The sequence below is a fragment of the Chiroxiphia lanceolata genome, chromosome 10, assembly GCF_009829145.1.
Source record: "Chiroxiphia lanceolata isolate bChiLan1 chromosome 10, bChiLan1.pri, whole genome shotgun sequence".
Lineage (NCBI taxonomy): Eukaryota > Metazoa > Chordata > Aves > Passeriformes > Pipridae > Chiroxiphia > Chiroxiphia lanceolata.
In genome coordinates, this window is record NC_045646.1 from 20,270,733 (window position 1) to 20,332,735 (window position 62,003).

General features: G+C 39.2%; 1 protein-coding gene and 1 long non-coding RNA gene across 8 annotated transcripts; both read left to right on the top strand.

Moving 5' to 3' along the window:
- The first annotated feature begins 11,600 nt into the window (after window positions 1-11,600).
- On the top strand, window positions 11,601-50,391 carry LOC116791762 (retinol-binding protein 1). 7 transcript variants are annotated; one of them, XM_032698064.1, is made up of 8 exons: window positions 11,688-11,773; window positions 17,995-18,080; window positions 19,425-19,561; window positions 25,956-26,139; window positions 30,234-30,343; window positions 34,413-34,591; window positions 46,911-47,012; window positions 50,114-50,339. In XM_032698064.1, exons 3-8 carry the CDS (start codon window positions 19,453-19,455, stop codon window positions 50,165-50,167), a joined length of 738 nt encoding a protein of 245 aa, XP_032553955.1. In that variant the 5' UTR covers window positions 11,688-11,773; window positions 17,995-18,080; window positions 19,425-19,452; the 3' UTR covers window positions 50,168-50,339. The 7 variants fall into 7 exon arrangements, with proteins under 7 accessions (XP_032553956.1, XP_032553955.1, XP_032553952.1 ...); XM_032698061.1 differs by lacking the exons at window positions 34,413-34,591; window positions 46,911-47,012; window positions 50,114-50,339 and adding an exon at window positions 31,807-32,311; XM_032698062.1 differs by lacking the exons at window positions 11,688-11,773; window positions 34,413-34,591; window positions 46,911-47,012; window positions 50,114-50,339 and adding exons at window positions 16,233-16,344; window positions 31,807-32,311.
- On the top strand, window positions 41,175-44,123 carry LOC116791764. The gene is made up of 3 exons (XR_004358844.1): window positions 41,175-41,404; window positions 42,521-42,586; window positions 42,937-44,123. It is a non-coding gene; the product is annotated as an uncharacterized LOC116791764 (long non-coding RNA).
- Window positions 50,392-62,003: the final 11,612 nt, after the last annotated feature.

Sequence of the window (62,003 nt, forward strand, 5' to 3'; positions counted from 1 at the left end):
CCCCTTTCAACAGAGGTACCAAAGCTAGGGCCAACATGAGGACACATTGTTCCCAAACATCTGAGCTCCCTCAGGACTTCCCCCAGGACTCAATGAACTTGTGCCTGGAACTGTGTCTTTTCTTTCAGAGGACATCACCAAATATCCATGAGAAAGCTTTAGGAACATCTCCCTCCTGAATGGCTTTTAAAGTAAGAGACAACCATTACCTGAAGTACAACCAGGCAGACGTGGCCTTACTCTGAGGTTTATATCTGCAGCTACAAAAATATGAGGAAAAAAAGTCTCAGAGATTGAGCCCCTCCTTCATACCAAGATAATTTCATTTTCCAGGACAGTCCTCACCGTGCTCTGATCACACCATTAATCCGAAAGGCCCCACAGCTAACAAAATATCCTCTTCTTTGGGAAGAACAAAACAATACTGAAAGGTCAACAGAAGTAACAGCATGAATCATAATAGCAGGCAACTACATCCACTGTGGTATCAATGAGGCACTCAAAGTGGCAGCAGAAGTTGCTTGATGAATGACTGGAGCAGAAGGATAAATGAGCTCAGCAGTGACAGCCTGGCTGACTGACAGCTGGAGCAAATGCCTTGACTGCAGGTGCTTGAAGATCATCACTATTAATGGCAAGTTCCCACCTGGAGGCCTCACTTCCAGAATCCCAGTGGGATGAATGGTTAGAGACAAAGATATTTCTCCTCAGAGCTTTGCTAGAACACCGATGCTTGGGGGTTAGGGTTTAATGGTGCGTTATATGTTCAGGATTTGAACTGGTAATTTTAACTACACTCATTTGCTAAGTTTTTGTTAGAATCTTTTCTTAAAGTCTACTCCCTCTGAGTTAACTTCAAGAAGTTATCACAGCATATCCCACTATTTCAAGGTAACCATTTTAAACGTGACTGGAATATTTCACATCAAGAGAAACATGACACACCTGCTTTTACACCACTGTGGCCTGTTCTCTCTTGGGTGTTTTAGTGCAGTAAAAAATGCCACCTGCATTATCCACTTGGAGAGGCATTTAAATGCCTTATGCAGAAATGGAGAAATGTTATCCCACCTCTTCTGCAAACTTTTCTTCTGTATCGGTACCTCAGCTAAGAATTTTTTGCACACAAAATATGAATTGTTCTGGTCTTTAGAGTCTTCTGCAAAAGAAGGATCCTGGAGTGCAGGTTGGCATGGTGACAAGAATTCTCTAATGAACCACAGGTTGCAGAATGAAGAACTAACTTTTGCATTCTAATCCTAGCAGAAACTCCAATTTCTAGATGAAAAGGTATCTCTGAAAGCAGCATATGGACAGTTTCTACTTCTGAATTTCTGCCTCTACATTCCTCTACTTTCATACAGATAAATTAACTTGTCATCTCATTAGCCAAGAAATTCTTGCAGTATCTTATAAACAGTTGCACAGTTTCTGCTTTTTCCTTTCTGTTGGATATATTAATTTAGACATACAAAGCTTCCATCACTCATATTTCCTGTCTAATATAGACAAAATGTCAGTAGTAACTGAGTAGCATCTCACGTACTGTCCAAGTCTTTTTGGGAAAGAAATGAATGGCAATGTGTTGAACCTCACTAAGGGGAGATTTTGCAATTTTTATTGGAGCATGCAAATAACTATAATTACTTATGCCACAAAAAATGTCAGTAAAACGTTATTTTTTGAAAGCCCTAGATCAGGAAATATTTTTTTATAAACCATGAAAATATATACAGGAATACTGTAATTAACTATACCCATAATTACATTCCATGCAATTGAGAATAAAGGTTTACTAAAACCCACCTGAAACCAGCCCGACACACCTCTCTGTTGACTTAAAGGAGGCCTTTAAACATTCTGCAATAAATCTTCAGCTTGGCTAATGTTAATCAAAAATATGCAACAGACCAATGATCCAATGCATTAATCATGATATATAATTGCAGTAAAATAATAAACAGCCACGACCTGAAATATGCTCACAGTTTGTTGACAATGTCAACAACCCAAGAGTCAAATATTTTTTTTCCTGAATAAAAGCTTTAATGTAGATTTAGGGGAATGAATGATATCTAAAACCTCATGCAGTTGACATTAATATGATATTTTCCTCATCATTCAACAATAAATTATTTTTTTCTTCATTTTATTCAACCAAATTAGTACAAGAACAGTTCCTAGGACATTTAGGTTGTAACATTTACCCTCATGTGTGCTTCTCCAAAAATATTATTTCTCCACAAAATGGAACACTGGAAATTGGATAGATTATTTCCTCAGGCTATGAAAATAATGGTGTTTACTGCTATTTTCCTAGGTTTGTACATGTAACAAGACTCTGAAATTAGCTCCTTGGGAAGGTAAATGAAGTAAAGTAAGCCCATTCATTGTACAGCAGAAGCTATAATTCATTTTAATCCCATGTTAATATAAATTTGCCTGGATTCTTTAGAAATAAACTAATTCTGCTCCATTCTGGTGGAAATTATGTACTCTGTGCACATACTGAGCACACCTTGATAATCAGAGATTCCATTACGTGTTTAATAATTGACTATTCAATAGAGCACTGAGGCATTTTTGTCTGGAACTAATTCACCTTTGTCTGTGTATCAGCATGAATGTACAGTGAATTACAGATATGGTCTTGAGATGTAAAGGCCATATGCTTTATTCATCTCAGGTTTTTTTAAACTACATATTCATGACAGGTACTGCTTGGAAATTAATGCCCTAACTTGTATATGCTGGTATATATACAATATGATTTATTAGAGCAGTGATTCATTGGAAAGCACCTTGAACCTCTCACAAAAATAGCACCTTCTGTAACAGGTTTGACCTCAAAAATAAATCACTCATTGCTGTATTTGCAGAGATGTGTGAGACATGAAGTGCTAACAAATACAAACAGTGGTTGGAGTATTTAAAATATCAAGTTAAAAAAAGCCACAGAGACTGTTGCTGTTACTCAGACATATGAATATCTCTGCAGCAGAAAAGCAAGTACAAGAAAGCCCCCCCTGTTCATGCAGACCTGTCACCCTATCACTGCCAACTCAGGAAGAAAAACCTTCTTAAAAAATGCTTATTCTTAAATATAAGATGTTCCATCTCACCAAAAATAAGCGTCTCCATGACATCTGTTCTCACCAAACAATCAGCCTTGATTTCAAGCACAATCTTACTGGTTTAGGCCACACAACCCCACTGAATTCAGCCAAGAATGAAAAATAAAACTGAAGAAAACAACTCCTAAAATTTTCAACAAATTACATTTAATCTGAAGGAGAAAAGGCAATAAATTTTTCTCCATTGGGAAAACCTATTTTTTTTAGCTGTACAGTAACCAAACCACTTTTCCATCTTTGGAAGCTGCATGTCTAAAGGTGAAGTTGCTGTACAGTATGTCAGTCAAGCCAGCACCTTCAAGGGCAATAAAATCACACACAAACTATTTATGTCACTTTGCCACAACTGCACTGTTGGCCCAAAGTGCCTTTGAATTTCCTCCAGCTATAAGCAACAGCTAATGCTCCATGAGTAAAGCAGCAGAGCCCTGAACTAAGGCACCCGTCACTTTTGTACCCATTTGTAAAATCACAAATGTAGATTTGCCAGCAGCCTAACCTGGTGAAAGCTTACTTCTATCTAATAATCTTACCTGTTACACTACCTTATAACATACACAGGCTGCCAGAAGTCTTGTTGCACTATATGGTAAACAACTGATAACGTTCAAGTTAGTGTTTTAAGAGACTCCAGATGCAGATTGTGGCATTACCTGATCATTGTTATTAACAAGTGTTTATTCTCAGATAACTACAGAGTATATTGCCATTTCAAACATCTCATGGCAAACTTTAATTAATTCTTGTTATCTTTTCAGCCATCCATCCCAAATCTTTGGATTTACACTCTTAATATATTCACTTCAAGCCGTAACAAACTTTTCCCCCTATTTTGCAGTCATTTCTTTTCCCTAAGGGTTTAAGAAATGCTTTAAACTACAAAACCCCCGATTTTGCAAGATGACAAAAGGTACCACAAACATTTTTATCCACCAATGTGCAGCTGTGTTTTGAAAGGCATTTCATTAAATTAGGTCACAGTTTTGCCAAAGCTATGATAGAACCCACCATGATGAACTCCCTCCAAAGATCCCATAGGAGTGCACTGTTCCAAAAGCCCCATTCCAAGGGGCTCACTGCCACAGCACATGACTCACAGGACAAACTGAAGGTATCCCCAGACCAGTACATTTGTGAAATTCTGTTTGAGGACTACTCACAGTTGGATAAAGGACCTTCCACTGCTGCTGCTGCCAAACCAACAGAGCAGAGCTGCTGAGCTCTGCTAAGGAAGTGCTCTCTGCCACCCACCTGGGAATGCTGATGAGAAGGTGATTCCTTCCCATATATGGAAAGGATTTCAAGGCATGGCACCTGCAAGCAATTGGCTCAGCTGTAGCAGAGGGGTCACTCCAAGTACCCCATTATACTCTAGGTCCAGAGCCTATATACAGGAAAAGCAAAGCACAGCACTGAAAACAGCTGATCCAAGATTTTTAGGGATCTACATTCACTACTTTCTAACATATTTGCAATGTTCAAATTTCATTTCCCTGAGGACTGGGGGTTTGCCTACACAGCTATCCAAGTCTTAAACAGCCTCATTCCTGATTGTATGCCTGTCCATGATTTTATCTGTTACTGGTGGAGCCCTCAACAGGTGAAGTCAATTTAGCAATTTTCTGAAGCAAACAACAGGTTGAAACTTTGGGAATCTCCCCAGTGATCTCTCCACATGTTTAATGTGGTCCTGTTGCAGTTAAGAATATTTCTACTCTTTCACACCCCTCTTTGGTGAGAATACCTTTGAAAAGTACCACTGAGTCCCAGTGATTTATTTTACTTCATGTTTATTTAACAAGATACATTCTCCACCTATTTATATGGCATTACAGCCCCGAGATGTTGCACTTTCACACCTGTTTTTGTTGGAATTGTGATTACAGACACATGGGCAACAAAGATAGTGAACACTGAAGATCTTAATTACGTAGCCTGGTTTTCCTATTTTTTTTTTTCCTTCAGGACAACTAATAATCATTTATAACATGGACAGCTAGGTTTTTTCAGTTTGCACATAACTCTGTTATGTTGTCACTGCATTTAGTAAAACACATCTTGGGAAAACGCTTTCAATTGAAGAGTTCAGGAGATAATGCTGGTTCTGCATTAGCTGGAAAATTACTGACATTTCACTGCATGAGGGATGCTGTTTTCTAAGTGGATACTTCACCTTTTAAAGGGCTTATTACAAGGTTGGCTCTATGCTGTACCATTCCACACAGATTTTGTCTTTCATCAACAACAATGGCAAGCAGTAACACTGCTCTAGAGACCTTTCAGCTGCTGATGGCCTCTAAGTAGTGAAAATAAACCAGTGGTTTCTCATTCCCGAGTTACTTTATGTTTTTCAGAGCTGGCTCTCTCCTTCTCTGTGTGCAGTGTAAATAAGTCAAATGGCCTGTTATAACCCACCCCAGAAGGTGAGGGTAACCCAGGTTTCTGTTCACAGATCCCTTGGGGTGGATTAGAACAAAACACCACCAAAGGATAGGTGTTTGTAAATACACATACACACAGAGTTTATTTTGGAACAGTTCGGTTTCAAAGGAAAACAGGTATGTAGCCATTTTGGTTGTTATCATCCATAGTAACAGAGCACTATTACAGCATAAAAATAACCCTTAAGGACTTAGCAATCTTTAAGCCATTAACCATTTCAGTCTCTGATGTGCCCCACCCAGGACTAAAATGAAAATGCACTCAAAAGCGTGTGAAAAAGGAAGATTTCTATTAAAACATTCATATCTTTAATGAAAAATAGACCAAGCTCTACTTACCATAGGTTTCTCTCTTTTTTTTTAATAGGCATATATTGCCAATTGTTAGCACACCATAGCCAGCTATCCTATTTTACAATAACAACTAACAATGACAGTTACAAAAGATTTTATGGCTCTCCTGAAGGAAAAAAATCTTGACACAGCAGTAATGAAAAGTAAAAAAAAAAAAGCCCCTTAGGTCTGCTTTCCACAGAGCTTCATATAAAATATTCTCTGCAGGAAGAACTGAGCTGCAGATAAAGTTTAGGAAGTGCTGTTGGAGCTGAATTGCCTGTGTATGGACAAACCAATTAGTGACAAGCAATAAGTCATCAGGTGCAATTGAAAGGAATATGCAATCTGGCTTTCCCCTTCTCAGGAGGCACTTATCTTCTCATCTAGTGCAGCTATAACTTGAAACTCCTCTGCAGTTGCCATCTGGCATGTAAGTGTGGATCTGGGCCTAAATGAGGAACAATAAAGATGGATGAAGCCTTGATGCTTTGTAAAAGATCCTTCATATTAAATCATACTGAAATCAAGATTTTAAGCGTTACATTTCTGCTTCATTGTTATAATTTCAAAGTTTATATAAAACAGATTAAATAATCTTCTAGCCAAGTCATTAAAAACTAGACTGGTGAGGGCTGAGAGAGAGAGAGAGAGATCCTCTAGCTCACTAAGATAACAGAAACCATAGTTAAAAATGGGTAAAATTTGATATTTTCAGCACAATTAATTTTTATTCTTTAAAGTTCAATACTGCATGTTCTAAAGACGTTTACAAATATGAGCAAAAATATACTTTTTTTTAAATTATAACCATGCTGTGCCTCAATAATCCTTGAGGAGGATGGCAATATCAGGTACCCAGGAAAGGCAGGCATCTGCCCAACATTAAGGGCTGCAGCTGCCCATTTGCCATGGCCTGGTGAAGCTGTACAGCTTGCTAAGAGAAAGGGTACCAGCACCTTGTGTGCACAGGCAGAATTCTCCTGTGGGAACAGTGACACTGCAATGCCTCTCCAGAACACAAACCCCACTACTGACCACGTTGTCCTGGTGTACTAACCATAAGTTCAGCTATGAGAAGGCAAAAACTCCCTCAAACCTGTGGCTATGGCAGCAGGAATTGAAGCCTGGAGTATCTCTGTTATTTAGAGTGGGGAAATGATGCACCTTTACAGCAATTCCTCTCAGAAAAGCAATAATGAAATCCACATATTATGCCCGTTTTTTCCTCCGTTACACAACTCTGTGTTACGGAGAAGCTATTCTAAAAGTTACAGAGCTCCCAAAAAATGACAGCTCTGTTTCACAACAAACCTCCAAGGTGTGAAATTAGTCTTTGTTCTGCGCTGAAAGAACACAAAATCCTCTCCAGATCTTTGTGGAATGGTACTGTGTCAGATATCCCATTTTATGAAAACCCATACTCTTTCTAGCATTAGACTTGCTTGCTTTTCTCTCTGCCCTATCTGTGCGAGAGATCAGTGAGTCCTACGTGGTCAGAAAATTATCAGAACAAACAGGCCACCACGATGCATTTCAATTTTGACTAGGGCTGTATTTTAACTAAAAGTCATTTCATTAAAATCACTCCAATCGTTACAAGGCTGTTCCCAGCACTTTAAACAAAATCTTAATGCCCAAAGTTTGCTGTTCCTCCGATACAAACCTGTGTGAAATTAAAATGGTCTGTTAAGGCTAAGGAGGCAAAGCAGTGAGTTACTGTCATTTCTCAGTAGAGAAGCAAGAGTTTATTTTCAATCTTATTTCATTCTTGGTAAAGAGATGTAAAGTTTATACTGTATTCTCATTATAACCCTTTTTACTACTGCAGTTTCTGCCCTAGGGACTCTGCTGAGGTGTCCCTCCCTCCCACCTGTCGAGCTGTCGAAGGAATTTGCTGCACACAAATATATTAAAGTACCAGTATCTTTTGTCTTGGTCCTCCCTTTCTGAATTAGAACAGACCAGGTAAACAGGAATGGTTTCCTTTTGGTAGTGGTATTACTCTCACTTTCAGCTCAGCAGAACTATTAAATCTTAAACTTCCAATGATATGGAGGCTTTAGGTAGAGGAAAGCTGACATTCAACAAAAATGGTGTTGTGGTTTCCAGTACAATTAATAAAAATACCTGTGGGTAAAATCCTGCAGGTTACAGAAGAACACAGCAACATAATAACATGCATCAACAGAGACCCCAAAGAATTTATGAAGGAAAAGCAAGGTGCCAAATACTTTCATAATATCCACTTGAAAAAAACCCACGTATATTAAAAACTGAATTTTAAATTATCTTACAAAAATTCTCTCAGACTGGATATGTGTTGTTGTTACCTCCAGATACAACCCTGCAAATTTTTTTAATTGTGATTAAAATACCAAACAACCCTAATGTTATGATTTTATCAATCAATAATACCACTCACTGCGCTGGAAAGATAATATGGAATGTCATCTGAAACATTTTGCAAACAAACCAAGCTATTTTAAAGCTGTTTTAAGTGTCACTAAAATTCAAAATACAAGCAAGTGAAGGCAATGACAAAAACAATTGATACATATTGATATAATTTTACAAACAGTGGAGGATTAAGGAGAGAGAGGGGAAAAACCAAAAAAATTAAAATGCACGGGTGACAGACTCTCTAATAACAGAAAGAAAGAAACAAATGAACCAAACATTCCATTCTGTTCACCTGTGACCAAAAAAAAACAAACCAAAACAAAACCTGCTCTTAACATCAGGGAGCCTAAAACAAGTGAGAAAAATTTTATTTATCTCCCTTTCAATGCTTGTATTTGATTTTCTAGATAAGTCTTCCTTGCAGCCAGGTTAAAAAGTTTTATGATTGTTTCTGAGCCCTTTTTAAGTTGGTTTGGTTTTTTTCTCCTTAGCTTTCAGACAAAGCTTTGTATTCTGCCCTGTCTCTACCTCAGCTCATTTATCTTCTGCAGTTTCAGAGGAATCAGCACACTGGAGCCTGCTTGGCTTTGTGTCTGTACTGCATTTTAGCCTTTTGATTTCTACTGCTCACCTCAGTAAGAATGGATTTGCTAATGTTTGCCTTTAGTTCTAATAGCAATCAAACAATTGAAAGATTTCCATTTGCAAGAAGTTAACATTTCCTTGTCCTCCTGTACTTGTAACATTTGATGTAATGTTCAAACCAACCATAACTGCAGCATTTAAGTAATTTAGAGATAAAAGCTTGCGTATTTACTTCATAAATGAAGCTGAGTGAATCAAGCCAAGCCTTCAAGCTAATGCTTTCCAATTCTGTTATGGAGGGGAAAGGTTAATGAACACTTCTCTCATGTTTTGCTTCTCCATCTCGTCCCAATAGAATTTTCTTCAGATCTGAACCACCCATCAGTACAGAGCAGATGCCAAGAACTAAAAGACTTTACCATGCTGCTGTTTTGGCAGATTTTACAATTACAAGGCCTAATCCTACAGCCTCAGTGTGCATAACTTATGTAAGACCCTGGGAGCTTTGGGTCTCAAGCACCACATCCAATGCCAAATTTTCTTACAACGATTGATTCAGAGCATCTGGAACAACTCTGGCTTGGAATTTCATACTCATAGTTTTACACCTTGGCAGGGGTATTCTGACTAATGTTTTGCTTAATACTAACAGAAGAGTAACAGGGCAACATGTTGCTCCAAAGTCACACTGAACTGAACTGAAAGCAGGCCAGAACTGAAAGCCGTGAAAGTAATACTGTGACAAAGGGTAGAAGCCAGTGCAGTGATTACCATTATCTTTAGGTAATTGTCAGAGTGCTACATGATCTTGCAGGGGTAACTTTGTCTTCATTTAATTGCTGGAAGACAGGTTTTAACGAGCTCATCTTTCACAATCACGGTGGAACTTTCTGTGGTCATTTGTTCTTCCTGTGCAGTGTGGTATCGCAGTGCTGCAGCTCCTGTCCACTTCCTTGGCTGATACTCCTCTCATATCTTCTCTTTTACATCACTTGCACTTCAGGCACGATTTGCAATTTCACCCACTTCACATGGGCTCAGAGGAGAACATAGCTTAGGATCAGACCTACTGCTCCATTTGTTTAGCATCAGCAAATTATTTCCAGTTCTAAAAGCACTTTATATATTAAACAGTTTATTAAAACCTAATGTGAAATGGAAACCTTAGGTTTAAAAGCAACAGAAAAGAAGTAATTATTACCACAACTATGATTCAGTTCACAACAAAACTTGTGAAGGACAGAACCTCAGCCAGCACAGAACAGTTCCCACTGAGATCAGTTGAGCCACATTCATTTGTGACAACTCAGCAGCTCATTTCTAGTTTTCAGCTTGATGCACAAGATTTAATCTTTGGATTGGTCATCTTTTTTGTAAATAAAGGACTATGTCTCCTTTTATAGGGAATCTTATTTATTCCCAAAACACCTAACAGTAATTCAAACTCTAGAAAAAGGAAGTTTTAATCCTAGCTACTCCTTTTCAGAGTAAGGCTGGTCAGCCAAAGCAAATGGTCCATTATGCACTAGGATGGCAGCTTCACAAAGTTTTTTTAAATAGACTTTTGTCTCTCAAGAGGAGTTGGGGAATTATTGTTTCTATAACATTGTAGATCCTTTGACAAAAAGGATTATTTATATACGCATTGGTTAATTTCAAAACTGCCAATCTGGCTTGCCATCATTTTATCATCCCATAGAATTTAAAAACTGAGCACCTATAGTCTGGGTTGTTAAATATATGAAAGGGTTTGTGTAGTCTTTTTGTCCCACATTTTTTCTGTTTAAAACAATGACAAACAACACCACTAGCAACAGGATTTCCCTACCATCTCAAGTCACAAGTTGCATTCTAAAATTAAAACTTCATGTGAAGAGGGCAGGACCAAAGAGGGGCAAGGAAATGTCATGGAGAAATACACAGCCACACACAGGTAAACAAGAATTTCAGCACAGCCCACACTGCCGCTCTTATCACCCTGAAGCTGTGGGGACCATCTGCTGGTGTGAGAAATTCAGCATTAGGGAGGAAGTCCCAACCCAAGCCATATATGCTTAAAAGCAGACGCTGTGAGACTTTATACACCTAACTGGATTGGTTTTGTTTAAGCTTGTGCCTTGTCTGGTAAATCTAATTTATGATTTCAGACTTCCTGAGGTTAAACGTCAAAAGTATAAACCCTGCTGCCAGTCTCAATCCAAAGACATGAATGCCAACACCATCCCTTGGCCAGCCCTGAGCAAGGCCAGCCGGAGGCCTGAAGCACAGCTTATGGCCTCTGAGTAAGAGCAAAGCTTTATTGTTTGCATGTGCACTTTACACAGGAAAGCTTAAAAATGCAATCCACGGTCCTATTTACTTTTGACCACAATGTCAGTCGAGAAGAATAGTTGTGCTTCCCTTCGACACCATGAAAAACAGGAGGTTTGGGGTAGATTCTAAACTTGACTGGTGACATTTGGACATCGCAAGACACTGGATTTTATATGCCTAAAATTAAAGAAATAAACTATTTTTAAATTCTCCGGACTTCACTTTTATGCAAAAATCTACTAAACGCACATTTTGTGACATTTCTGTATTTTTCAGAATATCGCACAGCTGCTGAAAAAGGAGGTGACTCTATGAGGCCATCCAACACACCGAGAAACCTGAGCTCCACTACTCCAAGCCTCTGAGAAACCAACTCAGGAACCCTTTTCGTCCTGGAGCCGCAGGGCCCGTCCTTAAAAAACAGGAATAACAGCAGGAAGCCAAAGGTTTGGGACGTCACCTCCAGGTGAATATGGGAGGGGAGTCCCCGTTCCCTGCCGGCGCCGGGGGAGGCCCGGGCGGAGCTGCCGGGGGAAGGCGGGGGAGAGCGGCCCCCCAGCCACGGTAAGGAGGGAAGGAGGGGAGGAGAGACGGAGGAAGGGAGGGAGGGGAGGAGGCGACGTTGGCGGCAGGAGCCGGGTATCGGTGATCGCGGTCGGCTCCGAGCGGGGCGGAGGGAGGGGGGAGCGCGGGCGGGTCGGAGCGCAGCGCGGCGGGGCCGGGTAGGCCTCGCTGTCCCGTGTTGTGCTCTCCCCGGCAATGACACCATAAGCATATATCCAGGAACGTGTGTATATGTATCTCTGTGTGCATATATATTTGTATTTAAAACAGAAAATTAAAGCTTTTTATTTTCTCTCTCCCTCCCCCCCCCCAAGTGCTAGAGTTAAATAGGACAAGAGCATATATGGTTACTTTTCCCTTTTTTTTTTTTTTTTTAAATCTGTGTAATTCATCTTTCTACTCTACTTCACTTTAAGAGGTTGTTTCCCCCCTTGTGCAAGAGCTGTGGTTCAGTTTTATAAGCAGTCCCTGATGTTTGTTTTTAAGCTTTGCAGCACCACAGTTGCTGCTGAAGTCTGCTTCCATTGTGTGGTTCTGGCAGTAAATTACCTTCATGCCTTTCGCTTCAGAAATGCAAATTTTAGGCTTTGGTGTAGCTATGATAAGCTAATTAGTGTTCGGATGATCCGGACTTCGGGAAGTCCAGAGATGTCTTAGGGAGGCACTGAGGATGCAATAGGTGACAGTCCTGTCAGAGGGGAATTTGAGCTGTTTAAGGTTCTGTCTGTTACAGTAATTTAATTAGACAAATTGGATTTCATTGCAGTGATGATTTCTAAGGACTTAATTCATAAAATGTTTCAGTAGCTATTGCTGCATCTGGAGCAGACTAAATTGGCTGGGTGAAGCTGTTAACCCACAGCTGCCTGCCCTGGCCTTAGCAGGTGCCCTGAAGAAGGACTGGCTGCATCTCACCAGCCAGCTTCACAACTGTATTTTCCCCCCCGTGGTGTTGTTTTTAGTGCAACTGCCACTCAAAAAAAAAAAAAATGTGTGGATGTCCCCTCACCAAGTACTGTGCATTTTTTTTAACAATAACTAGAAGAAACTAAGAAATGAGCCTTTTAGGCTCACAAAGTGTAATGGAGAGTTTCAAAGACATAAGAAGTGCTGTCCAGCCCAGAGATCTATCACAGGCTATGGAGAGAGGAGATGCAGTTTAGGGAAACTAACCTGGCCACTTGCTTCACCTTGTGTTCCTTAGGAACACCACACATGGATGTGTCCTCCTAGGGTGCTCTTTTTGCCTGTTGTAAAGTTTGGTATTGCTTTCACTGACTGCCTTCTAGATCTGGTATTGCAGGAAGAAGTGTTTTCAATTTAACCAGTGCTTTCATCATTCTGTAAAACTCAGCTGTAGCCTCCCCCAAGCTCCTCCTCTCCAAACCAGTCTCTGACATTTTTTGCCTCTCCATTCACTTGGTTATTTGAACTGCCCATCCTGAGCTGAGACCAGAACTGCTCGTAGCAGTCAAGGCTTGGTCCTACCCAGGTTTTTGGTAGCACTAAGACAATACCCCATGTGATGGTCTTGGTACCTTTCCTCGTGATGCCCAGCATTTTCTTGGCTTTTTTGTCTGCCACCAAAAAGAGAGGAGGTGCAAAGTTTTGGAGATAGTATGACTATATGGTTATTAGTGTATACTTTAATTATCAGAACAATTTATAAACATTTCAGTGTAGTTGTTTCAGAATCTCATGTCTTTTTCTTTGGATAGATAGAAATCCCCACATGGGTGAGATGTTCTTAAAGAGAGAGCACAACGTTTTGGACAATAGGCAGGGCAGTTCTTTGGTTGTACAAGACAAGTAAAGTTCTAAAGCAATCATTTAATTAAAATAAAAAGATAAGAAGCGATGTGAACTCTTGAGCCTAGGAGCCATTTACTTAAACTGCTTCATTGCTATGCAAAATCCTCAGTCTTACTAGGAAAATTCATATATTAGTGCAAGAAATGCACATGATGCTTTGCATTTTGATGGCTTAAAAATAGAGCTGCAAGTAATTTTCTCACTGGCAAGTAGGCTATGCTTAGGGGCACCTGGATGCTACCAAGGGTGTGCAGGAGGGCACATTGTTTCCAGCAGCAGCCTTATATATTCATTATCAACCTCAATCTTTGAGCTGGGTTTGTTGCCTCCGGCAGTAACCAACAGATGAAGTTTCAGAGGAAAATGAGACCCATCATGCACTTAACAAACTGAGCAGTTCTACATATTGCAGAATTCCTTCTTGCTTGCAGGTGGTCTGGTAAACTTCAAAGCATAGAAAGATAGCTTTCTTAGTCATGATTTTAGCTTTTTGTTTTTAATTCTTTCCTTTGCTAGAAGACCTGCTCCATATGACTGAAGAGCCAGTGAGATGTTCTTTCCTTGACTACATAAATTCTGTCAGGGATTAGTTGCTCCTAACACAGCATGATGGCAAATAGTGATCCCTTTTTTGAAACCCAAAAGTAACTAGTGGGATTATGGATGTCGATGTTTTAACTTTGGTCTTGCTGTTTTTTCTGGAAATCCTGCATTTCCCTCTGGTTGCTATATATGATTATTTTGCATCTGTTCTACAGTAGTGCTTTTAGATGTTTCATTAGTTTGCTACCTTTTAAAGCCAGCTTTATAAAAGCAAATTTTAGTGATTGAAGATGCTTTCATTACTGCTTAAATATCTTCCATTTGTGTGCAAGCTGTACTTCTGAGGTTTGCCTTAGGTTATGCTAAGTGTATCTTGCTAGTTATAAGAAAATTACAATGATGATGATAGACAAAAAAAATCACTTGAGGGGCTTCTCGAAAGGAACTTGAAGTTTTAGCAAGAGACTGTTTTGACAGACAAGTTGGTGTTTTCACTAAATCAGCTGTTTGTTTGCTTAAAAATAACCACCCTGGGGTTTAGTTCTGCATGTATCCTCTCTTTTCTGTAGATCAATGTATTGTTCTTTGTGGGTGATTGACTCATACGTGCAAACAGGAGGATGACTATTGGCTTTACTTAGAGTAGTTCATACGACTGTAGGAGAATAAAAAACTTATTTATTCATGTGATATGGGCACGAGGAGTAGGAAAGGAGCTGAGGGTTAGATGTTGAGTGATCACAGGGGATTACTGGGTAAGTAATTATAAAGCTCATCCTGCAGTAAATACAAGAAGATGCCAGGAGTTGGTTGTGTCCCTGTGACCTTGTGGAAATGCTGCCAAATGTGCAGGGACTGCTGTTGTGTAATGCACGCTGACATCCTGCATTTCCCAGCAAACTGCCTGTGGGAAGCTGGACAAGATGGTCTTTTTTTACTTATTTTCTGCATAGTCTGGGCTGGGGAGGTACCAGCTTTGTAACCAGATGGAACTGCTACAGATCTCTGTGCCTAAATATTGTCAAATGCTCAATGGGCAGTTTCCAAAATGGGGATTATTTCGTTATTTTCCCAGAGATGCAGAGAAAGAATATTAAGAGTGTTATACTTTGTTTTCTGTTTACATGTTTACTGTTTAAGGATAACAGATAATCTAATGACCTCAAAATATTTAGTAAATGCCCATATAGGCGTGTTAAAAACATGGGAGTTTACTGTTGATGTGCATGAATGGTGGTTTCTGAATTCCATGTTGCTGAGTTGTTGCATCCCTTCTTGCTATTCAAGCAAGAGGCAGCCTGTAAGCATGATCATTTGGCAGGATGATTAAGAATATTAATAAAATATAATATTCTTAATATTAAGAATATGAAGAGGAATATATCCTATAGGATACTATCATGGGACCATTGCTGTGGACTTCTCATTGGGTGGACTCTGGGACCAGACCCTCTTGTGCCCCACTGTGTAATTCCAGTTAAAGTTCTAAAGTTGCAACAACTCCACAGGCTTAAAAAATTACATTGTTGACTTGAGCTCACAGGCACTGTTTTCTGTGTATTGTGAACACCATCCTTTTAAAGTTGTGCTAAAGAATATTTCTGCTCATTTTTTTTTGCACTTGAAAATCACTGAAGGCAATACCAGGAGCATTATTAACTAGAGGTTCAATATTTGCACATATTTCAGATTGCTTGAATCCTGTGCTCAATTTATTATTTGTATTTTTCATGCTTTATCCATGTGTACTTTTTATGGTGATTTTTTTTTGTTTAGTTCCTTTCAACTGTAGGTTCTTTGTAGCAATGGAGCAGAAACAGTTGGGAATGGAAATTGAAAACAGAGAACTAGTTGTATTGAGAAGAAAAAAATAAATAAAAGTAAAAGCAACTATAAGTGATGTTTAGGTTGATTTCAGAGATGTCATGGATGAAGAGATTTTGTTGGCTCCTCCCTCCCTGTGAGAGGGAACTTCCCCACAGATACAGCCTGAAATAAAGGAATTGCAAGAGTGAAGTATCTTACTGTGATTTGAAGGATTACAATTTCAGGAGAGGAAGAGACACTTCTGCTCAGGCTGCTTTCTCTGGTTGCCACCAGGGCACTTGGAGTTTGGGCCACAGACATATCACAGTTTTCTGTGAGGTAACTTCTCCAAGGAAAACTTTTTGGTTTGTTGGGAAAATTGCTGCCTGGACAGAGATGAAATAAAAATAGTGAGTACCCCCTCAAATTAAGCAAAAGATCCCTATGCATTGTTAATATTATTTATTATTTTTGTGCTTTGAGGCAATTTCAAAGATACATGTGAAAAAGCAGGGATTATTTTTATAAGGTTGTACAAGCTGCTGCTCCAGTGAAAACTGAAACAAACTATTCTTCTTTGCTGGGGTGACAAGCTTTTTAATGAGTAAATAAAATGTCACCTTAGATTGTACATTTTTAATTTTTTCTCTCACCCAGGTACTTACGTTGATTATTGAAGTGGAAGGTGGGGATACACTGGTAAATATTTGTCACTGTTGCAGAGGATTGATTTTAGTGACAGCACATGCTGGGAACTTACTGACTGGAGTAACTTCTGTTACAGGTGTGGCTCTCATTATTTAGAGTGTGAGAAAATCTGATATCCAGTCATATTTTTAAGGGACATTTGTGTACTGTGGTTTGCTGTGGTTTGGGTCAGCTACTAAAATGCACTTTTTATTTTCTGACTTTGAAGATATGTCTACCAGCCATAATATTCTTATAATGTCATTTGGTGTAACTCAGCTGGACTCAGTGCATCTGCATGAATATATATGAGTTAAAGATGTGGCCCAGTAAGAGAATGGAAATGGGCAGCTTTGAACTTGTTCAAATCTAAATTTCATCTAAATTAATCTAGATTCATCCTCACAGGAGGAGATAACCCTTTAATCCTGTGCTCGGATTTGGTTTTTTATTTCTGTTCTTTGCAGAAATTTTCCCTCAAGGGTGAGTGCCTCAGTGTGCACGGATGTCTTGTTCTCCAGTTTACTAATTTAACAGCTCATGAATCAGCCTGCACTGCTCAGCACTCCATTGTGCTGCTGATAATTAATCAGATATGGCTCTAATTCCTGTCTTTCAGCAGAACTTAGCTGTGGTCATCTGTTACATCATCTATTATTGACATATTGTAGGAATATAGGCAACAGGAAGAGAACTTGCAGGAATTTTCTAATGAAGTTAATAGGGATTTGTCCATCATAAAACCTTTTTTACATGGATTAAATTTGATGGTAACTGCCCTTTTGTGTATTGCCACATGATGTTCCATGTTGCTGAAAGCTTTCCAAGCTGGGAGGTGACTGGCATTTATAGGGAGACACCTGCTTGGCCAGGGCTGTTGGTACAAGTGCCCAGAGCAGGGCACACAGGCTCTGTGTTTAAAGTTTTCTCCTGTGTTTGATTTCTCAAGAGAGCTTAGCTGAAAAATCACTTAACTTTCTTTTTTTTTTTTTTCCCCTCTTATTTTGAGTGGTGTTCTATTGATTTTAAACCTTTAAGTAATTAGTACCAGCCAAGATAGTGGCTGAATCAGAAAGTTTTGTTTGAAATTTTAACTGTTGTACTAGACCTGTTGAATAGGTTTAGGATACACTATAGTGGGGATAGTAGGAATAAAAACACTGCTCTTTTGATTATTTTTTTTAATATATAACTAGATTTTATAAATGGGGGTGTATATATGTATAAAACATCTTATGCAACACAACTTCATTACATGTTTAATATTAGTACATTCTTGATTTGGTTTTTTTGTTTGCTTGTTTTTAGTCTTTTTATTGTTGTTGGCTTGATTTTTGAGTTTCCACTATTGGTGTTGTCTGATTATCATTAAGAATTACGGGTTGAAGTCTTTCCCTGGAGTCTCCAGGGTATGAATGAGTAAGAGCTGCAATCAAACCATCCAACACCTTTGTTTCAGGTGAGAAATAGAGTAGTCTATAGGATTAAAAGAAAAACAGAAGCAATAATTCAGCCAAGATGGCAAATTAAAGATCAGCAATGGGAATATAAACCACCCTTCATCAGAACAGAAGAGAGTTCACAGAGCCAGGGACCAGCACATGGGAGAGCTCCCATTCACATACTAATGTTTTGCTCACTGTTTCAAGGCAAAAAGACAATCAAGATACATTTACAGAACTGCTGATATGGAAACTAAAACTTTGGGGTTGGTTTTTCTGAATAAACAACCTGCAGATTTTGCATGCAGTTCTCAGTGTGAGTTTGTTTGGTGTCCACACAGGGACAGTAAAGCAGAGGAGAGAGAGAAAAGAGGGTGCTGTGAAATGTGCTTCCTGCAGCTGCTACAACTGTAAACCATAAAATTGTTGCTAACTTCCAATGGCTCTGCAGCCAGCAAGTCTTTCCTCCCTGAGTATGATGTGAGATATGAGAAATGAGTGAAGTAAGATAAAAACATTATGAAAGAATCTTTATATGTATATTTAGTACTAAATGTTCAAGTTACAGATAGCACTTATGCTTCAAAGAATTTTCTCTATGAAATTTTGCAAACTGCTAATGTGTCACAAGTGGAAATATTAAAATTTGTTTCAGGGTGCACTGAATGCTGTTCAGAGGTACAGTCCCAAGCTTCAGAACTGTAAATCCTCTGTAAATTAACTGATAGAGTTGGCAGCTACAAAACATCAACTTCACATTGTTGTAACTGTTATTATTAAATTTTTCTAAGTCAGAGAAGTTAGGGCCTGGGAACAGTAAGAGGTAGGCTCTGAGCTACAGTACTTGGTTGTACTGCAGATGGAGAGTAAGATTTGGCTGAACAGAGCTGAACAGAATCCAGGCTGGATTTGGTCTGTTTACCCAAGACTGCTGAAGTTTGGGATGCAAGCATCTTCTGCAGGAAGACAGTTAACATTTGGTGGAGAGGCCTGGAGGCCAGGGAAAGTGAGGAGAATACTGTATGTGTGATATATAGGTGTGAGCATTGTAGAGATTTCAAATCTAGGAAAACAAATTGAATTCACAGACGTGTGTGAGACATACATGTTTTTACCATGCCAGGTATATTCTGGATCAGTTGTAAAAAGTAGCTCCAAGCACAGTGACTAATTTAAACTGATTTCTGCTCCATTTTTACTGAGGTGCCTGACATTTTAACACACAGGACTGATCTGCTGCTACTTCTCTGGTGTTCCATGAATACACACCTCTGAGAATGGTGCTCCTTTTAGATTAGGAAGGATAGACAGGGGCTTCTCTTTGTCAAGTGTCTTCTATTTTAATTTTTTTTTTTCCTTAGGGTGGAGTTTTAATGTTTTGCTGTCAGGATGACGAGCAGGATCCCTGTCATTCTTCTAGCCTGTGGCTCCTTCAACCCCATCACAAACATGCACCTGAGGTTGTTTGAGCTGGCTAGAGATCACCTGCACCAAACAGGTCAGTAAGGTGGGCTGAGGGGCACACCCTCAGGGCTCTGCTGGGAAAAGGAAGGAACATTTTCAGCACTTGCCTGGATAAGCTCTCCGTTTATGTCTGGCTTAATTTTAATTCTCCTTATTGATCATTTAATATGAGGCAGGATAGAATGTTTTGGCAACAAAGGAGAAAGTGGGTAACATCAGGAACTTCAGCAAGAATCAGAAGAGCCACTGAGAGGCATTGAATTCTAAGCTTGATCAGCTCCTTAGTTGCTGAGGGGTTTTTTTGGTTTGTTTGTTTTTTTTCATTTGGCAGCTGAAATTTGCATTTATGTTTCTGGAAGCAGTAGTGAGGGAATTGGAGCTTACTGGAATCTGACAGAAGTTCCTAGGGAGGTGGCTCAGTAGGAACCTGAAGGGCAAATAACAGTAAAAGGAATGTGGCTGTCAAACTGAGGCAGGGAGAGAATCTGGTAACCCACTGATACCCCTGTGCAGGAAATGCAGCAACTGCCTACTCTCTGTATACTGTCAGAGTACCTTGACCCTCATGGGGAAGAATTACAGAGCTGGCTCAGAGAGCAACCTCTACAAGTCTCTGTTGTCCTATAACTTTAATATTATTTTGTTGGTCCTGCAAGACTGGAAATAAAGGGTTAAAAAGAGATTTTAATTGACTTTTCTCCCTGTAATTTTGTAACTGATTCTGCTGCCCAGGTGTGCAAGGAGTAGAAGGGTAATGTGAGACCCATTGGTAATTCTGTTTAAGTAACATTTCATTACCTTGGAAGAAGGATTGAACTGGGAAATGAATTATGGCTGTGTCTGAATCACAGTTCATGGTTTAGTCTGCTTCAGGATGTGTGTAATGAGACTCCACCCCTTACTCAGAGCAGGTTACTTGGTAAAAATCATACTAAAAGTGAAATTGTGAAAAGCTGAAATGGAAATTGTGCATTACATTGCACCTCTCTAATGTCAGTGCTTAGTTCTGGATAGGGTGTGACTTGCCTTTTGACTTCTTAGTTATTGTGTGAAGACTCACGAGTATTAGGGCTTCATGCATTAAAGAAACCCTTCATTTGTGTCTGGGTTGCCTGCAGTGCAGAGCAAGAATCCTGTTACCCATCACAAGTCAAGGTGGCTTTATTTGAAGTATCTGTAAGTGCAGATATATGTGTTTTTATGTCTGGATATACAAATCTCCTGTATGATCTTCTTTCCACTGTGAAGATAGTTTCTCAAGCAGAAGGGGTTGGCAAAGTGCTATAAAAATGACTGATTTGGGATGCCTGTTTGATAGTAGACCCATTCCTACCCAGGAAGTTCATTGGTCATTCTCTCATGGTTTTAATCCTGTTTCCAGTTCTGTGGTTACCCAGGGAAGGAGGGAGAAACTGGAGCTCATTTGCTGAGAAGCCCCAGCTGCAGACTGGGAGCTGGTAGTGGGGCTGGAGAACAGTGGTGATCCATGGCTAGGGTTTGTTTGAGCTGAGGGAGGAGGATGCTGTGTTGCCAGGGATTCCCTCCCCAGAGGGAGCAGTGCACTTGGAAGCTGACACACCCTGAGTGCCTGGGAAGGTGAGAAGCAGGAGTGAGGAATCACCCAGCACAAGGGGCTGTTACCAGGCTGTGAGAACGGCTTCATTTGGTTCTTTTGCAGGAGTTCTTCCTTCCAGATGGGACTGGGATGATGAGCTGTGAAGTGGCTTGGCTGGAGCTCACTGCAGTCACCAGCCCTGGGAGTGTTCAAAAGCTGTGTGGATCTGGCACTGGGGGCACGTTGTAGTGCTGAACTCAGTAGGGCTGTGTTAATGGTTGGGTTCAATGATCTTAGAGGACTTTTCCAGCCTTAATGATTCCGTGACTTCAGAGTCAGGTTTTGCTGTTAGGAATGACATGACTATCCCTGATGTGCATCCTGACTGACAGCTCCAGTAATTCTCTCTGCCAGCTTTTTGTACATCACTTCGGTTTCAAATGCTGCCTAATCTTATTTTTCATACATCCCTATTTCAAGTAGGAAATTTTATTGAGTTTCTGGTATTTTAAGCAGTTTCATTGCCACATGTGAAGTAATTCATTATGGCTCTGATGTATGTTCACTTTCAGTGCAATGGTTTCTGAATTGTTTCCCCTTTGATTTTCCTTCTGTTGAATTCCTTTCACAGGAGACTGAACAAGAAGTAAAAAAAGTCTTGCTTATTGTCTTTTCCTTTTTCATGCTTGGCATGGTATACATGTCATGGGAAGGTAAATTTAGGATGATATCCTTTTGATATTTAATCTGAACAAAGATGTTAGATATCCCTCCCTCCTCCCCAGTTAATTATACCTTATAAATAAAATTAACATTTTAGTTTAAATGGAACCATGACAAATTTGTTTTCCTTGCCTTAGTAGGCTGAGTGTTCTGAGAGGATAATTGTGGCTTTCTTGTGGGTTCAAGGGAAACCACTGCTATTGCTTCAATACAGAATTTTGTCATGTGATTTTAATCTGTGTGTAGTCACACACAGAAGGCTGATAAAGGAAATTAAATAGCCTGGTAATTATCTGTATTTGTAAAAGCAAGTGTGCCAGTCGTTTCAACGAAGAAATGAAAACTTACATTAAGGTAAACTCTTGTTTCAATTTAGACAATTAGAACATTATATTGTAACTTATTTTCCAACACTGTTCACAACTGGTAGCACATTTTACATCATTTTACATTTTGAAATAGCTGCCACTTCCCTCACAAGGGAGAACTGACTCCTCAGCAGAGTGATACTTGTTATTTATGTGTTTGATGTTGTGTACATACTGTGCAGTAAAATTTAAACTGTTCATCAGATGCATTTGGTTAAATCTGAGATGTGTAGGTAGGTTTATGCCCTTAGAACAGGCTTAATGAAGCAAAGAAAATACTTATTCCTGGAGAAACCTTCCAAAACCCAGCGCCAAAAAATTTGCAATCCTGTGTCCTACAATCGTTCACGAGTGCACTGAGTAGAAGTTATCTTGTCTAGTGCTTGAAAGAAAATTAGGGAGAGTCTCTAGAAAGAAACAGGAGTCCAGGGAATTTTCTTTCACTTATGCTTGCAGACTGGATGCACAGGACAGAAACTGTAGATAGGTGATGAGTGCTGTCATCTTGAGTAAAGTGTGTGGGGTTTGAGGGGAGATTTTTTGGTCTTTGGTTTTCAGTGGGTTTGGGTTTTTTTTGGTGTTTAGGTTGGTGGAAGTTCTCTTGGTGTGGTATTGATTTGGATTTTTGTGTGTGTGTTTAGGGCTTTTGATTTGGTGGCTTGGAATTTTTTGGTGGTTTACTCTGGGTATGGTTTTGGAGGGGGTGTTGGGTTTTTCTTAGTTGGCCTTTGGTTTTTTCCCAGTGGATGAGAGATATATGATCTTTAAACTAATGCCCATATCTGCAGGGAGGCAAAACTTTTGGTGTCATGTTTCATTGATGTCAGAGAAGCTTCCAGCAAGTCTAACTCTGCCTTTTACTCAATTATCATGGAAATGCAGAAGAGACTTATGTTTTGTGGGCACTGCTCAGCAGGGAGGAAAGTTTCTAGAAATTTTGCTTATGCTAAAGCAGAACTATTTCATAATACTTACTTAGTAGCATCTTGGAAAAGGAATGAAATCCAGCAGCACTGAGGCACCAAGTGCCATTGCTGCCTGCTCAGGACGGGAAGGAAGGAGGAACAGCAGTGGGGTCATTCCTCTTCTCTGGGGAGGATCACACCAGAAAGCTGCAGAGCTTCCCAGTCTGCTGTGGGTTTCCCTGTGACACTGAGAGAAAAATGAGTCATGGGTCAGAGTTAAATGTATGGAAGTATCTCATTTATTTGGTTTCCTATAGTGGTTATTTACTTTTATTATTTACCTTTTGTATAGTTTCTCACAGTGAATTCCAGACTTACTGCTAGAAGAAGTAAATCTTTAGAAGCCCAACCAAAGTACACATACAATTTTAAATGAAGTTGCCATTTGATAAATTTGCTTTAGTATTAATAAATTAATTCAGCATTACAGTTTGTGCTAGTGTTTGTGACAATTGACAGTGAGTTTTATGATGTAAAACTAAATACCTACTTAATAGTCTATTTTAACATGTTTGAGAGACAGCTTTTGTTTCATTAGTTTTGTTATATTTAGTTTTCTAGCCACTAACAAGTTTTCCTAAACAGTTCTTAGAGAATATAAGTTTGTAGCAAGAGGAAATTTTTTGCTACTTGTGATAGGTATGTTTTGAAAGACAAAGCCACTTAAGGGCCTGAAGGATTTTTACACATACTTAGGACAAGCAATAATAACACACTTCAGGATGAAAAATTCTATTCCAGAGAAATAGAATTTGAAGATAATTCTGGACCAAGAAAGGTTTAAAGCTACCTATAATAATTTATGGGACAGAGAAGAGAATTGCAGTGGACATTAAGAAAAGCCCAAGGGGACAGAATTTAATGATTTTCTCTTTGCATGCTTGCCAGAATTGAGGGCCATATTTGAATAGGTGAACTTTCAAATTACTGAAGAGGACACAAGTTATTGCCAGCCAATAATAAAATGTTTTCCTATGTTTTGACAGCTTGTAATTTTAGGTGGAAGGCTCTCATGGGCATCGTGTTTGCATAGTGTGGGTTACTCAGTTGTGAATCATCTCAAACACTTCCTGTGTTTGACTGTCAGTACTGAAGTACCTTCATTTTTTCCTTCCAGTTGTTTTCATTTCTGCTTTGGAACAAGCTGATATGGCATCAGAAGCTCTTAGCCCATTTATGCAGTTCTAGGCCAGACTGAAGACTGAAATCATTACAACTCACAGGGATAGGACATGATCTCACATGATCTCACAGAAATTTAATTTTTGCACTTAATATATTCATTTAAAATATAAGGGAACAATTTATGTCTGTAGGAACTGAAAAGAAAAAACTGAAATGTGGAAAATAAAATTATTGTTAACCTTTTAATAAGGTTAACATACTAATGACTTCAAACTGTAGCTTCTTTCCCTTTAAATGAGAAGTGACTTCAAACTGTACTTTCTTTCCCTTTAAATAACAACTTGTTATAGTTCTGTATAATATCAGACTACCAGAGAATAATTGTTGTTCATAAATCAAGTGAAATTATTTCCAATTTCAGACCAAGAGATAGACTTAATTATATGCACATCTTTGCATGTTTCTGGAAAGTTTTATCTTACTCTTTCTGTCTGCAATGAGAATGTTTTAAAACAGAGGATGGTTTGAACTGACATTTTAAGAGGATGCAAATCTCACTGAATTTTCATACTATTTTTTAAGTCCAACTCTTGAAAATTTTACCCTATTACATCAAAATAAATGTGAAGTTACTAGATTGTATTTTAGAATATTAAATTGTCACGTGCCAGTATCAGAAATTATGAGTCATGGGGTATTGTTTCCATTATAAATAATGCTGCATTTAAGTTTCTTTGTTAAAACAATTGAATTAGAAAAGAAGATGATTTTTCCCCTTCAGTATCATATTTAGCATAGCTATTTAAAATGCATGTGCTACATCAGAAATAATTTTGTTTCCCTTTTGTTCAGTTGAAACATCCTTTCTCTCCTCTCCATTTCTTGAGGGTTCCAGCTCAGAGTAGTGACTGATGGTTTATCAAAATGAGAGCTACAGTTTTGTTTTCTGATTTGAGGACAGAATTGCAAAATCTAACAAAAAGAGCCTGATGTGTTAATGATTCCATGATGTCACAGGAGTAGAAAAATATGGGCCTATTTTCAAATTTAATTAACATGATCAGCCTGACAGAAAGGGACTTTAGTGGCTGCTAAACTGGTGTTTATAAGTTTCATTTTAGACTCCATTAGCCCCATCTTTGGTCTTGAATCTTCTGATGTGTCTGAATCACATTAATCACAGCTGTAATAATGTGCCATAATTCTTGCTTTAACACAAGAAGGCACAATGATTTTGATAAGCAAGCATCAGATGCTTAAGAACAAAGTAGTATTAGTTAAGTCATCCATTGCTCTGGCTATATCAAAGCTGTAATTACTGGACTATGAAACTTAATCATATCTAACAATTTTGGTACTTTGCAACATAAATTATGAATATTTCTACTTGCTTTAAAATTGTCTGTTCATCCAGCTTTCCTTTATGGATCATATAACAGGATAAACATATTGATAGTAATTGTGAGCAGTTCACAGAGGAACAAAGAAGCTGCATTTTAATTGCTGTTAATGTATTAAAAACAACACCCAAAACAAGTTGTTCATCATGTCTTATAATTTTGTAGTTAACCATGAAAATTAACCTTTGAAGAAGTTGGACTAGATGACCTCCCAAGGTGTTATCCACCCTAAAGTTTCAAGGTTCTGTGAAGAGGACATAATTTTCTTTTTTCTTTTTGTTTTTTTCAAAAGGAAGGTATCAGGTGATTGAGGGCATAATGTCTCCTGTTAATGACAACTACGGAAAGAAAGGCTTGGTTTCAGCAAGGCACAGGATAGCAATGGCCAAACTAGCACTGAAGACATCTGACTGGATTCGAGTTGATCCATGGGAGAGTGAGCAGGAGACATGGACAGAGACAGTCAAAGTATTAAGGTAATTACATTATCTTTTTTTCTGTCTTTATGAAATTGCTGACTGCCAAAAATCTGCTGGTCTTCCAGGTCAGTGCACAGACCTCGCTCCTGTAAAACAGCCAGGCAAAGCAGAGCATGTCTGGTTGTGTTCACTTGCTGTGGAATAAAGTATTGTACCTGTGAGCAATGAAAATTCACATCCCTTTCATTCAGAAGTCAGGATTCCCCACCAGGAGGCTTTCCTTTGCTAGTGCAAAGCAGATGAGCTTTCCCCAAACCTCTGTAATAACCACAGCACTGAACTAATGCCCTTTAAGTAGTTAAATGCATGTGGAAAGCTTCTGCAAAATTCTGGCCACTGAAAGAGTTCTGCTGGAAAAGTTCTTGGCTCTCATGTTGTTTTTCTTGGTTTTAAGTCTTTAAGCAGGTAATAGAGATCATAATCAGAAAGTGAGAGGGTTTACAAACAATTCAATTCTTCAGGAGCATCCCTATTCCAGATTAGCTTTGTTAGCATTGTTGTGCCTCCAGGTTTATCTATTCACACTTCCTTGAAAAGTTTCCTTATTAACTCTAATGGCAAGTTAAACCCAAGCTCATCACTGCTGATGTTTTCTTCAAAATCTCTTTGAGTTTGCTGGGGCTTTGTGCTGGAAGGAAAAATTAAACAATTTGTCCCAAGCCTGTAAACTTGATGCAAGGACCTGGAAACATGCCTTTTCCCATATGGTAATAAGTGCATTATGAGGCAAGGGATGAAAACACGAAGTTCTTGTGCTAAACCGTCTTCTGGAAACACAGGTGCTACAGAAGTCAACAGATAGAGTTAAACTGAAAGACTTCCTGGATGTCTACAGCAAATGTGCTCTAAGAGCTGTCACTGATTCTTCATTTCTATCCCCATTTTTTAGGTTATTATTTAAGTGGAAACAGGTGTTCATGTAGCTTAAGGCTCTAAACTGTGCCTTCCAACAACTGCTCTGGAAGATCTTCTGGCTCCTGTGAAAGCAGTTGAAAGCCAGACCTGTTACTTTACAAAAGCATACACTACATATTTACAAAACAATTCGAGGAGCCTTTTAGTTTGGCTTTTATTTGCTTCACTGAGGGAACACAGACATCCAGTTGCTCCATTTGCCTCTCCCCTCCAGGGAGCAGAATAGGACTGGGATGGGAGGAAGGTTTGACAATGCCCCCCTGTCCCTGCAGAAAACTCTGTTCTGTTCTCGAATCACAACTGTATATCCCAGTGTGAGAAATCACCAAAAGGTCTCTTCTGCAGTACTGGCTGGGTTTGGGATGTTTGTCCTAAACTTCAGTTCTGTAAAACTATTTTCCTCCAGAGGAAACAGTCCCAAATCTCAGATCAGGTGATCCTACTTACAAAGGCTTTGATCTTGCACAGCTCCAAGCGAGTACTGCTTGCAAGATTGGGTTTGTAAGTTGTAAATCCACTTCAGAGTCCTTTAATATGAGAGGTACAATAAATAAAACCTACATGTATAATTTTCTGCTCAGGCAAAGTAGTTATCAATGTGGTACGAACAGCCAGACTTCTTGTCTGCCTGGAAAATGAACCTCTAGCTTTATGATTAAATTCATAAAATGTTAAAGTGGCTGCTTGTTAAGGAGAGAAATGAGCTTAAATATTTTTTTTCCTAATTCTGACCTGTATTAGTGAGCTGAACCAGTGCCATAATGTAATGCTGAACCCTGTCCCTTGAATGGGGAAGCAGCATTCTGATGAAATGGCACATGTGGGTGTTTGTGCTTTGTATTGTATTTTAAGTGTCACGGGTAAAAAAAAAAAGATGAAAAAGAGCTGGTTTTAGAGCTAGAATCTTACTAAGTATAAACAGGCAATTGTTTATTGTGGAGTTGTTGTTCTTCACATGTTTTCAAGGTTAGTCTACAGATCTTCCCAGCTCAAAGAACCAAGGAGCAATTGCTGCCTTCTCTGTAAGCTCCCTCAGGTAGGAAACTGCAGTACTAATAGAAAGAGATATTTCTATTGCAAGTCAAAGGTAAAAATCATTATTTTACCTAAATGTCTCTTCTTATCAGTATTTTGAGTTGTACACTTAACTGCAGAGGAACATTTTGTCCTGAGATACATGAATGGCCTTTTCTTACAGTGCTTGTTTTAACTGAGTGCGATAAAAATGTCACATTTCATGAAAATCTGTGGATTTTGCAGAGGCTCACAAGTAGTTGTGACATAAAAGAATTTTAAGCAGCAAAGCTCATATCCCACTTATGGTGGTGCTGTTAAATGAGAATGGAGATTTTGGAGACTATCCCAAGCCTTTTGTTTTAAGAGCAGGAGGGAACATAATAGAGCTAATTTCCACTTACCTGCTGTTTGAGAATATCCTTCCTAGCCAAGGAAACAGTACTGTCAGTAACCAAAGAGCTACATTCACTCCTCTTGTATTGCAGATTTGATTGTTGTGCAGATATACTCGTAAGTAATTAAGAATTGGCAGAGATCTGCATTACCTAACTTTGGTTGAGACGTGCTTGTGATTGAGTTCTTTAGTGACTCAAAGCTTCATACACAGTTCAGAAAATAATAAATAAATAAATAAATAATAAACTGGCAGATTGGTTGTACTTTTTGGTGTATCTTTACAGCAACATAACCCTCTTGCTCCAGCCCCTGAAACTCCTGCTGAACAGCCCCTGTGCAGTTCAGGCTCGGCAGTCCTGTAACGTTATTCCTGCAGGGAGCTCTTTGCCAAGCATTCTTATTTTTGAATCGTGGCCCAAGAATGTCAGACCACAATACACAGTTAGTGTGCTTGACTATACATAGCATCTTGTTTACAGCAAGACAGGATTAAAATTAGAAGTGTAGGAAGGCACAGACCAAGCTACTGGTACCTCCTCTCTGCTGCCATATGTCCCTCACCTCTTGTCTGTGCAGTTTGTTTAGCCAGTGGCTGAGCACTAAAAATTACTGAGGGTCGCTTTGCAGCCTGTCTGGGTGCAGGTCCTTGGCACGTGTGCAACTTATTCCTGTGGGTAAAGTATTTACAGGATTTGAAGAGTGTGCTTTTAAATCCCCAGGAATCCCATTCCTGACACCAGACATTCCGAGGGTCATCTGTGGCTTTGTACACGCACTTAATTCAGACTGGACCTTGCAACTCATAATCTTTGCTTTGATACAGTTACAAGAGCTGATGGTCATGTCAGCTCTGTATGTGCTAGACAGAGACTGTCCTGTCTAACCATGAGCTTGTTTCCTGAAGCAATTTTGGTTTGTGCCAATATGAGCAGCACCTGAGCACGGCTCAGGACGGTGCAAGTCTGGAACTGTTCTAAATAGTTAAGGCCATGCTGATTTGGAAGGAAGGGAGTTTAGGTGTTTGGATCTGACACTGGCACTTGCCCTCATAATCAAAGAAAAGGCCCCTACATGAGGTAGCAATACCAGTACTGCAGGGAGGCACCAGTGATCAGGAGCAGCAAAAGAATAAAGTAATAGAAACCTGGAAAAACTGACAGAGGGATCCTTGACTGCCGTCATACATCTGAGCTCAGTAAAATTAGAAGCACAGCAGATGTCAAAAATCTTACAAGAATTGCATATTTTTAGTTTCTCAGAATTCTTTCAATTAAAATGAAGGGGAAGACCACAAGGTGAAAACTCAGGGAACATGTTTTTATGGAGAAGAGGAGGAGAGAGAACAGAAATGTCTCCTCCTGAAATCTGAGCACATGTTCTAAAAAGATGATCATGAGGAGTTGTATTTAATCAAGAACTTAAATCTAATGACTGAAGTGTGATTTAATCCTGTTTCAAGCGAAAACCTCCACAATGTTTTAACTGTAATGATTTTTTTTTTTGCTACCAAAATTGCCATAATTTCAAAAGGGATTTAAAACCCAGACTGCCATGAAAGGACATTGCTTGTGAATTCCACAAAATGTTAACTACATTGATACTAATCTCATGGCAGAGTGAATATGCCAAATTCTTAACAAATTGTATTCAAATCCAAAGTGTATAAAAGCAGACTCTGTTCTTGAAGGGGAAAGTGCCAGGTAATCACTTTGTTGCATCTCTGAGAGGATTATCTCACACAGAAGCCTTTCTTTTAAATGCAGGCACCATTATAATGAATCACTCAGATTGCTCCAGTCCAAGAAGGAATTCATGGAAAACAAACATCCCCATGAAAGATCCACCAGGGATTCCCTTTCTTGCCAGCACCCAGGTTGGTTCATAACTGTAAACGTGACTCTTTGTTTAGTATTAAAAACTGTGCAGCTTTACCAGGTTACACTGACAATGAAAAAGTTGAACAGAGTAGCTGGTGAGTGTTGAGGGCTGGAGCTGCCTGCCAAAAACAAGCCATGCCAATAGAACTGCTGGTACAGTGTTTTGTAATAATTCCCACTCAGACAGGAGACCTTGGAGTTGTATTAAATCCGGGATTTATAAGCATATCTTTAGCTATGTCAGAGATGTATGTTGTGGCCCTGCTTGTTTTGCAAAGCACAGAATATATGAATAAAAAATATCACAAATGCAGGGGTTACTTAGAATTCTAATTGTAGTATTGGAAAACAAAGTGTCTGGATACCACAGCAGTGATGCTGATGCCTTGATGTTTACTGTGTTTCTGGCCAGAAAAGCTTCTGTTGACAGCAAAAGTGTGGCAGGTCCTGGAACAATGTCAGTTCTCGGTTTCCTATTTAATCATATTCCCTGGCCCTATGACTTGCTGGGATGCTGCTAGATTTTTGATACCTTGCATTTTTCCTGTAGTATTGCAGCCTCTCTTGGACATGAATAATACATTTCAGTTGTTCATGGTTGTTGATGAGTTGTATCTTCACAGTTGGTGGAGAAAAAAAAGGTCTGCTTTTTGTGCATCATCACTGGGATGTTTCTTGTTTTCTGAATTGCTCGTTTAAGGAGTTTGTAGAAGACTTGCAGATGTGTTAACCACCTACAACCACAAATAAGTGTAAAATGGAGGCAATACCTCCATCCTTCCCCTTCATTTGTATTCACGTGAATACAAAGCTGTGAAAATACCTGGGCAGTGTTTGTAAAATACTCAGATGGAATAATGATGAGTTACATAGAAATGATTCGAGGAAAGAGATGGTTCTGTGCTGGGGCTTAGACAGTGGAGAGCAAATAAGAAATGGAGAGAAAACAGAAAAAAATGTACTGGTGCAGTATCCTTGGTCATTCCTACAAGATACAAAGTGAAAATGCCATGGCCATGTGACACAAAATATCTGTAAAATATTCTGCCCATTCAGGTTTGTCTAAAAGTGAAATAAAATTTGGTAGGTTATCTAACTAGGTTATTGTAAGGCAGTTGATTAGATACAGTTTGTCATAATTCTCTTCATTTGTTTTCCCCCCCCTTTTTGGCTTGCTTGAGTGGAGGAAGAATTCTCCTTTACCTTTGTACTGATAATATTTGATATGCTGAGTGATGATGAAGTAGGTGGTAAAGTGACGAGACACATAAAATCTAAACTGATTTTTTTCTTGCAGCCTTTTGAAAAAATCACCAAAACCAAACTGGAGTAAAGCTAAATTATTTTTAAAATAGGGGGGAGGTGGGGATGAAGTGATGAGTTAAAACCAATTTTAAGTAAAAACTTCCTAGAAAACTGAGCAAGGACAGACATCTCTTATTTCCTGTTGTCTTTCCAGTTCTACCAGAATTAAAGCTGCTCTGTGGAGCTGATTTTCTACAGACATTTAAGACCCCCCATCTCTGGAAGGAAGAAGACATCAAAGAAATAGTGGAAAAGTTTGGTTTGGTCTGTATTAGCCGGGCTGGCTCCGATCCCTCTCAGTATATCAAGGAATCAGACCTTTTAACTCAATTTCAGCACAATATCTTTCTGGTGAAAGAGTGGATTCAGAATGATATCAGTGCAACACAGATCCGCTCAGCCTTGTGCAGAGGGCTGAGTGTCAAATACCTGCTGCCAGACCCAGTTATATCCTACATTGCCCAGCACAACATCTACACGGAGGAGAGCGAGAGGAGGAACGAAGGGGACCTGCTGCAGCCTCTGAAACTGCAGAACCCAACAGGAACCCCCCTGAGGGACTGATGTCTGCAGGGGCTCCACACACAGCCAGTTTGTCCACTGACATTTCTTCAGAAAGTTGTTTCCTGTTAATAAAAAGAAAGCCCGTCAGCCCCAAATTTCTGGAAATCAGGTGGTGTTTTAAACAAGCGAATCCTCCTGTGGTAGTGCTTAAGCAAAGGGGGATGCTCAGCTGCACAGCTTAAAATATAAAAAGAACAGCTTCCTTGTGAAAATAAAAGGAGATCTTCATAATGAACGGTCATCTTTAGTAATGCTTAAAGGTGAAACACAGTATTTTCCTAAATTGTAATTCTGTAATCTTGCAGACTGTTTTAGTGTGGAGATGGCTTACTGTTTGAAACAGCAAAATAAAATGAACCGTAACCTTATAGAGATATGTTTAAATATATGTTAATGCTAAAATTTGACTTTATAAGACCCTAAAAAACTTGTTGAGTTTTGGCAGTTTGGCCAAGAGATGGAAATATATCTTTCTTTCATGCAAACACTTAAAGACACATGTAACACTTATGCCACTTTTGAGCCTCTGCATTCTCAAATTCCAGACAATCCTCATCCCCACGTTTAAATTGGTTTACTTCTCTGATCCAGAGTCTTCTATAAGGGTAAGTTGTTGCCAAAGCCCCAGAGTAGATAATATACCCAAGAAGAACATCACATGTTCCATTTGAAAATAAACAGTGGAAAATAAATGAAATTATTAATAGGGCTCAGTCTTTGAGCCATAATTTTAGCCAGAAAACTCTGTTCTCTTCTGTGCTGGTTGCCTGTTGTGCTGAATCAGTATTTCTCATTTCTGACAGAAGACACCTTCAAAGAATATAGAAACTCTTAAAGTGTTGGTTTTGTATTTCAAAGTTTCTTAAAGTTCAGTAGTGATGTAGCATTTATCAATATACACAGCTAACCACTGCTCCTTAATACGAGTTTCCACTTCACTGGCCCTTTTAGAACCCTTAGTTGGCCAAACAGCTTCCACTGGTAGTTCTCTAGAATTAAAGAGCTTGGGGAACAAGTTGAAGTAAAGCCAGACCCAAATTGCTTTCACTGAAAGAGCCTGTATGATTGTTTTCTGGAAAGAAGAAGGTATAAAGTAGCTGAAACATATTCAAGAAAGAAGATTTTGCCTCAAAAACCATACAAGATAAGCCTTTGTATAGCTTTGGCTGATATCCTAAACTAAAGCTATTTAAAAGGCTTTTTTTCTGAGTGGCATGAGAAATGAAGAGTAATATGGTTAAAATGGATCTCCCTTACAGAAGTTACATGAAAGGTGAAAGTTTCATTGGGTTTCAATCAAGTCATCCTGGTGTCATTAGAACCTCCGAGCTCAGCCCTGTGGAAGGGTTTAAAGGCAGCACTTCAGCACTAATCGGATTAGGAGGACCTGCATAGCTCTGGGGGCTAAAAACCAGATAAAAGAAAGCAGAGTTCCAGCTTGCCCGAAGAAAGGCAGTGAGCTGTGTGGGGCACCATCAACACACAGTTCCCAGGCTTGGATTTTGACAGTTCCCTAAAGTAGGGATGCCTGTGGATTTCAATGGGTACTGGAAAATGGTCAGCAATGACAATTTTGAGGAGTATCTGAAAGCACTGGGTAAGGTCCCCTTTGTACTTCTTCAATAAATAATCAATAAATGCCACCTTGGTCTTTACATTAATCTATTTTTTTTTTGTATAGTCATAAATCATTTTCATGAGAAATGTTTTCTTCAGGAATGCACTTTAAGAATTACCTTAAGGAAAATTATTTCACCTTAAGCAGCCTCTACTTTTTATCATCTTGAACCTTACATTAACAGGGATTAAACTACATAGCTCGAAGGGGTGGCGGATTTCAAACCATAATTTGAAAAGAGTAAAATTTTTATGTTTAATAAAGAATCAGTACTGTACATTATGCAATGTTGTGGTTTTGTATTTGATGTTAACTGTTAGTATTTCTAGAGAAATACTCAAGGCCTTATGAACTGCCCAATACAATTTTTTTTTTAAGATTCCACGAAATGAGAAAATTGAAACATTAAGTTATTGAAGTTAAAAGAATTAAGTTGTGGACTTTTTCCTGATGAGAAGGCTGGCCTGAAAGATCTGGACATTTTATTTATCTTTGTTCCTTTTAGTTCTCCCAAAAAGTGACAAGCTTATTTTTGTGGGCGACTTTTCTGGATAAAAATAATTGTTTTTCTTTTTCAGATGTCAATGTTGCCGTAAGAAAAATAGCAAACTTGGTAAAGCCTGACAAAGAAATCCTTCAGGACGGGGATCATATGATCATTAAAACTCTAAGCACTTTTAGAAACTACATCATGGAATTTGATATAGGAAAGGAGTTTGAGGAGGATTTATCTGGGGTGGATGATCGCAAATGCATGGTAAGAATTAGAACTGTAACCACGGGCACAAAAAAAGAATAGTACTAATCTGAGGCCTTTCACAGAGCTCATCTGTTACCTTTTTGTGAGGCTATTCCTAAAATTATTTCTGTATTTCTCAGTTGGCCAAGATGTACCTGCAGTTTTGGGCATGCCTTTACTAATTTTAATCAGGAGCACAAAGCAGTTTTATCAGTGAAAATTGATTTCAATTCATTTCAATGAAAATTTGCTCAGTTACAGTGGGATATTCATTAGTCAAAAAGGCATCTCAGTTCCTTTTCAGAACCTCTTCACTGGATGATGTTTTATGGTAGAGGAAATGCACTGATTGCAGGACCAGGCACTTGTCCCCATGTGTAAGAATGGCCAAGTGCTTGAAAAATTTATGTAAGTTAATTAAAATTATAAAGATATATTACTTAAAAATTATTATATGCATTTATTAGAGCAGACACATTAATTACTGGAACAAATATTATTGAAATGAACAAACAGGACTTTGAGCTGTGACTTATGAGCTCTTTTGGCTTGCCAGGGAGACAGTAGTTTTTATCTTATGACTGATAAATAGCAATTAACAGGGGAAAAACTTGAGAATACCAAGTTCTCACCTTTTAGTTTGAAAGCATGATGCTGGCAATATTCTACAGTGAAGAAGTTGATAAACAAAAGACAGTTATCTCGAGAGGGACTATAGAGGAGAACTCTACATCTACATAAAAGAGAATGAATAGATTTCCAAGAAAGATAGTGCCATTTAAAGCCAATACTTTTATCTAACACTAGGATATGCAAATTATCTTTTGCTCAGGTCATGGCAGGAAAGGGAAAGATTGTGGAGACCAGAAAAAAAAGAATGGCTACGTGCTGAATGCCTCAAGTAACCCCTCTGTACTCCTTGTTCCAGAGGGTCCAAGTGCACAGGAGTGCAGAATCCAAAGTGCACAGAAGGGAGGAGCACATGGATTTGTGAACAGGGAAATACCCCAATGACACAATGCATTTTTGACTCCTGGAAGGCTCTTAATCAGGATAATGAGGTCCAGATGCACTGAACAGTTATGAGCCCACAGAAGGATTGGACTTAGGTGGCTAAATTCCTGTTTGAGATAGCAATGTTCAAAACATCTGCTCACGGTGTTGGTGTGCACAGAGCTGTCTCCATCTAAGCATTATCTGTACTTAAATGCCATTAAACTCCCATTTAAAGGAGGACTAAACCATCCTCTGCGTGGCAGAAAGAAGTCTTTGTGCTCTGAGGCTGCCTAGCAAGTGCCTGCATTGAGTTCTTACAAAATGGGTGAGAACCAAAAAATCAGATTCAGAAGGCAGGGAAATGTGGTCCTTGCCTAATCCTGCTTTCAAAGTGCTGAATAGATTTAACACACAACTCTTGATTTCTTGAGAAATATCCTAAATATTTCCTTATTTGTAATAAGCAAAAATGTTCTACCCTTTTTTGCTAAACTGAGTGATAGGGAAGAATTCAAAATGTTAAACCAGAAAGAAGAAACTGGAGGAAGATTATTTTAGCCACTACAACACCGATTTGATTTGGAGTAGAACCTAATTCACCCTACTTTCAAAGGTTACTCAAACATTTTATCTATTTACTGTTTAGTGCAAAATGTTTATTCAGCCTTGGAAGCAGAAGGTACCAGCACCTTCTTGCCTTTTCAAAAAAAAAAAAAAAAGAAAAATCAGAGGTAATCACTAATCCTGACTGGTTTTTTTGTTAAGAATGACTTAGGGATGTAACTCCACAAAACCCTCCAGAGGTCTCCATGTCTCTTTATGGCCTCCAAGAACAAATTCCAGCTGCAGCTGTACAGTTCAGGTCACTGATCCCTGGTTCTCTGCTTGCCTTGTAGCAACGTATCACACTTAATAGTTCCATTTTCCAATTAAAGATTTCTACATGAGGCCTCTGTTTTGTCAAAGGCAAAACAGTATAAGAAGCTCTGTCTTTCTGAAATCACTTCAGTCCAAATCTGACAAACATTTGGAAAAATTTGCAGTTGTTAAGCAGCAAAATAACTCCAACACTGCAGAAAGAGTCCTGGGAGAGCAGGGTCATGGAGGCTATAAGAGATACTGGACCCCTCCCTGAGTGGTGTTATGAAGAATACCACCATGAAAGCAAAGGTTGAATATTGTTCTTGGTATTTCCTTTGCTCAGCTGATGCTTGTGGAACTGCCTCCATAAATGGCTTAATCATTAATAGTCAGACTGTGTAATGGGAGAGATTGTGAATCAATTATTGTTATTTATGTTGTGGACTGAGCAGACCACTGGGCAAGTTTCATCCAAGTAGCTCAATGTATGAGCAGTACAAAGTAACATGGATAAGACAAATTGCACATTAAACATTAATCTGTATAGCAGAGCAATCATCAGGAGAGTAGCAAAAACAACCTTAGAGGTAATTCACCCTATAGGTATGGATCATTTTTCCTTTTAATGAAGAATATATCATCTCACTAGAGTTAACATAATGTTAGCACAGTGAACAGGTTACATCTTGTGTGTAATTCACTGAAATTGTGTTCACCTTTCAGTTGTAGAACATATCCTCGAGTCAGGCAGGGTAGAGTGTAACTACAGTAATTTCAAATCAATACTGTCCATAGTGAGAAAAGGCTAAAAAGCTTTGCTGATATTTATTTTAGAAGTAAGTTGAAGTTTTGACACTGGGAGTTGATACTCCTGTGGCAGTACAGGCTCTCTCCTTCATTTCCATGAAGGCTCTTTCATTTCTCTAGTTGGTCACTCCCAGAAGCCTGTCTGAACTTTCTGGGTCAGGGAGTTAATTGAGCAGGATAAACCTCAGGAGTTTCAGTTTGTCCTTCTTTTGACCCTGAACTGTCTCTTTCTTGTATGCACATGTTTTAGGTGACTCTTTAAGATTTTGTTTCAGTGGGGAAGTGAACATGTGCTAGTTTGGAATCTTGAGAAACTCAAAAGTTTCTCCCTTAGTTAAGGATGCAGTTTCTCTGTTAGTTGCCCACACAGGAGAGATCCCTAATCCCAGTGCAAGGTACTTCCATGAAAGCATGGATGGATCCAGCTGCAGCACAGCCTGATCTGCTAAGGAATACAGACACCTGCATTCACTGAGCCCCATAATGCTGCCATGCTGCTCCTCCAGCTTTCCCCCAGAGATTTTATCTCCTAGGGAAAAGTTAAATGACAGTTTCTCTGTTTATTTGGCGATTTCAGCAAAGTGTTTCTGCAGATTTAATCATACTTAACATTCAGGGCTGTTAAAAACTTGGCAGTTGGAAGTACAAAGGTACAATGAAAGTTGACATATTCAGGAACCTCTTTTATTTTTTGCAAACATTACAAGGAGCACAAGATGTAGAAAGAGGTTTAGAACATTAATATTGTGTTACATTTTTTCTCCTGAGGTGTGAATCGGACCATGAAGTAAAGTTTCTGCTACTCTGGAGAGTTTGTTCATGGTTTTAATTGGTAACATATATCAGATGGATAGTGTACCAAGACAGAAATTTAAAGTGAAATGGATAACTCTGGCTTTGGTATTTCCTGCATTGAGTATTTGATCCTGCTGTCTTAATTCTTAGTGAAGCTCCAGTCTCATCATCAGATTTCCTCAGTTTTAAAGATAATGTCTGTAATCACTCATCATGATTAATTTAGTGGCTGTCTCAGGTACTGCACTAAGTATGAAACTTTGTTTCATGTGTATAAACATTAGTGTGGGAAAAATTTATTGTGCACTAAAGAGGCAAGACCTTATTGAAACAACAATTAATTGAAAACCATCTCTGAGAGTATATCCCATTCATCAGCAGATAATTCTGCTTTCCTTTTTCACCACCAGTAATAAAGAGTGGAACTGAGGAGTCATCTGCAATGTATGTACCAGCACACATAAAACCAGGGCAGGATTTGACACTAAGCAGAAAATATAAGCCTTCAAAGTGTATTTGTTTAATATATAGTAAAAAATTTACAAAAATATTAACTGAAAAAAACTTAAAAGCTGAAACAAAGGCTGAAGTTCCACGTTCCAAGTCCTTGCACCCAATGAATCAAAGCAGCTTGAAAATGGGATAGCTCAGATGCAAAAGTTACTTCCCTAGAATTTTTACTTTCCTAATCATTTTGCTGCTGAAGTCTGAGGAAGCTTGTGCATTGTAGTTTTTCTCTGCTGTTCAAGCCTTTGACTGAATTGCTTTAGCTCACACTATGCTGACAGAGACTAAGGGCTGTTTAAAAACTCAGGGAAGATTTTATGTTCTAAATATAGAGCAGCAGAATTCCTTGGATAACTGCAAACAGTGTGAGTTGCATTAGAGCTGCATATTTGGCCAAGCACATGAGGGCTGCTCCGGTCACTCAGAGCCTTGTGCTCTCTGCCAGAGTAATTTTCTTCTTCCATTGGAGTGGGAAATGACATGACAATGGCTGGGAACTGGGAAACAGAATATGGGAATAATAATATTAACCAGTTAGTTTAAAAAAATTGAATGCAAGCAGAATATAACTGTGAATAAGTTATCAAATGGGTATTTAGGGTTCCTTTATTGGAACTATTATAACTTGTAGTCATAGTTAAGACTTGCTGGGGTGGGGTAGGGTGAGGATTTGGGAGCTGTAGAATTCACTCATCAGAACTATCATCCATCTTAACCATATGAAGTAGCTTCCTGAAAATATAGGCAATTAATGTTTAAGACAGCCACATAAGGACTGTTCATAGGCACCTGTTACATGTACCTTATCCTACTGAGGGGAGATAAGTTGTTTGAAACTGCAGTTTTAAATAACAAAAATGCCTTCTGTGACACTGATTCCTCTCTAGTTCATATGAAGTTTGGTTGTTCTGGACAGAATTTGATTTATACCACTGCAAGGTCAGGATAAAGCCCTGTTACAAAATCACATGGCTCATGAAGCTTATTTAACTATTTAGGAAAGGTTCTTCTGTTACACAAATGGAATTCACAGCTCTTAATCTAGTTTAGAGTAGGTTTTGGAATTAAGAGTTTGTTGCTAAAAAAACAACAACATTCCAACACTTGGAATTTCAGTAGGGATTCCCACAGGATGAGAAGACTCACATTGTGTCTGTCTAGTAAAATGCAAGATCATCAATATATATTTATTTGGTCCTTCTGGCTGAGCTGGTTTGTTTCTTTACCCTTCACATTCTGTCCCTTTTGGCTTGTAGGTATTTTCTCATATACTTGGTTGGCTCAGGCATTTTTCTGGAATCACTGTAGCTGGGACTAGTCTTCTCCCAAATTTAGTGCCCCCTCTCTCTCTGCAGCACTGTATTTTCCCCAGCTCCTCACTGGCATTATCACTGGTTACTTTTTTTTAATAGTTTAAAAGAGGTAGACTTCCATATAGTTTTCTGTTGATATTTCTGACCTTTTACAAACTGCTCTCCACAAGTGAGGAAGAAAATCCCTCCAGTAAATCCCCTTGAGGTCTGGAGAACAGAGGTCCACTCCTGGCTCTGTCTCAGACTCTCTCAAACTCTAGTTCATCCTGTCTGTGCCTCAGTAAAGAGGGGCTCTTTCTCCTGCCTTGTTTCACCCTGCCTGCTCTTTTGGCATCACTGCTTATTGCCTGCAGGTGAAATGCTCAGCACATTCACACAGTGACAGCAGATGAGATCTCCTGAATCTTTTGCCATATAATTTGTCATAAACTTCGAATTTTGCAGTGCTGGATTCACGTCTAAAATCTGAGACTGATCAGAAGCTTTTGAGCTGGTTATTCACAAAAGCACTGCTAGCACACTGAAGTTCTGTAGGGAGCATGGGTTTGGATGGGTTTAGCATTTCAGCTTTTTGAGAATTCTGAAAAGCTCTGAGAGTTATGAATGCAGAAAGTACAATCAGAAAGAATCAGCTGAAAAGCTGAGAACCAGATGCAACAAATCCAATTTTGAATGGCAAGCCATTAGTGTTATGTACAATTGCATCTTGCTAAAACTACACAGGGGACAAATCAATTATACACATTACTTAAACAGTGAGTGTCTTAGAATCGATTCTGATCCTTGCACAAAGTGAATTGGATGTGCTGGTTTTTACTCCTTTTTTTTTTTTTTCTGGCATAGGATATACACAGCTCTTCCTATTTTTGTATTACTTGTATACAGTTTTATTTCAGTAGGAAAAAATATCCACCATGCCTAAGAAATGAAGCAATATGCACTGTCCAAAATGTTGATTCTACCCTTCCTCCCACATATTGCCAGCTGCATGGCCTGCAGCTTTTCCACTACTCCCTGCACCATATCCTTACTCATTGCTCTTATGAGCAAGGATTCAGAATAAGGCATTGGAACATTTAAGATCTGCTCCTATCTGACAGCAGCTTACCTTTGATCTAAAGCTTGACAATCCAATCCCAAGCCCCTTTCCTAGCTATTCTAGCAATGGACATGCTGACAGTAATAGAAGCAAAGAAGACTTTATCATGACCTAGGTACAGTGTGGCTAAATATGGCCAGCAGCAGGATCTTGAGATAAATCCAGGAATACAAACACTGATTTTTCTGTTGGGTTTGTTGTTTTCTCAGTGGTTTCTCTCTCTGTCACCAGACACAGATTTGAGGAGATAAAAGAGGTTACAGGACAGAGAAGATGACAAACCCTGAGCATGGCTGGAGCCTCCTGGCAGCAGCGTGCAGCCTCCTCCACAGACCACAACAGTACAGAATGTCCCTTCACAGCTACATTAGACTTTGGCTGGGACATCAACATTAGTTTATGCCATCAGCACTTCATTTGATGAAAATTTCCCCTGCAAACTGCTTACCAGAGGTTTTTATATCACTTTGATACTTAGGACAGATGAAAATGCTTTATCTTGAGAAGCTATTGGATACCTAGTTGGATATATTGCCACGTGTGACCAAAAGTTCTGGGATATTTTCTTTGGTGTTATTTTTAAACACTGTACAGGACATGGCTCAAATTGGATTTTCCTGTGTCATCTGACCTAAAAAAATGACCTTCCATTGTTTAATCCTTCTTAAATCATAATTACAGTTGTAAAATGACATGTCATTCTCACAAGCAGGGCCTTGCTGGATTGAGATGGAGCTCGGTGTGCTTTTAGAGCTTTGCAGTCGTTTGCTGCACCATATATAGAGACAACACTCTGAAGGGTAGTAGGAGAAAAACAGAACTGGTACTGCTGCGTTTCTCCTGCAGACAGGAAATCAGTAACATAGTTTGGATGAAAGGTGGTAGCTGCAGTTCGTTTTTGTAAATGCAACGTGTTAAAAAATCTATGTAGCATTAACAAAAAATGTTCATGAACTACTTTGAAAACAAAGTTATTTTCTTTCATTTGTCTGTAAAATACATTATGTACCTTCAGGTGCAGAGCACCTGACACAAAGCAGCACAGTAGGAACAGCCAACAGGGGAATGGGAAGCATTGTGCAGAGCCAGCATCAAATGGTTTTGCACTTAGACCTCACTGGGAAATGCAAAGTTCTCTGATAACGTGTTTGATGACTGTTTCAGTAAATGGCAAAAGTCACTATCTCTGGCTGTGGGACAGTATGACTTGCCACTAGAGGCTGGAATTGTGCAAGACTTCACTACTGTTCCTGGAGAAAAAGCAAATACATAGTCAATGATGTGATTTGGTTTCATTAAATATTTCATTTAATAAATCTATCTTGTCTCATAACTGAAAACGGTGATGAGAATATTTTAATCATAATTTCTTCCAGCTGTAATGTTCAGGAAGATGGTGCTGCTATGCACATGAATTTAAATCTTCATAGCACAAAGAGATTAAATCACTAACTAAAGTGTGTGAATGACCAAGTAATGAAAGGAAAATACCAGAGTACAGAAAAAGTGTAAGATTACAGAAACCATAGCATAAAACTAAAGAAAAATTGAACTTTTTTGTGTTCTCAGGCTTCAAAGGTTTTTGCATTTCCCAGAGGAGCTCCATTGTCTATTATTACTCTTCAAGAACAAAGAGTATGTAGTCTGAAAAATGTGCAATATTGTTGGTTAGAGTTTTTGAGAAGACTCACTCTTATTTGTCTTACTCCCTTACCTTTTCTTGTGTACCTTCAGTATTTTTAATGGCACATTAATCACCATTCTCTGTTGAAGTTTCCTACAGAATTATATGCATGTGACCTAAGAAGTATTCATCTTAGGTTTAAGGATGATCAGGCAGTGAGTAAGCAAAATTTAGGTGTGCTTAGGACAGATTATGTACTACCTAGTTAAAAGGAATAAATGATGGCTTCCATTTATCCTGCAGGAATCTTCAGTTTTAGAGAAATACTACATTTTCATCTACTTGGTTCTGTTACCATCAGGAAACTGCAGTTTTCAGTGTCCTCTGAGTTAGTGTACCTCTGCTCTTGCTTGTGGGGGAAGATGAAGAATAGGAACTGCCTGCCTGGGCAAGCTGTGTCCACCAAACCCTGGCAAAGCTTTCCAGCCATGGCTCAGTGTCTGTAATCGGGCAAACCTTAGGTAACACTATTATCAAAATGGGGGCAAACAAGGTTAATTATAAAGGCCTACTTTTCTAAGAAAAGTAGCTTGGCATAAAAGGTAGAGTGTTTCTTTCTCTTGATAGTGTGTGCCAGGAGGGGAAAACAACAGCAACTGAAGGCTCAGGCAGAGCTGCCTTAGTCTGTTCCAGTGCGTGGCTCCTGATTATGCTGTGGTGAAATCTGGATCCAGTCTTCAAAAATAAAATCTTTGCTCTTATATACAACAAAAGAGATGATGTATACCAACATTTGCCCTACAGTGGTATTTTTGGAGTGTTATTTTTATGTTCTGACTCAAATGTTTGGGAATGTTGTAAGGCAAGCATTGCTCTGTCTTAGATGTTGGTGGAGGGTGCAAATGTAGCAGCCACAGCACCTCTGACCTCAGCCACCACTCACTGTGTGTCTCAACAGAGATGTTTGGAGAGGAAGAACTTGTTTCAGTCTGAGCTGAAAGAGAATTTTCTATCTTCTGTATTAGTGTGCCTTTAATAAAAGAGACATTGAGACATTACAGTGTGATCTAAAGAAAGCCAAGATACAGGTGCCACTGATTAATCTCACTGTCATAGAGTTGTTCTGCTAATAACGAAAAGGACATTATGTTCTCCTGCAATATTCTGTCCTTTATAACCTTCAGAACAAAATAGCTACGTACAAAAATCAGAAATTGTATGGTTTACTCATATCCCCTCAGCATTTATATTTCTCAAAGGGAAGGCAGAGGATGATAACTGAGAATATTGCCTGATAAAGCAGCTTGGTTAACGGTCTGTGGTATTATAGTCTTTGTGGTTATCACCAGATTGCAAAAAGCAATATCTAATCCTGACTGGAAAAACAAGAAAGCCAGAGAAAAAATTGTGTTGTTTTCTGAGATGAAACAATTTCAGTCACCCTTGGAGGCTAAAAAGTTAACATTTCCTTGAACAGCTACAAATATTTGTGAATTGCCCCCAAATGTACTAAGCCGGGGAATATTATCAGGCCTAATAACTTTCACAACTGACTTTGAACATTAGTAGTTGGATTAATAAAGTTGGGTCTTACTTTGTCATGGTGTATTGCCTTTGAATTCCCATATAAACCCACAAAAACTATTAAGGTAGTCTAATGATTAAACTATGCTGAGCTAATACTCAACAGATACAAGTGCAGTTACTAAGCAAGGTTGCTTAGTACAAATGCTTCATTCCTCGGTATCCCTCACATGTACAGGTTATCATTCATTTTCTGTTATATTCATTTTCAGAATCAGAAATTCTTAGATATGTTAGCTTATAAACATTTTTGACTTTGAATCTGTAGACATCCACTTAGAGGCAGAGATAACAAATAATAGGGGTCAAACAGAGGAGAGAATTTATATTGTGGGTGAGCACATAAACTGCTGTTTTACCCAGATTTGTTCCTTCCTCCATTAGCATTTCTTACATTAAGAGGATATGGTTTCATTAAAATGTTATCTCATCATCATGGCTGGGCTTCATGAACGAAGATTTGGGAAAGGTTCCACCCATGATTGTTACAGGCGCGCTGGTGGCTAAAAAGGCCAATATGAGACAGGCATGTCTGGTTGCAAAAGGCACAGCAGAAAGACTCCTTAGGTGGTAAATTCTGCAAGACACGATTCTTTCTGTGTTGTCTCTTCTCCTCAAGGGTGATCCTGTGTGCGTTCTCAAAAGCATCAGCAGCGTTATAGATGGTGTGTCTCCAGACCTCCCTATTGGAGGCCAGAGTAGACCAGTTCTGTTGATCAATGTGGCCAAGGCTGAGATGTTGTTTCAGGGAGTCCTTGTATCTCCTCTTTGGGGTTCCTCTCTTGCGGCAGCCGGTGGCAAGTTCACCATAAAGCAGGATCTTAGGGAGGCGGTGGTTGGTCCTTCATCCTGGAGACGTGCCCTGCCCAGCACAGCTGTGTTCTCAGTAACATGGCCTCAATACTTGTGACTGCTGCTTGTTCTAGAACAGATGGATTGGTCACATAATCTGAGCAGTGGATGTTTAGGATTGTACAGAGGCAGCGTTGATGGAAGTGTTCTAAGAGTCACAGGTGGTGGCGGTAGATGACCCCCGATTCGGAACCATATAAAAGAGCAGACAGCACTGTGGCTCTGTAAACACTGATCTTGCTGCACGCAAGACGAAAGGCTGCTTTTCTCACGTGACAGGATGGCAGTGCAAGGTGTGCTTGGTGGGCAGTTCTCTTCTTCCTCAACAATTCCTGGATCTCTTGATTGTTTTCATCAAACCAATCCTTGTTCTTCTTGAAGGAGAACCCTAAGGATTCTTCAGAGGACTGCAGGAGGCTGTTTTTAATATGCCGGGACCGGGGCTGGGCCGCGCTGCGTGCAAAAATGTTATCTACTACTTGGTTTAAATACATCATTTTCCAAAAGCAAACAGAAGAATTTGCAAATGTGTTTTCCAAACTGAAGAGATTTTTAGCAGGGACACATGAGTTTGTCTTTCAGAGACCCCCTGTGGTGCAAAGAGACTATATGTGATCAATACCAATGCCTTGCCTGTGATTATCTATTCTGGCACTCCTTCTACTGATTCATTTTCCATGCTTGTTTAGTCTAAAGCTTCCCGCAGTAGGAAGCTGGCTGTACTCATGCAGAGATAGTGGCTATCATGGATATCATTTAAGGATTAATTGTTTGTGACATGCACTGATTAAATAAATAGGACCACGTAGTTCCTGAGTGTTGAACTGGCATTAATTCTCAGAATGAAAAATGGAGGCTGACTTCTCTTAGAAACTACACAGGATGGATGCAAGAAGTTTTCCTTAATGACAGATCAGAATTCATCATCTCTCCTGATTTGGCTACTCGTGCAGGCAGTGGCTGAAGGCTTTTACAAGATAGACAGTAATTTCATATTTAGTCCTCAGAGCCACTTCAAACAAGCTGATTTAAAAGCCATGTGCTAATACTGATGTTAAATTATCCTCATGGAACACAAATTGTCACTGCTCTTCCCTCTTTAAATATTTTACAGAGTATTGCTCCTCTTTATCTTAGGGAGATGTGAAAGGCAAATTGTCAAGCAACACTAACCAGAGTAACAAGCTGGAGGATGCACCATTGTGCATTTAAATAGTTTTGTGAATCAAGTTTTACTGAACTACTCAGGACAGCACCAATATTCACAAAAGTACTGTGTTGAATACTGTAACACCTGACCCTCACTCTCCTTTGCCAGTCCTGGCTCAAGTAGTTCCCCAGCCTCAGTTAAAAGGCAGGATGCTGGGAAAGTCACCAGTTTGCTGATACTTCCAAACCACTCTGCTCGATAAAGGAAGGCAGATTAAGACATGAGGAAAAACCAGCTCAGTATTGAAAAGCCTTGTTCATCCGTAATGCTAGGAAGTGGGAATTTTTTTCAGGTGGTGCAGCTGGGGAATCATTCTTAGGGTGGAAGAACCAAAGTGAATCAAGTTTTGAGCTCCTTTTGTAAACACAGCGTTAGGCTGCAGAGCCCTTCTCCTGCTGTGTTTGTCAGTAGGGAGGGAGCAGTGTGCTCTCATCAGCAGTGATTTTGATGGTATTTTTTTCTTGCATTTAAACAACTTTATCTCATCCTTCCAGTTTTTAGCAGGCAGTTGGGCAGCATCTTTCTGTTCGGGCTCATTTCTTTTGTAGTTACCCTAAGTATTGTAACACTCTGCAATTCTTACGAGATACATTAATCATTAATTACATTAGAGATAAGTTTTGCTTAGTGGAAACCAATCATAAAATCAGAGAATACTGTGGTAACACTGAACATGTCTGTTTTGTTAGACCACTGTGTCTTGGGATGGAGATAAACTTCTTTGTGTACAGATTGGAGAAAAAGAAGGTCGTGGTTGGACCCAGTGGATTGAAGGAGATAAAATGCACCTGGTAAGATCATGTAAGAGGTTTTAAATGCCACTCTATTAAAATGGTTGGATGTAACACAGCAGGGGATGTGCTGTTGTTTGGGCCACTTGGACATAATTATGTATCTGTGCAGCATTTGACTTGTTTCTAAAGCAACAATGTCTTTTAGAGCCATTACACTTTTGTGTCCCTTACAAAGACTGGTGGTTTCAGAGCACCACTCTGTCTGTTTTAACTATCTGTCCAGACATGACAGGCTGAAATGTTCACACTGAGGAAGATGTTTAACAGAATGTCCCTCTCACAGTTTCTGAAATGCTCAGTATGGGAGCTGGTAAAATTGCACACCCAACACTAAAGGGAAAATACATCATTGTTCTTTTAAAATAATTACAGGTCACACTGCATTATAGCCTGCAGAACTAAAACAGCAATTAAGTTTTTCAAATGTATGTTCTTTCAGATCATCATTTTTATCTTCCTGAATTAACAGGACCTGAAAGAAGATGCCTATTCTTTTATCCTATAAGGCTTTATAGCAGCCTCACTCTCTCATCAGTGTGGGTAAAAGGCAGCCTTCCTGCTGAGATAGTAAAATCCAGCCTCCATTTCTGTTCAGGAATATTAGTATTCAGCAGCCTAAATGGATGGTCTCTAAATATTCAAATCAGTAGCAGAGCTATGAAATCTTTGCAAAAGTACCGCAAACATCTCCTAAACACTATTTTCAGGAAGTCTCAGAAACCAGTTCAGGAAAGGAATATATATGACAACTTCCCCACTGGACGAGGTACTTGATCCAATGCAGGTAGGGAGAAAGCTGCTCAGTGATCACCTTAGAGCTGAGGCCCTGGCCTCACACAAAGTAGGGGACCAAGCAATAAGGAGAGTCCAGAATTGCCTGTACCTACATTACCAGTGCTATTCAGCACAGTACAGTATTTCCACACGGCCTCCCAGCTGCCCAACAGCTGCTGCCATGCCACTGAGCATCAGCCCTTTCAGATTCTCTGCTGGCAAACAGGTTGCAATGACCCATTACAATGTCTGGCCTAGAAGCTGAGTTTACACCTTGCTGCACTCAACCATGCACATGTATGCACTCATCTGAAAGATATATGACATAAGTGAAACAAGAGCAAGTTGCTCTTGCACTTCTCTGTGTTGGCATCCTGGTTTCTGTCCCTCACCAGCTCTGCAGTCATTCTCTCTTCCCATTTCCTGTCCCCAGCATGGATTTCTTTAGTCCTGAGTGCTGCTGTCCACACAACCTGCCCATGGACCTCCAGGCCCAGACCACTTTCTATACTTGTCCCTGTCAAGAGGTTGATTTTAGAAGTCAGAAAGTACAATTCAGTTTCTCAAATATATGTCTCCAGTGCCACTCTGGGTACCCCAGGGTAATCTGACTGACCTGGGGCTCTTTCCAGAAGGCTGTACAGGGTTCTGTGTCACACCTGCCAGCTCATGCAGGCATCATTGTACTCATTGGCACTTGTACAATTTATCACAGTCTGTCTCAGAACTCAGTATAAAATTACTTCATGCAAAAAATATTTTAGAGTCCACTCCCCGGTATTTCAATTTTATCACTTTTTATATTTCATGAACTTCAAAACACATCCTCTTTACTTCTCTGAATCCCTGTTAAAAACACAGTAAAGAGTCCCATTTCGTACCTTATTTTTGACCAGCTAAGGTAACTAGGGCTTGAACTTTTGAGAGTGCTTTGATAGAATGAGCAGTTACCTCTAAAAAATTGATACTTCGATAGCTTTATGATCCTATTGAACTTCACACAATGAGCCAAGTGTTAATTCTTCCACAGTTCTGTAGAGAGTGATACCATATCCCTTAGTAGTTTATTGTTTCCTATTTCCTTCATTTCATTCCATGGTCTGCACTTTGTAGTTCTTTTTCCTCTTTAGATTTTATTTTATGTGAGTGACTTATTTGGCCATTCTCCATTTCCTTTTGAGTTTTATTGCCCTTTTCTATTGTATTGATTGCTTCTGCTCTATAGGTTTTTGTCACTGTCAGCAGATCTCTTAGCCCTTATTGCACACTCCTTCTTCTGGGTTATCCATGGAGTAGTGAACAAAACAGGTCCCAAGTAAAATCAGTGCATTGGTCTGCTTGGTGTGCCAGTTCATTACGAAGCACTTTCTCCTCTTGGGGTCCAGCAACGTATGTCAATAAGGTTATCAACTTAATGTAAGGGTTGTGATGTCATTTTATCAAAGTAAGTCCCCCATAACAAATGTGCATAACTTCCTCAAAGTATTCCTACAGCTTTATTAAAAGTCTTGTCTAGAAAGCACAACCATCCCTTCTGCTGGCTCATACATAACCTTTGTGTCCCTTAAGAGCTTCTGCACTATTTTTCTTCCACCTAAAGCAGCTGAGCCATGCCCACATCCCATGTGCACACATCCCATGTGCACACATCCCATGTGCACACATCCCACATGGACACACCTGTGGGCACTTCTCAGCTCAGAGTTAAGTAGTCTCAGTAATAGAGAAGGGTAAGCAGGTGAACAGCAGCAGCCTCACAAATCAGAGGCCAGGATGTGATCATTATTGCTCCTGCTTATGCCCAGTTCACAGGGATCCAGTGCCTGGCAAGTGAAGATTTTTGGAAAGCTCTTATGGAACACAAAGGAACAGTAGAGAGCATTAGGCATCCAGTGTGCTCAGGTTCAGGCCAGACTGGCTGCTGTGCTGCTTTAGCAACTCCTACACACCTGTGCTTTTGTCCCATGATCTCTGTATGGGCCTTCAGCCTGTGTCTGCTTTGGCACATTCAGTCAAATCCACCTCCACTTCTTTATGTGTCCAAACCAGAAATGCCCATTGCAAAGATCTGAGCAGTTGGATAAACTGCAAATAGAGAATAATGCACAATATTTGGCCCTTTAAGATCAGAGGCTGAGACCATCTTTTACCAGAAAAAAAACCCAAACCAAATTGTTTCTTTTAGGATGAAAAATAGGCAAAAATATGTACAAGCTTCCCAAACTAATTTAATAGACAGTTGTGGATTCAAATTAAGGTGGACATACACATGAATCCATGTGTTCTAAGTAAAAGTTGTATTTTTAATTATTTTCTCTTCTTAGGAAATAAGAGCATGTGGAGTAATGTGTAAGCAGGTCTTTAAGAAGGTACAGTGAGCCTACTGCTGATACAAAGTGAAGAACAGTAGAATTTACAGACTTAGCACCAAAACTCCAAGTGCTAATACTGAACATCATCAGTGACAAGAGCAAACTCAGAAATGAAGATCACATTAGAAATGTATCATTAGAATAAAATATTTTTAAGAAATCATTTTGAAAAAATGACTGCAAATAAAAGTATTTTTAGAAATGCCAATAAAGATACTAAATGCTATAAATGTGTGCATATCCTAATTCTTGGCTACACCAAAACAGGACTTTCCAGTGCAAAATAAGAGGCTGGAGGTTAAGACCTTGTAAGCTAATTTTTGACTCTCAATAGACATCACCCTTTCACAGCCTTAGCAAGGGGCCTCCACGTGGTCTTGTTGTCAAAAGCTGAACTGTAGTTGTAGGGGAAAAACAGAGCTGCAGGATGAGCTTACACTTACATCCTGAATTCAGTGAAGCCAGTGAGGATTTGACCATTAGCTCCAATGGAGCAATACAGCACTGGAAGTGTTCCACTAAAAATAAAAATCTGATTTCTCAAAATGAGTGAAGTTATGGATCAATAGTCTGCAAAAACACAGAAGCATGGCTAAGGGCCAATTCTTTCCTGAACACTTTAGCAAATATCTGCCCTTGCATTTTGTTTTCTTATTCTTGAGAAACTAAGAGTAGGATCACTGCTAGAAGCTGTATATAACTGTACACACACCACACTGCAGATATGACTGGCACTGCTTTGTACCATATAATTTGCAGAGTTTTTTATGACCCATCACAGTCCTCAGTGGAGACTGAGCGTGTAGCAAAGCATTGGCTGAGCAGTTTCCAGTGCTGGTTTAAACATTAGTTGGAGTAATAATCTTCAAAGCACACTGTTGTCTTTTCAGTCCATCAACACACTGGATATACAATTAGCACCACCACTCCACAACAAGTTCAAAAAGAAACAAGGACACAGGGTGTCTGGTTGGATCAGACCTTCAGTATGTAATAGAATTCCAAGTGTCTCCTAGAACAACTGTTGCCAGCCATTTTCCAGGACTCAATCAGTGGGAAGTTGCTGTGGCAGAGTTTGAGGTGTTTTTTAAAGTGTTCTAAGATGTTCTACTTTTCCCTACTCTTCTGCAACTCCTGTGCACAGCATGGCTTTTGCCTTCCTTGGGAACCCAATGCTGACAGAGACTTTAGAAATGTAAATGGGAACAAATGCTGCCATTCTCTACTAATCAGGGTCTGCTTTAAATGATGCACTATTATTAATCCTGTTTAGGAGCCTGATCCAACAGGAAGGAAAGGAGGTTCAGAAACAGCCATTGTGAACTCTGAGGTCAGCACAGCAGGGATGATAAACTTTCTAAACTATGGTATTTCAGTAGTGCTACATTTACAGTGAGTTTAGCACCAGATGTGCTGTAATGGACATCTAATTCAATTTTCTAAAGTTTTGGGCGTTGTTTTACTTCAGAAAGTACACAGAAGATATTATTCATGAAGATTTAAGCATCCCCATGTGATAAACAGGTGAAAAATACTCCCTCTCCATGTAAATTCTTGTGTTACTATGGCAACAGGTGTGGCTCATACTACTTAGAATTCCAGAGAATTGTTTACTTTTTTCCCCTGTAATTTTTTTTTTTTTGGCAATACTCTTCCTCATACTGAGGAAGTCTCGGGGAATTATGCTTGGCTGAGTCAACCAGAAACATGCAGGAGCTGTTTTTCTCACATGGAAGAGTATGTTTGCCATGCAGCTGTGTTTCCATAGCTAAATGGATACCCCTCCTGACCAACATATAGACCAGCAAATAATGGTGTTTGAGTTTTCTTGGAGTGGAACAAGTTACAGTTAAATAAGATGGAAAGGTACCAGGAGAGGGGAAAGGACCAGAAACCTGTGAATCTCAGGTTAAAATACTTCTCTGCTTAAGGGAAATTGCAAGTAGTTGTCTACTTAAAGTGCTACTTATCATCCTATGCAAGGTTGGGGATTTCCCAGTTGCCAAATTTCAGTGCATCAGTCATTTGTTTTTCTTGAAAGATTATTGGACACAGAAACTTCTTTCCTTCAAGTTCCTAATTATGGATTTCATAATCATGGACACCCTCCAGGTACCTCTCCACTCTTCAGCCTCAAGGAAAGCAAGAGAACAATGGAAAATAATGGAAAATAAGTAACTGTGTAATAAAGTGATTTTTGGATAGTGACACCACTATCCAAAGTTAAACTTTGCATAGTTCTTTTAATGTTCAGCACTGAGACCTTTTTTGAAATGTAGTTTTCCTTCAATAGAACTTGGCAGTTCATAACCCTTAATTCACCAGCTGTCTTCTAATTTTTGCCTGCAGCTCTCTGCAGTCTTGTGTAACATTGACAAACTCTTTTTGCAGAAGGTTGTAAGTGGATCAATTAACATCTAGCTAAGTAAATCCAATTGTTAAAAGCTATTATTATTGTAATCAAACAGACAGCTTTTCCCCTTTGGGTCATTTGGTACAAGGGCAAATTTAGCACTGTACTAATAACTAATGGCTTATTAACCAGGAGCAATGTAACCTGCTGCTAATTATGGAGAAAAGGCAAGCTCCCGAAGTACTGCCACAGCTCGTGGACGTAAAATACAGAAACTTCAGAAATATTTAACTTTTAATACATTGGCTTCAAATCAGCTCAATTGCTTGTCATGATAATTGTAACCTCTTATCTCTCCTGCAGCAATCCTTTCCCTTGGAAAAGGAAATTATGTTCATTCATTGCTTCCACCACGATGCTTTCCAACTGATGTGTATGAAATGAACCATGCTGCTGCCACAAACCTTGAACAATTGAAAATGTACCATAAAAATATAGTTTAAAACTTTCTCCATAAAATAAATGCTCGCTGAATGTATAACATTCAGCAGTCACCTGACGAACATCAGCCTCCCTGACTATTTTCCTGACTACTTAGTAGCCAAGACCTTCACAGTGAATTCATATGCAGATTTGCTTACTACTCAGAATCAAACTTCATATTGATTTTCTTGATCTTGCACAGAATTTCAGCTGTGGTTTGCCAATACCAACTCTGTATTTCTGCAGAACTGCATTCCTTCCAGATAATGGAAATTTTTTATTTTGTAGGGAAAGACCAGTGCCCACAGCTGCAGTGTGAATGGACAGGCAAAAGGGTGCATTGCACCATTTCTAAAAGTTAAATTCATTGGTTTTATTCTCGATCCAGAAACCTCTAGGTGAGAAAAGCTGAAGAATAAAGGCCAATGTGTTCCATAAGGCTGATTGTTTTACTTCAGTTCCCCCAGCTGGGGATTTGTGTGCATTTTCTAAGTAGGTGTGATCTTCTGAGGATGACTGGGGAACTTACTCCTACATTTTATGGTTCTGTGGCTTTTCAGTGAAGGGCACCCAGAAGGAATACATACCTTCTGTCTCCATAGCACATGAAGGCATGTTGTGGGTGTGAAATTGCAGCCTTACAGAAGAAGTAGAGAGACAGAACCATGGGTTTAGCAGTCATGGTGCAAGAGAGCAAAATTCGGTGCCTGAAGGTTTGGGATGGCCAAACTTCCTGTGAAAGCAGAAGAATCAACATGTAGAGCCATGAGCAGCCTGCTTATCTTCACTGAGATGCAGAGAATTAAATAGAGGATTAATTCAGGTTGTGTGCTTAGAACACACAATGATTAGGAAACAAGGCTTTCACAGAGCAGAACATGAAAGAAGTTTCAGTAGGATTTGAAAACGTGATATATATGGAAATGCAAAGGATCAGGGACAGAATTATCACAGAATCATTGAATGGTTTGGGTTGGAAGGGACCCTAAAGACCATCCAGTTCCAACCCTCCTGCCATGGGCAGAGACACCTTCCACTAGACCGGGTTGCTCAGAGCCCCAACCAATTGAAACTTTTTGTAGTGGCATTTAAAGAAAACAGGATGGTCTTATAAGAGTAGGAGGAGAGGGAAGGGTGAGAACGAAAGAAGAAAAATTAGTAGCACTAACATTTTTAATAAATTGATCATGTTTGATAGAATAATCTGTACAGATTATATTTTCATTTGGAAACCAGTTTGATTTCTGTTTTATATTAAGAATTCAAAACATACATATTAGTTTTAGTGGGGCAAATAAGTATAAAGCCTTTAACTCACTACTTGAAGACTAGATATTTGATATGAGTGCAAATCTAATCTAATCTAATCTAATCTATACAAAATACACGTGTGTCTATGGACTGTAAATGTTTCGTTTCTGTATTCTAAAAATCCAGGATTTTTTTAATAGATAACAAAATATTTTGCCAGCAGGAGAACACAAATTAAGCCAGATTCCATTACCTAAAGAGGTATTTTAATATCAGTTATTAGTGTTATTAAATTAATGGTATTAATGAATCTTTTGAAATGCCTTTAATGTTGCCAGAGCATTTCATCAGCAGATTTATTCTGCAGTGTCATGTGTGCAGAACACCACCCTTTGTGATTTCCATAAAATATGACTAACATTATACTACAGTGTTCTCCCAGACTCTACTGAGCTGTAGCTGAATCTAGAATATTTTCTCTTTGGGTTGATTAACCTTCACTATATTCTTTTTCATGAAACTCTCCAATGACTTGTGGGATCAATGTAAACAAAACAGCCTCTGTCTCTTGTTGAGAAAACACCTCTTTTTGTTTGCTTGAATCTGCTACTTGCTATTATAATGTAATTTCTCCTAATTCTTGTAATGCAAGAGATACCAAACAGCCATTCTCTGTCTTGCCCATGCCACTCAGATTTTCTTTACCCCTTCTAGTGTATAAACTTGACTGTTTTCTTTCCTAGAAGCTTTTGTTTAAAACATCAGAATACCAGTGTTCTCATTTCAGCCCACACCAGTGAAATACTCCATGGAAACACGTGGACTACGAGCAACTCTTACAACCTAAGCCATGGAAACCAAACTTGAAATAAGAGTTGGGCTTGCAGTCTTCATTTATGCAACAGTCCAGCTTTGAAAGATGGGAAAGAGGTGCTTAGTGTGATCTGTGTAAGTGTTTTATTGTCAAAGAAGCAAGAGGGAGCTGAATGGCAAATCCCTTAAAACAAGAAGGTGCATTAGATTCCTGAAGTCTCCCATGGGACTGAGCAGCAGAGGGTGATTGATAGTCTACTGGCATGCCATGAATGATGTGCTCCACCAGACACATCCACTTCCATCAATCTTTTGGTTGACTCTGCTACATGAAACTCAAGCTGACAGTAAAAAGCAACGGTTCTCCATTACAACATTAATAATATTTCCTAGTATGTATCATGTTGTATTATATTATTTTTTTGGACAGCCTCATCTGTAATCACATAACAGACTCACAGCTATTCATCCTTTCATCCTCTGTTAGTAGCACATTTGTCTTGGAATACTCTGTGTGGTACAGCTATTGCTATTTTCAGGTTTTTTTAACCTCAAAGCAAATATTCATTTAAATCATTTACTCCTGTCTAGCAGAAGTGCCCACAAAAGCAGAGTCCCACCAGCACCATGTGTTTTATTACCAGGGCCAGCACTTTCTCTATATTAATAGCTAAATATAAATACCCACACTGAACACTTACACGGACTGGCATTTCAGTTCTTCACTGAACCCTTCAACAGGATCACCTGACAAGTTTCCACACCATGGAGGCAAAATAAAATTCCCTTTTTCAATGGCAACATTCTCATTAAAGGAGTGGAGGAAAGAAGGATAAGAAATGGTCTGCAGTTATTGACTCTACACTTCTTTACATAACAAGAGATCATTTGTCTCGTTTACACCACTGTTCTAATGCTGAGCAAATTAAAAGGCCAATATTGTAACAAGAGCATTTCAGATTTCAAGCCTTTTATTTAAATGTTCAGCTATTTGACAGTTAAAGATTGGAGCAGAGGCAGTTATTTACGGGTCCATAGGCATTATAGAGCAGCAAACATTTAGAACCTGTTTGGGCACATGCAAAGACAGAGAGAGCATTACCCTCAGCAGTGCACTGCAAAGATGTGCACTCCTTAGAAAGCTTTGATCAGTATTGTAGTCTCACTTCCAAAGTTTTCCTGTAACTCTTTGACTGGCTTTTCTTTCCCCTCTCCTTTCAGCTACACAAAGCAACAGTACAGAAGTGCAGAACGGAAACACAAGAAAAGATGAAGAAAGAGCTTATGCAAAATGGTACTGAAATTTGAAGTTACACTTAAACTGAAAAGTTCCTCTCTGTCCTGATGTTGCCACCAAATCTTTCTCTAGTGTGAGTCAGTGGACTTACTGCAAAAAGGAGTTGTTTATAATGCAATGCAGTCACCATTATAGTTAGGTGGGGCTTAGAACCGAAGCATATGGGGAGAGCTCACTGAAATTTAACATTCAATCAAGTGCAATAAGACTCACCTCCTTCTCTAATTCTAAATCAGCATGACTCAATTTATATTTTCTTACCAAAACACTGACGCCTATTATCCATAACCATTACAATTTCCAGCACTTCTCTCCAGCTGGGCATGTTAAGGGCATACAGAAGAAGTTAACACAATTCAGCAGTGCTTCTGTGAAATGACTGTGTGATCTTCCACTCATCCTGTCAAGAAACAGGCTGCCATTCTTGATGCTGACATTTCCGAGTTTATTTTTGTAGAGAAATAGGAGAGAAAAGTGCCATTTTATGTGTGTAACAGCAACACAGCAAAGAACTTAAACACAGCACCAAGCAGTTCCTCCAAACACTCGCTTTTGGGTTCAACAGTGCAGTTCCCTGTAATGCAGTCAGTGCTTTCCATTGTATCACTGATGACAGTGTTCATCAGAGACACTTAATTACTCAGGACAATCCTTAAGGGCAACATATGGTCTAAAATAGCACTAGCTGGAAAGCCAGCCATGACTATCCTTGATTCCAACACATATGTCCCATTATTGCACCTATAAACACAGATACTGTCTCAGCTCCTAAGAGCTCTGAAAGAATTACTTGAGAGTTTTAGACATATTATACCTAAAAACCAGCCAAAAGCACAGGACAGACTTTCACAACACTCTGCAGCAGTAACACATCATACCAACCCCAACCAATCTCAGACACGGGGGCTGGCTTAGGAGCCAGCCAAACAAGAACTGCAAACCAGATTTCACCCTGTCCTAAATGATGCAGAAACAGATGACTCATTCCCTAGCAAGCAAAACAGAAAATAAGTAGAACATTAGAGTTCCACAGCAAAATAGCCTGTGAACAGTCTGCTTCCACCTCCTTACAGACCAAAAAACCCTCAAATTTCCGTTAGAAACTTTCCTTGTCACCTTTTGTGCAATTGAACACAAGGCAAATGTGTCCCAAACACAGATGCAGAATTATTTCAGATAATGGTTTTTTCAACATATGCACAATGCTTTCTAGAGTATTTTTCTCACGCAGCAATTCTACCTTGTAAACATTTAAAGTATCACATTACACAAAATTCCATTTCTGTTTCCAACTCCCAGCATGGTGGCATCTATTTTGGATTGTATTTTGGGGACCAAAGAAACAGGTAGACACTCAAACTGCTTAAGGTCAGTCAAAAACCTTACCAGGTGCTTTACTGTTAGTTAAAATTAACAGGTAACAAGTACCTACTTTGCTTGAACATCATGTGGATTTTTTTAGGACAGTCTCTTTTGCCCTCTTCAGCCACAAGAATGTTTTAAAAAGCTGGCCCAATGTCCTGCACTTCCCACTCCAGCTTGTGTAACTTCAGGAGCATCTAGTTGCCTTTTCAGTCATACATTCCCCTGAAGTGATTGGTTTTCAGTACTCATCAAACACTCAAAATTTGAAAAAGGAATGCCTAAATCTTAGTGATGTACAGGCAAATGTAGATTAAATCCCCACATAAATAACACTGTTCTTCTTTTAAGTCCTCCCTGCACAACGAAAAGAAAAAAAAGCCCCACAACAGCAAAATCATCAATAGCAAAATAAGTACAGCTTTCAATTACAGAGCTGCCCAAAAGCTTACTACAGTTCATCTCTGAAGCATAAAACCTCAAGACACTGTGCCTAAATTCAGGATGGCACACTGCTTATCTTGGCTGGTAAATCCTCCTCCTAGAAACGTCTGTACGAGTCAAGAGAAAAAATAAATGGAACAAGTACCCACAGAAAAGGCCACTTTTCATAAGAGTTATTTCTTTGTGAAGTACAGCTCTTCCTGGACCTGCTACAACTTCTTTTGGAGTGTATTTTGTTTTGTTGTGCAACATGTGCATTCCATCAGAACAAAAAATTTGTTGATGAAATAGCTTACACAAAGCAAGAAAAGTTTCCTTTCTTCATACTCCTTTTTTTTCTGGTGCAAGCAATCCTTATTTTTAGAAAACTCAGTTTTGTAAAGCTCTGCCACAGGTCATTTTGGTGCTTGTTTGCTGATAATTTGATCTTTTCACAACGAAAGTATTTTCCGAAATAACACTGTTTAAATTCTTTTTTTTTTTTCTTGAAAAGATAGCAACACTACCTGCAATTTCACCAAGGATTTCCAAAGTAGGTATTTCCATGTTAGAGATCAATGCAGGTATGTCTCCTTGCTGCAATTAAATATCTAAACTCAATCTACTGTCTGCACTGCAAACGTGCTTGAATGAGATTCTGCGAGGTCCCAAGATCTCTACCTTGAAATATGAAATATGAAATATGAAAAGTATTAAAACACAAAGCTATGCACTGACAGAAAGCAAAAAGTTATGTCAGTGCTCTGGACAGATAAAAGGCAGTTTACTCAGCAGCCTGTGTGCTCAGATCCTAATGAAGAGTATATTACTGGGGGGAAGAGGAACAGTTTTGGGCTGCTTTCCATAAATCCAAGCTCTCAGAGCATCCAGTTAGACTCAATCTAATGACTGTGTGTTTAAGAGACACCATACAAAAGGTTATAATAATGAGGTGATGTCTTCTTTGAAACTTCAGCTCTGTGTGATTGCCACGCAGTGCTGTAACCTTTACTCACGAGCCAAGGGTATGTTGTTGAGCAGAGATAGCAAATCAGCCTTCAAAGGCCATGAGCATATTCCAAGGAATGGCAGGCACCAGGCAGTGTCACAACTGACTGTTCACAGGGCTCACAGACCTTCCAACCACGCTGGACTTTGGCACTGTCACTGTTATCACACGGTGCTGTTGGAATCCTTAGAACTGCCAGCTGAAGATGTAGCTGTAATAGTCACAAGGAGGAAAAGGCATCATTTTTCCCCCTCTCATGCTCAATATTGGTCTAAAAGGCATTTTTTTTTCCTCCCTTAAAATGTCTGTTAGTTGCAATCTCTTGATAGCAGAGCTAATTGAGGCAGCATCCTCTCCCCAAAAGGCTCATCTTTCAACTAGGAAGCAATGGAGCACAATGCCCTGATAACTAAGACACTTTCTTTTCCCTGACAGGGTTGTCCTTCACTAGAAACAAAGGCAATGATAAACATCACTCTAACAGATATATAGCTCACTGCAACCACTTCTGTTTATGTTTGGCAAGCTGGAAAAAATTGCCCAGTTATCTATGTTTTCACAAGTAACACATTTCATTTCAGCACGAGACTGTTTTCCCAGTGTCATGAAGGGAGACTCCTCATGAGGAGTCTGATGGTACTGAAGAAATACTTCCCAGCTCACACTCTTTAGTCATGGTTGCTATCAGACAGGTCAAAGCTGACACTTGCACTGCTTCCACACACCCGACAGGCTGTGTCTGTGTTCATAAAAAGGAGATACTTGTTTCCATATTGTTTTTTCCTCTGCTCAAACCCCAGATCATCTGGAAATCTCCACAGAATCAAGATGAAGCCAAATAGCCACAATAGCTATAACTTCAAATACAGTCTGAAAGGGAGTGGGGAAACAGATCAGTGTGGATACTTTCATTTTGTACTTAGTAGCAAATAGTTTTAGCAAGGCAAAGGTAAACGTGGTTGTTTTGCCTTATTCATTCAGCTTCCTTAAGTCCCTTTTGTCAACATTCTAGGAAAGCTGCCATACTAATGATATCATAAATAAAAATGTACTTTTACATCCACCAATAAGGATTCTTTCTTTCTCTTTCTCCCTTTCTCTTTCTTCCTTTCTCTTTCTTCCTTTCCCTTCCTCCCTTCCTTTCTTCCTTCCCTTATTAAACCCAGTTAGTATGAGAAAAAACACTGATATAGTTCTCCAATTTCTGGGAAGCATTAAATGGAAATCTGTAAAGGTAACTTTTAAATGCTCTCTTGAAAGTAACTCTTCTGATCAATTGATTAATTTTATTTTCACGCATAAACTAGAGAAACATATCATCATGAACATGACTGAATTTCTGGGGAATTCTTTCCTAATCTGAGATTTTATTTAGGCCTCGGGTTTTCAATTTTCAATTATCTTTATCTTTTCTTTTACTCTTCTAGTGAAATACAGCCTACCATTCTGTTATATTATACATGTTGGTATAGGTATATCTATATATACAGGTACGTATTTTCTTCTAAAGTGCACCATTTAAGAAACTTTACTTTCTGTTTTATCTTCTTCTATATCAAATGTACTTTGTACCTTTTACTGAAAACTGATATTACCATATTTATCAATTCTTCATTTCAACTCAAACATCCACTGGCAATATCAATAAATCAAATTGATCCTTCCCCCTGCTTTGCATGCATGTGCATCCAGTTCCTGAAACTACTGGGTATCACTGTTGTTAAGAACCAATCCTGACAGATGCCAGGGAGAAATCTTAACTTCACCAACGTGTCCTGAATTATACTGCTTGGTCCACCACCAGGGATTCCTAAATTGACTGATTATACACATCAGGGCCAGCTTGCAGTGTCAATGTTGCATTTTAGTAACACAGAGTGTACCAATTTATTTAACTACCTCAGATAATATTGGGATTTTTCAAGTTAGTTTTTTTTTTAAAGATTACTGTAAATTTCCATCTTAAGTGCTGTTTCTATCAAATAATTGCCAACTAACTCAGAGCCAGAAATTCACCACAAGGAGAGACAGACATCTAAACACCACTGTTACTACAACAAAACTATTTTCTAATAAGCTCCAGGATGCTTTGGAGAGCTAAACAGTGGGTCTTTGCTGAACAAATGTGGGTAGAATGAAGGCAGAGCCTTTCCCACAGCAGGGGTGCTGCTGTGGAGCTGGAGATGCAGGCAGAAAAGAATAACCATACAGCACTGGGAGAGGAGTAAACTCCTGAGATTTACAAGGCAGAGCACCCCTTAATCAACAGGAAATAGCGACTTCTGCCTGCGCTCTGAGAGGTGGAACAGCGCGGGATGGTTGCACTCAGTGACCATGAAGATTTTGCCCCTGAGTTGCTTGTGATTTTTTTTCAATCTGAAGGAGTGAAAAACTGATGTATGGTAAAAAGAAAGCATTCAGGAAACAGATACACTCACTGTTGGAGTTTCCCCAGGCCTGGGGTAACAGTTCTGTGACTGCTCCACACTGGCAGCAGAGCAGTGAAAGAAAAGAGGCAGAACATTATTGTGGATTTTCATTAGTATGTCTGGACCCAATCTACAGCTCTTCTGGGACAATGGCTTCAGGTCCTTCAGGTTATCACAAGAACGGTTTTAATCTTTTTCTTAAAGGCTACAGTGAATTCAAATTTGTGCACTAACTGCAACACCTGATACAACTTTTTCTGTTCATCTGAATTACAGAATTTGAAGCAAAATCTTTCCATCATTGAATTAAACCACTTATGAGGTATGTGAAAACTTGAGGTCTAAGATATTTGAAATTATCCCTATAAAGTGTTCTTCAGATGAGGTAAAAAGGACTTTTTCTGTTTGACAAAATTGATTCT

Bases quoted from the DNA above. Each gene is read 5' to 3' on its own strand.
- LOC116791762 (XM_032698061.1), top strand. From the start codon at position 19,453: ATGACGAGCAGGATCCCTGTCATTCTTCTAGCCTGTGGCTCCTTCAAC. The intron at 19,562-25,955 runs GTCAGTAAGGTG...TTTTTTCAAAAG, and splicing joins AGATCACCTGCACCAAACAG to GAAGGTATCAGGTGATTGAG. The intron at 26,140-30,233 runs GTAATTACATTA...TTTTAAATGCAG, and splicing joins GAGACAGTCAAAGTATTAAG to GCACCATTATAATGAATCAC.